Source organism: Diadema setosum, chromosome 20 (assembly GCF_964275005.1).
Source record: "Diadema setosum chromosome 20, eeDiaSeto1, whole genome shotgun sequence".
Classification (NCBI taxonomy): domain Eukaryota; kingdom Metazoa; phylum Echinodermata; class Echinoidea; order Diadematoida; family Diadematidae; genus Diadema; species Diadema setosum.
The window spans coordinates 7,430,416-7,502,504 of NC_092704.1; the positions used below are offsets into that span (position 1 = coordinate 7,430,416).

General features: G+C 39.6%; 1 protein-coding gene across 1 annotated transcript; it reads left to right on the forward strand.

The window, feature by feature from the left end:
- The first annotated feature begins 21,761 nt into the window (after positions 1-21,761).
- Positions 21,762-53,725, forward strand: LOC140243334 (integrin beta-3-like). Its single transcript, XM_072323009.1, has 20 exons — positions 21,762-21,804; positions 22,854-22,941; positions 23,713-23,844; positions 32,024-32,120; positions 32,966-33,059; positions 34,150-34,320; positions 35,335-35,415; positions 36,210-36,305; positions 39,240-39,329; positions 41,536-41,723; positions 42,236-42,320; positions 43,433-43,572; positions 44,240-44,312; positions 44,814-44,895; positions 45,664-45,791; positions 47,616-47,708; positions 48,549-48,678; positions 49,698-49,814; positions 50,684-50,862; positions 52,139-53,725. The coding sequence occupies exons 3-20, from the start codon at positions 23,733-23,735 to the stop codon at positions 52,244-52,246; spliced, it is 2,064 nt and encodes a 687-aa protein (XP_072179110.1). The 5' UTR covers positions 21,762-21,804; positions 22,854-22,941; positions 23,713-23,732; the 3' UTR covers positions 52,247-53,725.
- The last annotated feature ends 18,364 nt before the right edge of the window (positions 53,726-72,089 follow it).

A 72,089-nucleotide genomic window follows, 5' to 3' on the forward strand; every position in this document is an offset into this window, starting at 1 on the left:
CAGTTTTAGTTTTAATCCAGTTGTCTTCTATTATTGAGACATGTTTGACATATATACCATTATGTTCGACTTCAACCTTGTATTTAACAACTCCTATATTACCGAGTGAACCAAAAGTGAGTATACTTATTCTCTTCTCTATCATAATCATACTCTCCTCCATCATCTACTCTCTCCATGCACAAAGCATATTTGCACACAATAATACGTTTGCAGTTTGTAGCTCGTGTGCCAAAAAAAAACAACAACAACAAAATGCGGACTAGACGACTTCCCGCCAATTTACAGCTCTTACTGTAAACGATACAAGCCGTCCATTCTGTTCCTGTGTGTTCTCTTATAATATCACTTATACTCATTTCAACAATTGCCGTCAGGCGCATGGGTACCACAGTGGATAATGTATATTTTTTTTCTGGTATGTTGGAGATGGGAGAGGTTTGATGTATAGGTGTACACTCATGCTTTCTACCGCAACACCAGATCTTATGTATACCGTCATATGATGACGTAATGCCGCCACAGAGTGTTGCCCGATCACTGAGAGGGGAGATCAGTGTGCCCGATGAGGCGACTATGTGGTTGGGCAATGACAACAAATTTCGATGACGTCACTCGAACCTTCCTTGGAAATCAGAGTCTTGGTGGATTTCTTATATAAAACGACAACGTAACAGAAGAGCGAGCTGATTTTGCACATTCAGCACTTCTATCTAAATCAACCCTTTGGATTTTCTCCGTCCTTTACACAATGACACCATACCAATTGATTCCATTCTGTAAATCATTAATATGAAGTATAGAGGATATTAAGAAACCTTGCCAGACCTGTCCCGTCTCCTTAAAAAGTTTAATTTCGTGGGGTGTTTTTTTTTTTCTTTTTGCATCTGTGAATGTGTAAAATAAACATTGCCTCTCCTTTCAAAGGACGGAATTCACCTCCTTCGCTTTTCTCAGCTGTGTCTCTCTAACAGGCGCCATAGCTATATCAAACGATATTCGAGCAAAATATGCATAATCAGGTCAAGGTGTGTCATTCGGCATTAACAATCTTGAAAGTGCATCAACTCTTTTCGAAGTTTCAGTGGCGGAGAAATAATATTCGGAATAATATTTCCTTCAAAGCATCAATCACCTTGCGGACATGTAGGCCTACGTGCAGTTCTTCCATTGTATTGCCACTAAGAATAGACTGTGGTATGTAGAGCTTGAAAAAAAAAAAAGAAACGCACGCACGCACACACACACACACACACACACACACACTCGGCAAACAGCGAAATGAAGACAACCGAGAACTTGTTGCTGCTGAATTGAATATCAATCACTGACGATGGATGACTGGTCCCAAGACCTTTTCCATCTCGGAACAATCTTGGCATCAAGCAAACTTGACAGGTAATTTCGCAGGGAGAGCGTCGACTTTACTTACATCAGCCGTGGAAAAAAAGGGGGAAAACCGGCGGCTCACCTTTTTGGCCTATGCGTGTCTGGTAGCCAAGTTCTCGGCCAAACTTCTGCTTTGAGGAGGGGGGGGGGGGGGTGTTTTGCCCTATCTACCTAGTCTCAGCTCCAGGATGCTGTGTGTTTATGTTTTTTTTCTTTATTTTTATTTTGCCGCATTTATTCAAGAGGGTCTTAGACTCGAAACGCACACTATTCATGTGTTCCACTGCGCAGAAGTCTTTAATTGATATTGACCAGCAACATGTCCGCTATGTGCATGGGAAGAGTGTGATGTCAGGATTGGAACATTGGAAATTAAAAAAAAGAAAGAAAAAGAATTAAACAAACGACAAACAAACAAATATGACTTACGATTATAACATTATTCTTACAGAATGGAATTCCGTAACTCAAAAAGGCCACGAAACCAGACTACTTGCACGTGGCTTTTTTTTTTCGAATCACGTAACCTGAGGAAGTTATTTAGCCTTTTGACTTCTCTTTTTGCATACGAGGTCAGTGCGCTGAACAAAGAGGGCGCTTCGCAAATGGATAATATTACTTTCAAACTCCCGTTATTATTGTGTTGACCAGAGCTCACACCACTCGAGGTCAAAGCTTTTAACAAGATGTATTGCGAGGGGATTATCACTAAACAACAAAGGAGCTCACAGCCGCGACATGATTTGCGGGTCACTTTAAAGCGCTTTCGCGTTGCCCATGACTGTTGAAATTCTCCCTTCGGTACAAAATGATTGTTATCATGGTTTTTATTGACTTCTGCAGATGATTCGCATGGGTTGGTGCTTTCTGCTATGAAATACTATATGGACATGTTTGATGAATGTGATAGCTTAGTCGTATATATATACATAATGTCTCCCCCATATATTTCTCTATACTATATACTTCTCTTTTTAGTCGGAAAATTATATCTCCGTTTTATCGGTATCGGTGCAAACTGCTTCCCGGATATGCATGGTTGATGTGCGTTTTTCTAATTTCCGCTCGCATTCTTTGTAGTGTAAAAGCGTCACCTAGTATGTTATGATAATGTCATTGCATTGCATCGCTCGCCTAGTCATCTAATAATTATGATAAATTTCTTTCGTTTTGAATACACACACACACACACACACACACACACCTTTTTTTTTGATACACACACACACACACACACACACACACACACGATTGTACTGTGTATTCGGATCTGTATAAGTGTTATTAGTGTATTACTTGACTTTTATGCACAGTTTTCATGGTAGTCGTGACTAGAGCTAGGTATGTGTTGATTCCGCACAAGAGGTGAGTGATGTAGGCAGACATATTGAGAACAGATGCGCAAGATCAACCCTCTGGCACGTCGGATTTAGGGAGAAATTCCACTTTTAATACGATCATGCTGACATTCAGACAAACAAAAAGGGACTAGTACAAAATGTAAGAAACAAGCGACATGTTGAGTGTGCCATTGCATAACATGACTCCACAAGTGAATGAAAATAGGCCTATGAGAATGTCCCTCGACCTATGTGTGTGTGGTGTCTTTGTCGGGGGGGGGGGGGCACTCACGAAAAAAGTGTGAAAAGTGTAGGTCATTATTCTCATCAAAGTCAACTGCAATTGTATCATTGTTAGACACCTCTCTTGATTTATGGTGCAGTTTTTAAGCCCTCTTCCTTCTTGTACTATGGACTTCGAACCACCCCACTGAACAGTTCACAGGATGCCGGTTTGAGGGGGTTCTGTCTCGAGTAAAATGAAATGATGTACCCCTTTTTACATTTTGGTAGATGCTTTCTTTTTCTTCGCGATTTTTATATCTAGTGGAAAATACATGTGTAAAATAGATGCGTATATCAATTCAAAAAATATCAATATCAACTCTATTCATTTCAAACATTACCTTTTAGGGATTTCCCTATGAAGCAGTTACTATAGACAGAACAAAATCGTGCGTGTATTATAACCTTTTCCACGGCGCCACGATTGGCACAAGGGCAGCACTTTGCGGAGCGTGCGTAATGTACGCATGCGCGTTTCATTCATCAGGTTGAAAGGTGCTCAGCGAAGTGTGTGTTTGCTATTTACCATTAGGAAAGGACCTGTGGTTATTGAGGTTTATAGTATGGCATTCCAGTCCTGTGTCAGTGCTATTGTATCATACGATACCACCACCGGGTATTATACGACAGTCGCGCATGAGCCCAACCCTTACTGTACACCGTGCACGTTAACGCACAGCTCGACTGTATACATTGCGCGGTATGATCGTATTGATAACTTAATCAATTTGGCAAGACTGGAACACTGTTTCTTATCGCATAGGTATTTAAAGGATATATCACGAATTCATCAGTGACGCTGTGACCTGTTCGATGTGTACTGCCACTGCCGATAACACACCTTCAGACATCATAATCAGCGACGCCACATATATCATTCGGTGCATTACGTAAGTAAATGGCTTCGAGAATCTCGTTCAGTCAAACCGCACAGCCAGTTACAACTCATCGGATTTGCTGAACCCGTTTGACACTTTTAAATGTACGACCTTATATAGAACCAATCAGCCTCTGCTTCTAATACTGCGGTGGTTAGACTTGTAACTTCGTTTATAACAATGATTTTGATGAATCAATGAAAAGAAAAAGCGGGTACTCAAATCCTTAAATATTACGATAACCTTTATTTGGCCCCTGCTTGCTCTTACCTCTCTGCGGGGCTCTACGCTGACAATGTGTTTTGTAAGTAAAGCGTACAGTGACAATATTCTGATGTGCTCTTTCCTTAAACTCCATATTAATCGATTTAACATCAATCTACCCAACTCTGTCCCCTGATGTATCAACTATCTAATAATAGGAAGGTGCTCAATCCTGAATTCATATCTGTGATCCCCGCTCGTCAATCTCCGACATACAGTGTAAACGGAGGGAGGAAAAGAAGAAGAAGAGTGTGTATAACAATGTAGGTCTATGCAATATACTGTACTGTATGTGATCCAAATGCGAACAATACGAATTGGATATAAACTGGTTTCCGGAACAAACCCAGTGCTCTGATGTCTATCCATAGCCTTGGTGTGACAATACAACGTAATTATATGCTTTATTATTTTTTTTTTATAGATCTAGTGATAATGAGGGGCTGGCTAATGAAACTTGAACAAGACCTATTATTATGCATCGTCCCGATACAGCATGAAAACAAAATAATGGGTAGACCTACTTGTCTATAACTTCTTGCTTTAACTACTTGGTATAACTCAACAAGAAGACATGGTATAATACGGATGCACATTGCTCCTTACAATGATATCAAAAGGGAATTAACCCCAACCCAACATATCAGTGAATTTATGAGTTAAAGAATGGTAGAACACATCATTAGAATATGAGAGAGAGAAAAAAAAATGACGAGTTGTTCCAACAGGTTTGACTTAATCCTATGTGTTGTACAATGTACCAGAGAGGTGGAAGATTTATCATCGGATATCGTGATAATTTTATAGCACACTAGACAAGTAGGTCCTATGTTATACACGTAAGGAATCTGTGAGAGGGATTTCCACGCTCATTGACTTGATTTGGATTGGCATACCATTATTCTATATGTGTAAAATGCTCCTGACATTTTGGGTTTAGATTTGATTTTAATTGTCATAACTCTGGCATAATGCCACCGCTAGTGAAGATGGTAACTGTGATGTCAAATACGCTAATATACAGATACAACGTGCATGTAAGTGTATAATAACGTGGGACAATGTAGGCCTACAGTATGTTCACGGTATCCTGCTTTCGCGATAAGGCTGCGTTCAAATAGAAGTATACTATTCGGGTATTCGGGCTCGTTTTTCGAGGGCACGCGAATAGCTTGAATCGAACGATAGGATTTCCTCACACCGGTTCACATAAGAGGGCACTATTCGAAAGTACGAATAGCTGCGAAAAGTATAGCAAAGTGGGAATCGAGCTTGTTCGATTTTCTTGCAGCGTATACCGTCTCTCGTTTATGAAATAACGACAATTTTGGTCTGGATTTGCCCTTTAGCAAAAAATAAGCATGTTGACTGACATTCTGATGCAGTTTAGAAATTGTTAATAAGATTTGCTGCGATGTAGGAGGAAGAAATCCTCACTACATGGGATGGTGAGTTGACGGTGCGGGTGATGGTGTATTCGGTGCTCGAATAGCGAATAGCGAATAGCAAATACCGAATACCGAATACCGAATACTTCTACAAGCATGTATGTGAAAGCAGCCTACGGTAGCCATCGGTGTTACATCTCTATGGTTGATTATTATTTGGTTTTTTTTTTCTCTCAAATTATGTCTATTAGTCTAGCAATGTACCGACCGTCCCCTGTCTTGAAATTATGCGTTGGTTCTAAGAGCATTACATAAGAAAAGGGTTTCATGGTTTGATTTCCGATTTAGAAAAAAAAAAAAAAAAATCTTGTTGCACCGGCATTTGGATTGCTCGTTGTTCTCGATCAGTTTTTTCAGTTACCTCCCAGCAAAAAGCGTCACCATTCAGAACACTCTCGAAAAAGTCACAGAGTATACTTTATAGGCACGCTGCCAGTAATCGTGTTAGTCATTTCGATGCACATTGCTCTATATACTTACGTTTGTATGAACACTTAGAAATTTCAGGCTGGGGATGGATTGGAGAAGAGAAAGAAAAAAAAAGTATAGAATAACATTGAGCTGATTGACAATCAGTTGCAATGAAAACATCTCGACGGAAGTATTTAATGAATTTGAATAACATTGAGCTGCTTTTAAGGAACCACATTTTACATTGTTTCATATGCTTGTTTTATACATAGAAATATTATGTAACACCACGAATATGGCAATCTAAAATATAGGACCTATAATCTATATTATGTACTGCGACATTGCGATATTGCACAGATTGAAAGGCTTTTTGGCGCCAGGTAACTCCTCAGAGCATGTTCCCGTCGCGTCGCTTGCTGTAATTTTGAACTTTATCCCCAGTCTGCAAACATACCATTTGTAAGCCTCCCAACACTGAACAAACGAAAGAGGGGATTGTAGACTATAGTCATGATAGTACAATACACGAACACGCATTTATTAATAATGCGTGCGTGAGATCTTCAGCGATCGAGGGGAGACAGCGAAGTGTTCAAGCACTGTTAACCCATTGTAGACTAGTCCCAAGTATACTCCTTGGCAGATAATTATCTATATGGGAAAAGCATGTTGCAGCAAAATCAGCCCGTCCTCAACGGGTTAAGATAATGTCGAATCTTGTACGTGTTGTGATGCCACCTAGACACCGTATAGTCTATCTATACAACGCTCACTTCTCATCATTCAGACCCGGCCTGGCTTTCATTCTTGAAGAGCAGCTTGGCTTTATCAAAGAGTAGGCCTTATTTGCTAGTATATAATCGAATAAAAACAACGGTATAAGTTCCTTGATCTATTTATTGCATTGGGCCTACATTATGCATTAAAGGAGACCTCCGGATGATTTTCAGATTTTTACATTTGAACAACTATGAATTAGTTATACCGAGGACAGAGTTTCAGAATTTGTGATAATTGGGATGAAGAATAAGAATATTTTCAAAATTTAAAACAAATTGCAATGAACAAGGAAGATGACATGGCAGAGTCACCATATAAGAATGCATGAGTTGGGGCTCAAGGAAGCAGAACAAAAGAAGAAGGAATGCATAATATACAGGTGAACTCGCAAGCAAGCGGTATATTGTTAATGGAATTACACTGCTACATTTCTGAAATATGTGAACCTCCTATATATGTCATCATCCTTGTTCAGTGTAATGTTTTTCAAAGTATTGTTTCTCTGCTCAAGAACCACAATAAATTCCACAAATCTATACATGGAGTTGTCGATTTATGTACTACATGTTGTATATGATGTGAAATTATGAAAATCGTCTGGAATGTCCCTTTATTAAATCCTATAGGCCACATATAGGTCACTATGATATAGTTTACCCCTTTTAGGACATATTTATACGGTCATTAATAAACTCCAAACTTATTGTTTTATCTGTATAGAAGTTACGTCAGTTTTATAATAATTTATACTGTGCAAGACATACAGAGAATTACAAGCTGCACACCTTTAAGGGTATTCGTGTAGTTCGTAAGTGGTGATGATTGTCAAAGCAGGGAGTGGAAATGGTTTCCTTCCCATTAAACCTCCGTGGCAAAACAACTACTACAGTACCATCAATCGAGTTATAGGTTGAAGTAGTGCTAGCCACTTGATTTCTCGGGGTCTCTGTAGTGTGTACGCCTCATAAATACAGCTCTATGGTACGCCTACACCTTTTATGGTATCTCGTATTTTGTGGTTTACGATTGAATAGTGCATATACCGCGCACCATTTTTTTTTTCCCATGGCGTCTATAATAAATAACACTCAGTCAGGCATGAAATTGTTCTTTCTTGAGCAGGCTTGCCAAGAAATCAAGGTACTTGTTTTTTGTGCGATTGTTTGCTTGGGTATATTAAAATTTTGGGAAACTGTGGATTCCCCTCCCATGCACCCTTGATAACACAAGGGCAACATGATAGCACGGAGCTGCTACTGAGAAGGTATATCATATACACAGTCTCGCCTATATTGATTATGACATACGAACTTTAAATATGTAAAAACCGCGTGTCACATGTCATGTCACAGACTATTTTGTTCTACCAGTCCAGACCTACGTACATCGGTATCCTCATCATGCTCTCATCAGAGCCAGGACATAGAGCTAGTGTAGCTCCATAGTCACAATGTTCTTGAGCTCCCCTTTAACAGGCTCGTTCGACTCACAGCAAACAAAACGAAGTCCAGTCATACAGTGTAGGAATAACATTTCCCCAAGAAGCAGGTGTAGATAGATAACATGCTATCTGCACGTCGACATTCTGGCCGGCGGGCCGTACACAATTTTTTATTAACAATTAAGCAAACGAGTATGTAATGAGAACCGATACAATTTGCACTAGCTGTGTCCTCTTTAAAGCAGGATGTAACATTATTGCTTTTCCATTCGTACCTAGAATGATCATGTTTGTTTGTTTTCTTTTTAGATGAAAGAAAAAAAATACGTGCAGAATACAACAATGTAGATCCGTTGTACGTACGAAATGATTGTTGCCGAAGACCAAAATACAACAATTTTCAACTCCCCAGTTCTTTATACACTTCGACACCTGCGTCCAGTGTGGATGCGTCAGTTGCGTTATTGCTACGTCGGGCTACCGGGAACAACCTTTATCATATGCAAAAGTATAGGCCTATAATATGTCCATGAGATGTTGATATGTCAGTGAACTGGTCTGTATGATCTGTGTAGGAAAAAAAAAAACAAACCAGGAAAGAAGAAAGCAAACCAAAATATGGCTCTTTCATAACAAGGTTGAACTGGTTTAGTCTGAGTGACCAAGTGAACCTTTCTAATTTCCTGTCACTTTTTATGATTTTGATAGCCAGTGATAAAATGTCATTTATAGAATTTGCCAATTGTGATGTTTGGAGACGAAAAATGTCCTTTTTTGTACTTGTTTGTTTTCCCCTTACAGTTGATAGGCATGATATTATGTTCATGAAACCATGAATCTCATGATCAGAAACAAACACAATGTACCTAAATGGTACCAGCCGATACGGATGTTGTTTCGTCGCCTCAGGACATGCTAAGTGCTTTTGCTTCATCGATATAGACACATAATATTTAGCTTCTATTATTGAGCTCCGAATGATCTTCACAGCGATGAAGGAACAACTCTCAGGCGTACAAACGTTTTGAAACTACAAATGTATGCTGTTGTTGTCAAACGATCTAGAAACAAATTATGCATCGCCATAACAGTAAACCTTCTCCATTAAGGAGATCTCCCTTTAGTGGCCTGTCAAAAGATTTCACTGTATTTACTGTAATATAGCAATGTTGTCACAATGATGTTGTACATGTACTGGATGAGACAGCCCCTGTATAAATGCATAATACAACGACCTTGTAGGGGAAACGAAACCATGACAGAATAAGTAGGAGGTCTGCACTTGAGCAAAGTACAACGTGTACATGTATAGCCAAACATATAGCAACGGGCTCCAAGACATATACTGTACCTATCATGTAGGCCTATACACAAGCAAATTATAAGCATACACGTGTAGGCGTAATTCATTGCACATTTAATTATCATGATTGTGGGTGCAAATTATTGTTTTAGCTCTATATACCATCATGACCATGTCGGTCAAGTGCCAGTTGCGGACCCGGGGGCGCACCGGGCGCACGCCCCCTCCTTCTGTGTGTTTTCTGTTTTCCCCTATACAGCTGTAAAAGGGTATTAATAGGCCTACATTGTTATGCGCAATACATTGTACCTCCTTGCCGTGCCACACCTCATTTCCATCATGCATGATGTTGGGAGCCGGAAGGTGGAAAGAATCGTCTCTTTCCACCTCCCTGATGGGAGTGAGGTCCATATCAGTGTTCCATCTACTTCCTCCTGTCCAAGCCATGCGTGCGACAATGCACCGTTGGCTCCAAATCGTGAAAGGCAGAAATTGCAGACATTGTTAAATTTTACTCTAAAATGGAAACATGGGCATAATTACAAGAAATTAGGGAAACAACAATGTGATAACACAATTTCAGTTAGGGTAACAACGAAAATCGCATGCAGCAGTTTGTTGATGCATGCGTTTCAGTACTGGGACCTACTTATACTGCTACACTTATAGTAGGCCACGATTCGACCATTTTAATTTCTTAGTACGAGTAATGTTCTACCAACCCACTACAGAACAGGAAAGGCGTGGAACAAGGAATAAAAGTACGATCATGTTAGGGCCTACGATCGAAATTATTTTTACACTTTTGATCTTAAATGTTAAATACTCATTCTCCTTGCCTGCAAGACAAGTTTCTTGGTAGACTCTTTCTATATACATGTAGGTATTACATACATGTACATATTGCAAGCAAATTCAAAATGGTGGAAGATGAATGTGGAGCCCTCCTGAGAACTAAGTTTTTACACGTACGTTGAAGCTTTAGATTCCCCAACAATTTCGCACTGTGGGAATCTAATATAGACTTTGTTCACATATCAATAGCAATATGGATCAAAGGGTAAATGCGCGACAGAAATCGCAGTCATGCACTGGAGACATGCAGCACTGCACACAAAATGACATTTCATACATAGTATAAAAGCGTTCTGGTGTATTTAGTTCGCAGTCCTACAACGACTGAAAAGTTGGAAATTTGGCTCATTGTTGTTCGGACAGAAAGCGGAAAAAGAATTATGGATTATTATGTTCTGTGTTCACGAGGGTTTGAGTCTTTTGACACCCCCGCCCAGAGGGTGCCGGAGGCGCTAAGTTTGACAATGTTTGAGAATTTTTGGTTTTAATATTTAACTCTTTTCTTGATTCTGGGTCCAGATAGGGCGACTTTATCTGTGGATGTGTTATTTAGATTTTTTTCCCTTTTTTGTGATGTTCAATGCCTTAAGGTTAAAGCTCAAAGGTCACTGAACTTTTTTTCTAGAAAAGAAGAAGAAAGAAAGAAAGAAAGAAAGAAAAGCAAGAAAGAAAAGCTATCACTTTCCAGCCATAAATTTGGCCAAACATTTAGACGGAAGACTGTAGAAATAAATACAAACATTTGCATAATAATGGGGGATGAATATCACATGGGGTGTACTGGTTTGTTTGTTTGTTTGTTTGTTTGTTTTTTGTTAGTAAATGCCTTGAAGACTTGGTAACGTTTAACCCCCTCTGACCTCATTCTCCAGAGTAAACGCGATAATTTGTTTCCCACGGGTATGATATCTGCATATCTGATGAACAGAGCAATGCTTCTCTTAGCCATGAATACATTTATAGATTTTCTTTTGAAATCTCTGTGTTATTATGATTGATGTTCCGTTTTACTGGAAGTGTCGCAGTGGTGAGCTTGTATCATAATAAAAAAAAAAGACAAATCAGCGCGAAATGCAACGGAAAAACGATTGCAAAAATGTTGCGTGAAATAATATACGCCAATCTTACTGATATTAAATAGCCGTGAAATCGGATCATTTCCGTTCAAAGAGAAAAGGGAAGTAAATTATAGTTTCATGTTTCACAGTTTTCTCATTAACCAGCGATGTCGGCCTTAACTCCTTCTGTGCTTGTGAGTCAGAATATAATGTGCCCAAATTTCACTCAAATACATTTGTACATACAGTGTACCTAAACAGGAAGTGAGCATGGCGCACAAAGGGTTAATAATGTCTACAGTAACCGTAATGCCGTCGCCTCACTGACCGCTGTCAAATGTGGTTGGGAGTGCTTTCATAACTGAATGATGTGAATTGCTTATTGTTGCCCATACAGGTGTACTATATGCCTACAATGTATATTATGAAGGCCCTATATGACTTGTATTAGTCATTGAGCCATTGCTGAATCACAACAACTCTGATACATTTTGATTGGGCAGATAAAGATTAATATCTTCGTGTTTTCATTAATTGATTCAGTATATTTCTGAATGCGGGAAGATTTTCACGAGGAGACATTGGGAAAGCATTGAAATAACCTGGTCACCAGTAGCCTGCCAGTAACTTATCCGCTAATTGGATTATTGTCACTTTTTGATGAAGACGTGTTGTGAACTTCGAAAAATGTGTGGCCCTATTTGCTGAAATCCCCACTGTCATGCACTGTTCCAGTGACATGAGTGCGTCGGTATTGTTTAATTTAGACACATATCTTTACATACTAAGAGCTATAGCACTTGTTTGTTGGCTTGTTTGTTTGTTCATTTTTAGCTACGCTTTTCTAGAATTCACTTTTCTGAGCCGCAGCGACTCACTTGATTAGCCTGCTTGGACCTCAGGGAAACCGGCTGAATAAGCCAGTTCGGAGTTAGCTCATGGGCACATTGGTCCGAATGACCTTTCCTTTTTCTCAGTCGGTTAGGGGCACTTCAATCGTTTTAGAGCGACATAATGCGTAAGCTTTACATAACAATTTATGGAATTCATTGATTCTGTTCAAACAAAGAATGAACTTGCGTCGACCAGATGACCAGAATGATCCGTGAATTAACACTTAGGAAAGCGTCCATTTCGTTATTTTGCATTGAATGTATTGACGATCTCTTTCTATTGATATTGCCAAATACCACTTTTGCTGCCAGGTGGATGTGCTGGCAAGCAGCATTTATAAGTATTTCATGAATAATCATTACATTACAGATGCTTATCCCAGTGAAATTAAAAACCAACATGCCTGTTGGTCCGAATGACCTTGTTTCTGCTCATGCGCAAAGTGAAACTCCGAACTGGCTTATTTAGCTATTGTTTGCTTTTGCACAATATTACACGAAAAGGAAGCCAAGTCTTTAAACGTTTTTCTTTAAGAATAGGGAATTCCGTTTGTATGTAGCATTATTGTAGCCTTGTTCAGAAACCCACATGCTGTTATCAGCGCCAGCAATCGCGAGCGAAGAGTGCCGAGACTGAGTGCCTCAGCAGGAGCAAGGGGGCTTGCTTCCCGCTAGTGACTTATTCCCTCGCCTGATGATCCTCTGCTCGCTTTTCTCGCAGTACATATTATTTCAGCGAGAAGGCCTTTTTACAAAGGCTACAGCTCTTGGCGTTTCTCCATGCAGTTGCATAGAAACGTATGGCCCAAGAAGGGCACGAGTTCCTCAGGCCCAGGAGAGAAGTTCACCCGAGGTCTACGCGGCGTGCCTGGACGGACAGCACAGCTGTTTCCTGGATGAGCTGCCAAGATGGCGGAAGACACTGGCGAGGGTTCCTTGTTTGCCTGGATGTCTCACGTCGACAGTGGTTGATGACAGATGCCTAGCCCTAAAACACGCATTTTTTGTGTGTCATCTTCTCTACACCGTTTCTGAATGCTGCAGTCATAACACTGCTTCAAGAAACCAAGAATGCCTGTGCAGTCGTATCAAAATAATAGGATCCATGACATTTGCTCCAGCGACAGTTATTGCTTCCATGAAATGTCTGCACGCTAAGTCATACATAAATTCTACCCACAAACATAACCCTGACCCTTCATCCTAATCCTCGCATCAAACTTAGCCTAAAACCCCATATCACAGCCCTATAACGTACCCTAACCCTAAGTCCTTGGAGAAATAAGACCATTGCAGGAGCAACTGTCGTTGTTATCCAACTGGTTATGTACTAGCGCCAACAACGGCAAGGTGTAGACAGTCAGGTTCCGATCCCTCGGAAGTCGGTCTCCCAAGTAAGTACGAAAGATGCATGATAAGTCGATTGATTTGATTGGTTTCAAATTGACTATATTGACCGCCCAAGATATATCCGATATGGGTCATTTTCTTATAAGGTAAAGTAGCATCGTAATTCAAGTACCTGGGTATGCGAATGGTTATTTATTGCCATCGATAAAAATAATTACAGTTTCAGCTCAAGTGTCCATGCACACGATAATTCAGTTGCTTTATGGGACAAATCCGATCGCCTGTCACGATTTATTTCTGGAGCCTGCTCACTCAATTATCGATTATTGAAAACTGAAAGTAAACCTTTATAATTATTACAATGAGGACAATATCAAGCTATCGAGAGGATTCCGTGAAAAAGTGAAGTGTTATTAGATCGCTAACTAAACGAGTCAATAACCTCATACTCAATCCACAAATTAATATCTTTTATGCAGGCATCTCACACGCAACCAGTGAGAATCTATGATTGTCATGGTGGATTGTGTTTTACATGGAAGTTTCCTCGAATCGAAGCGGAGACATCAGATGCGTATTGATGGTATCACTTTGATAGAAGGGACAGACAAACAACTGGATAGAATTTTTCAAATGTGTAACTCGAGTGTCCTTTCAATGCTAAAATTATACCTATGCACTGCACTTAGTTCCTTGTTACATATTTCAAGTGACCTTCGAATACAGGCTTGGAAAATCATAACCCTTTTATACCATAACTGCCATATCAACGTCTCTCGTATTATGTAAAACGGAGCCCTAAAACATTGCGGTTGAAAGTGATAGTCAAAAACTTATAACTGAGGTGGACACCCGAAAGTGACTGGACTAACCATGCTTGATTTTCCTATATGAAGAGCTTGCTTCAAAAGGAGCTCTAACTCCATCATTTTTCAATGGATTTAGCGCCTTTTGGAAGCAAGCTCTTCATAAATACAGACAACCATAGTGCTAGCATAGAAAACTTCGGATACCCATATCAACTGACACGAAGAAATGAAATTTGTTCGCAGGTGCTAAAAAACCCTTTTACCGTGCAAGGACCTTTGAAGAAAAGGCTAAACACATCCCAGACTATCTCCACCTGACGGAGAAAATAAACTCCGTGGGGTTATGAATACATAGCACCCCCACCCCTTCTTACCCCCTTGACCTTTCTTTCTATGGTGGTATAACCAGGTACACTGTACCAGCAAAACGCTTCCTCAATGCCCTTGTAGTCTGCCTCTTCCCGCTGTTCCCTCTGAGACGTGTTATTACTTCCGGTATGTCCCACACATTCCGAACGGAGACCCCTTGAACCGGAACCAGGGCACTTTTTTGCAGCCAGTATCAAATAGTCACATGATCTTGAACTAACCAGATCCTCACAAAGCACGACAACTGTCATAGACAATCCATCATTGTGAAATACCGAATGGTCCGTTTCCAATGTACCGCGCATGTCCCCCCCCCCCCCAAAAAAAAAAAAAAAAAAAATACAACGGGACCCTCCGCAATGATAATATCTTCAAAAACAGTGAATCAGTCCAAATACAAATTCAGGGTATAAAACTTTAACTCATTGCCCACATCTTACAGAAAACCCCTTTCGATTTGCTTCAGTGGTCAAAGAAAAATGAGGAATTTTGTAGAGGATGTCAAGAATCTTATCCCTCCAAGTTTTGTCTATTGTATTCACACACAAAAGCATCGAAGTGCTAAACTTTGAAAAATCAAACTCATGACATGCTTTACCACATTTCACATTTCTCTGTGACCGTTTAACCAAATCGAATGTTTTGTTTTGTTTTGTTTTTTTTTGTTTTTTTTTTTGTTGTTGTTGCAAAATAGAGCTAAGATGTTACATTTTAAGACCCTTAAACAGCATTTAGACAGTTTAATCATATTGGGTGTTATCAATGCGAAAATTTGATTGTATTTTTTTTTTTTTTTTTTTTTGGGGGGGGGGGACATACCATATACACACGTAGGTCTAGTACAATATTGCACTCAGTACGCGGCAATGTGTTGTTCTTCTACTTCCTAGATGTTTTTTTTTTCGTTCCTAGACACAGGCCCCTACACAATAATGTAGGCCCTATCAACGTTGGCGCACAGAATTGGTTATCTTTACAGATAGCGAGGAGATTTAAGTCATGATCACTACATAATCGTACAATCAATTCAACCAAAATAAATAGACTCGATGTTTGACACACTGTAGAAATGCGTGAAACGTGATAATGATGATGATGATGATAATGAGAATAATAATAACCAAACAAAAAACAAAACAACAACAGCAACAACAACAACAATAATGATAATAGTAATAATAATAATAATAATGATAATAATAATAATAATAATAATAATAATGATAATAATAATAATAATAATAATAATAATAATAATAATAATAACAATAATTATATAATATTGGATGGCCTTGAGATTAATACAAGGAAATATTGGACGAGCTATGCACAAATATTGGACGAGTCGAAGACGAGTCCAATATTTTTCTTAGCGAGTCCAATATTTCCTTGTATTAATCGAAAATAGGACATTCAATATCATCATTATTATCCTACAGAGGATTTTAGCAAAGAATGTTTTCACTTTGGCCTACCCTTTCTGTCTCCGACTCCGAGTGCTGTTCCTACTGTGTAGTGATCCTGACATGGGGTATGGTACATGTACACTCTTCAGTGCAAGTTAATCCACTTCAGTCTCTGATAAAACAGTGATCTATGTATCCAAGGTAGCCGTCCTGTTACTGTTAGACCGAGATCTAGCTAATTTAAACCAGAATTAGATGTATTTGTATCCGAGATCTGAGAAACAATCCACGTCACATCTACCGTAGATCGTGAAAGATCGAATTAGGCTACTACTACCACAACTAGTCCTACTGTGCTGTATATAACGTACTTGTACACACGTACGTACGTACATGTACAGTAACTGTAATATGCATATCGCGCATGCAAATGCAAGCGCAGCGGCGGCGGCCGGCTACTTTATATCGCGCGCGGGCTATCTAGCAGTAGCGCTGAGCATGCAGAGCTGCAGATCAATCGTCGCCTTGCGCCTGCATGCACAAAAAAATGCAACTTGTTTTCATCAAACCTATATTTAACTTCCTGTTATGAAATTGATATTTTGAAAAATTGTGTGAAAAACAATTTCAACTAATTGATATATGAAATTTGTTTGCATAAACACAGAATTTTAGAAGAAACGATATTCTAGTTAATTCGTGATTGACCAATCACAGATGTTTTTACTTCTTATTTCAGGTCATCTCGTATATATGTATCTCAACCAATCACCGTGCAGTTTATAAAAACTTTGGGGAATCCCCCTCTTGCCGTCCAATATTTTAAATATTGGTCGCCTCTTTTTAAGTGGGTTGGAGGTTATGAGGTGCGTCGACAAAATAACACTTGTATTTGGGCTCTAAAAATACTCTGTATGGATAATAATATGATATAATATGTTATATCTGCACCGGAACGCCAGAAATATGGTTTCTCTCTGGGTTAAACGAGGCTGCACGGAGGCGGTAAATAAAATGAAAACAACGTAAACAGGATGTACTGAATTCCGAGTATATTCGCAAGCAACCAATGTCGCTAAGCAGCGACAATGACATCCGGATATTGTTTACTCGTCATTTCCGAATATTTTTAACAACACGTAACTTACCCAATTTCTCCATTTTGGGAGAGAATCCAGTTAAAGGTCCAAGTTTACTCCATGTTTAAGTTGGCTTCAATATAATACAGAGGAAAATCAGATCGTTTAGAATTGGTAGATATTTCACGTTTCCTTCGAACAGAGTGTTGAAATTTAAGTTGAATTTAAGTTCATAAAATTTAATAAAAAACGGTATTAAATCGTATTTTTGTAGGTAATTTTGTTTCTAATCATACCGATTTCCACCTGAAGGTCATATTAACTGCTAGTGTTTTTTACCAGACTGCAGTAATACATATGATTCGTATTGATTGTACGTTCAAAATGAAAATAATATGAAAACTTGTATGCCATTGTATTGTACATTAGAAATATTCAATTGACCAAAATGGCAGACACATGATCATTGGTCTAGTGTGTTATTACTGTTTAATGAACACGTGGGAAATGTTGATATTTTATCTTCTTTTTTTTTCGAGTAGGAATATACATAGGCCTATATTTTTGATGAATCTTTAACCATTCACTTGCTCAGATTTTGTTCTATTTATTCAAGCCAACGTGAGTAGGCCCTGTACGGTGTAGAATTGCGCTTTCAATCACCACCGAAAACAAAGTGGGCGGTATGCGAAAGAGAAATATAATTATGATTGATACTACATTTCTTTTCATACTCTGCACGCAACTTCCATCTTTAGCCTTGTTTAAACACCCACTCAGAAAAATCATGATTTATTACCAGTATACTATATCTCTATTGTACCTACTCTACCATATTGAGCTACAAATAAGGTAGAAGCTCCAATTCCCCCTTTTTTTCTATGTGGTCCTTTCGGTAGGACAAGAAGCAGGGGCCCCGTATATGTAAAGTTGAGAAACATCGTACACACGGAAGATACGTATCCCTATACGTGTATATCACACTATTGACCTCCCCTACTTTTATAAGTCGAATTCGGGCTAAGTCGAGGGAAATTTCATGGCACAATTGTGGCAGATGTGCGCTAAGTCAGCCATACGAGTCGAATTCTGCCGAAGTCAAAGCATTCCATTGTTTGGTCCTGTCAAAAAATCAACTTTAACAAATTTGACTGTACACTGCATATTAATGATGAAAAATGGGCGATATTTCCATGCGGAGCAAGTATAGGGCCAAAGTGCATGCCACAACGAGTAAAATGCTGTCCCCCTCATTCGTGTGCTTGACCGTGACTAAAGTGTATGGACCTTCACGGGAAATTTGCCCTGGATAAGAGAAGAGCTGAGATCAAAGCAATGGGATTTTCAGAGTGAAGCTTTGAATTATGGCCCACTTCCGGCATAGAATGGTATATCGGCATATTCCCATAAACTAGTGTCATTATAGTCAGAATGTCTGAATGAGTAGATGAACTTGTAATTTGTTCTTGTTGTCTGGCTCATTTTCTATCAGTCTGTCTCTTTCTCTGTCTGTCTGTCTGTCTGTCTGTCTGTCTGTCTCTCCCTTGTCACCGGCCCCTGTCTTTGCAGACAATCAAGATGAAAGTATGAATAACGTAATTCACTATGATCTCCGCAGTTAAAGGGGATGGCTAGTAACTGATCAGTGAGAATCATGGGGGATGATTGTTCCAATCCTTGTGGGATTCATGTAAGAGTACATTCTATATCAGGTTATTGTTGTGTGAAAATTATTTGCTTCAGAATGGTCTCATATTCAAGTAATGTGCAGTTTAATTTTTCCAGGTTAACATGCCTGTACAGTGACGGGACGATCGTTAACGATCGCCCCGACATTCCTTTTACATGGCCATTTACTAGCCATCCCCTATTACCATTATTATACTTTCGTTGATAATTATGCGAGTAAGGGACCTCTCTTGCCCAGCTGATACCATGAGACGGTTTTTTCCAGGGCAATTACCTCTTTTTCTAAAACTTCCATGAGTGGAAGACTCATTGACTGCTGACCCCTGTACGGCAACTCGCGGTCAAGTCGTCTACCACATGTAGGCCTACATGTAGCCTGTGGTTGATAGGATCCAGGTCTAGAAATGTGAAGAAATCGCAAAAATTGCTCCCACGCATTTACGTATTATACGTGCTGCAGTATATTCATAATATTATGTGACTGCAGAACGAGCGAGTAACATACAAGGAAAACATCAGCATTCGTAAGGAGTGTCAAGAAAAAAAAAACCAACAAGAAAAATCAAAAGAAAACAAATAAAGAATTAAATGAAGAATACGATTACAATAGATAACCTCAATACCAAATGGGCAGGGTGGTGGTGAATATCAATTGATGAAATACAATATATACATCGATCCGCAGCACATGAATATGCATGTATAAAAAGTGATTATAGTATAATACATATTGCATTACGTACAGTGCATGGTAAGGTCTGTGTCATATCAAAAGAACGGAATGATAAAAGTTTGATAATCTGGTGATGTCTTTTTGTGTTTTGTGTGTTCAATGAGTGACGATAGAGTTTAAAGAGTCGTTTGAAATCACAATGCTTTTAGATGAATGAGTGGATGGCGCACATTCCTATGAAGAAGTTGGTAAGTCTTGTATCCAGGGAGGCGGACGAGGTCCCTGCAGCTGTATCGAAACTTCACTAACTTGATGAATAGGAGAAACAGAGGGAACTTCTTAACCCCTCCCCGCCCCGCTCGTCGAATGGAATTATCCGTCATCACTGTGGCGTGAATTCACGAATTCACCATCTGTCACAGCTCACCGCTGTCCCAGTAACCCTTGACCGTAAACTTCCCTATATCGCTTACACACACACACACACAAAAAAAAAATACGTCTTTCATTTTTGGTTTTGCTGTTTTTATTTTTATTTTTAATGGTCTTTCTCAATCGTCATCAAGTTACAAGAGGGATATCCTTGATTCGACGAATACTCGTTGCCGGACGCTCATGCCGAAGTCGCCGCTATTCGTACGAGTTTCAGATTGTTCGAGTGAAGGACTTAGTGTTTTTGATCTGCATCTCTTCTGTGTCTTTTCATTCCCTCTGCAGAGTTTTCACTGGATTTTGAGAGTTGTTGTCGGCACACCAAGTTTTAGCTGAGTGGTAGTGAGTGAAGTGACTCGGACATGAGGAGGTTACACGGGACCCTTCTCTGCACGCTCCTGGCTGCTGTGCTGGAGTGTTGCTGCGCGCAGAGTGAGTATAATTTTATCACCTCTATAGGGCTGTAATAATTAATCGCCCCGCTATCAAAATATATAATATGCTATGTGGTTAGGGAGAAGTTTGTTTGTTACACTAAAAAAGTATTGGCAGCAACGGAAGAACTTAGAGGTGCCTTCGATCATCATGCCCAAGTTGGTTTTTATTCTTAATGGATAATGGCAGTGAAGTTGCGTCAAAGCCGGAGATCGAATATAGAACTTAAAAGTTTTACATATCTTAAAGGACCCCCCCCCCAAAAAAAAAAAGTGATATCATTCGCAACCACATGAAATAAAAAAAAAAAATAATGAACTGTTTGATTCACAGAAGATTTATAGGGAATATGTTCAAATCTGAACAAACTCGAGAAAAATCGGCATATGTTGTTTCACGTTATGCTCCACTGTTATACAGGATATGCTTGTGTGTCTATGTCACATCCGCATTAATAATTTCTCTGTTTCTTCGTTCGTGTTTTTGCATTACAGCTACGGTAGGGCTCGTGGGAGCAGATCTATGTCGAGAGGCTGCAAATTGCGCAGAATGCATCCAGATCGGTCCCGAGTGCGCATGGTGTGCGCAGAACGTAAGTGATAAATGATAACGATATTGAAATGAGGATGCAAAATCAAGAAGATGTTACAAGACGAAGGGGTTACGAAAAGAAAGTAGGAGAAGAAGAATCCACTCTTGCCAGTGTTAGAATAAACGAAGAAAAGCTAGTAGTTAGGCCTATAAATGTCAAGCTATTCGGTATACCGGATTTTTGGTTGTTGCTGTTGTTGTTGTTGTTGTTTGGTTATTTTTTTTTTTGGGGGGGTGTTTGTTTGTTTGTTTGTTTGTTTGTTTGTTTGTTTATTTGTTTGTTTGTTTGTTTTCAAGAGCAACATCTTCATTCGGAAACTAAATTTATCCGTATTACCTCACTTTTGCATCAGACATGATGGAGTGCACGGTTTTTTTGTTTTTGTTTTATTCATCATGCAAATGAGCAGTTGATAGCTAATATTGCAGGCAATCACCCTGTTATACATTTTAGCTGCAGTGAATGTTTCAAATAGAATGATACCATTATCTGTTGTCGTTTTTTTTTTCAATTGTTATCACAGGGTTTTACCGGAGAGCGTTGTGACACGACCGCCAATCTGCGTGCATCAAACTGCACCGACTTGCAGGACCCTGTGCCGCATGTTATAGACATCATAAAGGTAGGTGGTGCCCTTTTGATTTTAAAGAATAAAAAGAGGCATAGCCCACACTGATCTCAGTATGTAACTATCGATAGTTCGAGATTAGTGATAGCCCGTTACCCCGAGTTCACCCCTGCACATCAGCAGGCGAGATTTCTTTTCCTACATGTGTTTATCATTAAGCTGCTCAAAAACGGGTCTAGCGCAGTCTTATGCTGTGCCATACGAAACCACAAATCGTTTAAGCATTTTCCCACAGCAGTTATTATTCCTCCCTCTCCCCCCTTCCTCCCCCTCTCCCTCTCTCTCTCTCTCTCTCTCTTTCTTTCTCTCTCTCTCTCTCTCTCTCTGCCATTGTGACTGTAAAAATGACACCTACTATTTTAGTATAATTATCTCTTATTAGAGAAAGTTGCATGGACCTGGATAAGTTATGATTAGATCTGCACAAATTTAGAAAGTATATTATACAAGCAAGGGGGAGGGAGTTGTTGATGCGCGGAGACTTGTCTTAAAAAAAAGGATGTTTTATAATTTCTGTTGAGGGTGGTTTCAGATTTCCAACTTTTTGTGAGATTATGAGAAACTTATAAAATGTTAAAGAGCATTTAACTCTAGGAGGAATTCAAACTCCATTTGATAAAACTGGTTTTGAAATCGCTTTCATATCCAGCAACAAAGGGGTCCTCCTCATGAAAGGTGGGCGCCACTCTTTAGTAGGACCATTTTGTTTTACTGTGTATTTGGATATCTTAGCTGTTTCAGAACCGATCTTCATCAAATAAGCTCTAAATACCCCTCAGAGTAGTATGCGCTCCAATATTTCACGGGCGGTTTCTAATTATGTCGCCAAAAAAGTTAAAAATCTGAATCCCCCATCTCAATCAAGATCATACCATTCATCCCTTTGAAACGGCGAGATTGGGGAACAGTCGGTGAGAAACAACATGTTGGCGCGCTCCAAAAGGGCGCTGTTTAAAATGTGATGCTATTGCTTGTAACTGAGCATGCTGCGAATCCTCTTGAATCATGTTTCATTTCTATATATTATTATGACCTGTGTACAGAATGAAAACTTGAGTAATGCTGGGGATGCTGCCCTAGGCCAGGCTGTGCAAGTTCAGCCCCAAGAGGTGTCCCTTAAGCTGAGAAAAGGTACGTGTCTCCCCCCCCCCCCCTCACTCCTCCCCAACCTTTCCGTACCCTCCTTCCCCTCCAACTCTTAATCCCTTCGTATCAACCATACTCTCCATGAAGGAAAACATATCACTCTGGTTTACTTATATAGGAAGAACGTTATGTACAATAACGTTTACAGTTCATTTTCCCGAAGGTTCGTTATATTGAAGGTTTGGAATTCCGAAGGTTCGTTAGTATGCTCTTTTTTTTTCAATTCCGGGTTAACCGACCTTAATTCATTGTTGGATAAACGGACCTTCTGAATTACGAACTTTTTTGTCATTTTCTGACCAACTATACTAGTAACCTTTGGAAAAGCAAACCGTAGTTTCATTTTCGGATTGAAGAACCGTCGAAATAACGAACCTTATTTCATTTTCAGACTATCGAACCTTCCTGAATAGCGAAACTCCGGAATAATGCCACATTTTTGTTCACATTAACGAGCCTTCAGAATATCGAATATCACCCATGATAACCATATCCACCAATCAGTCAGAATTCCCGTTCAATATTGGCCAATAGATATCTTATCTTGTTTACATAAACCAGTGACAATATTATGCAATTGAGACAAAGCAACCCTCTTTCATAATAATTTCATAAGAAGTTTCTCATTAAGTTAAAAAAAAAAAAAAGATCATCATAAAAAAGTTGGAAACCTAACAAAAGCCCCATCTCAACCGAAACTGTACCATCCCTTTAAGGGTTCACTTCATTTCACCTTCTCCTTCTGTTGCTTCACAGGAGAGACTGCTAGGCTAGATATGAAAGTACGCCAGGCCGAAGACTACCCAGTGGATCTCTACTACGTCATGGACCTCAGTCAGTCCATGAAGGAAGATCTGGATACCCTCTTGGGTCTAGCCGACGATCTAGGTGAGTGTATAGCACTCAGTGTTAAACCCCTTCTACCTGTCCGTCCTTGACTTACACCTGTAGGGTTTTTGGGAGGAGGTTTTGATTCGCGTTTAAAGCATGGGATTTCAGTCGCTGTTCAAACTTGGACCCGCTGTAGTGGCTCTTTAGAAAATCAAAATATAATTAAATTAAAGTAAAAAAAAGAAATTGGTCCCTCAATCTTGGCCCCATTTCATGAAAAGTTGGTATGATCGCAACTCTTGCTGGAATGGCAATTGTCACGGTAACGACAAGAATCCAGCTTCCTGATTGGCCGTTGCTGTGGGAAGTTGTCATTCCAACAAGAGTTGCTACAGTTACATCTTTCATGAAATGGGGCCCTGGAGGTCCCTGGTAGCAGCTCTCATGCTCGCAGACAAAGTTTAAGTAATCCTCATTACCTAGTTCTTCCTTCGAAGGGTACTTAAAGCTATCGGTCCGGTGGTAGCTGCTTGCTTCTATAAGCATATCCATGCTTCCCCCGTGGCCACGTGAAACAAAATCATAATTCAGACTTCGAAGTAGTCTAGCGGGCGACGTATTTTTAGCCTAAATCAGTGATTGGCAGTCAATAGAGGGCGCGACGATGTGGAAGTCAAGTTGACTAAAAATACGTCTAGTAAGAAACCTCCGAATAGAGGCGTGGAACCGGGTGTGGCAAGACAGTTGTCAGTCGTCAACTCTCGAAGTTTTATTGACTGAGCATCGGATGTCAATCAAAACACGTCGCAGAGCCCGAAGAAATGCTAGTCTACTCTCCTAGGTATACTACAGATAATCTTTCAATAAAAATACAGTTTGCCTGTCTCTTTCAGCTTACTACAGTATTTTTTCACTCTTCTCCATTCTTTTTGAGGTGTATTACATCTTACCTTACTTCAAATAGAAAAGAATGATGGCAATCAGTGCAACTGACTTCAGTTGTAAATCTATGAGGGTTTTGCACGTGGAAACTACGCCCAAATTACTGCCGAGTGTAAACCTTCAATTATTGGAGTAAAGTCTACTTGATATTTACTTCAATTGTACGTTTCGGAAATGTTTGATATCGACACTCCCCTTTGTATTTTTAACCTTGAGTTACCATATATTTTGTATCAAACTTTGTATGATACGTGTTTAGCATGAATAAAGCTACCGTCAAGACGTCAATCTCTATATCGGAGCACCGTAGTCTTTAAACAGGCATTTTCTGTGGTGTTCACTTGTGATCACACTGTCACGGAAGAACTCGTCCGCGGTAACATGGGCGTCCAAGGGGAAAACAAAGAGGAGCTGTGACACAAAAAGATTCCTGCAAAGCCAAAAGCCCAGGGGAAATATGGTGCATTCTTTGCAATCATGAAATTACGAGATGCCATCTATGTGGTCCTGGCAACAAGTAATGATAAACCGATTCAATCTGATTCACATTTCATTACAAATGCATATGAGGACATCTTTGTGACCATTCTGTTTGCATGTACAATATAGTCCATGGGCCAGGCCAGATAATGGTACCACCTGAGGTGGCAATACCTTTTTGGTGTCATTTTGTTTATCAAGCTATGATAGCATTTCCAAATGAGTAGCTTAGTCATAATAAATGAATTTTAAACCAATTTGGTCTCGTTGTTATATCCCTATACTTCTGAATCGAGACCAACCGCTATACAAAGAAGAGCACTGTCTTCTGTATGTTCACAGGTGTTCTGTTGTAAACGCGGTGCGCTTAGTCTTTATCCAAGGCAGCGAAGGGAATATCCAAGGGTTATGATGTCCACAGCGCTTAGTCTAATATTCAAGACGGCGAAGGGAATATCCAAAGCTTATAATACAACGCATATCCCTTTATCTAAAAACAACAACAACAGAGCAATTCCTCGTGAATTTTATCGTATTTTCCAATTATTTATCATTTTCCGGTGAAAACGCTACAGTGAAAACGCTAATACCACGCCAATGTCGCTTTATTTCCATCCAACAATGAAAGATAATGCAAAACAATGTACCGGTACACTACGATACATTATGATAAATAATGTTGTAAATGAACAGAGTGATTTTTGTTTAAAACTGATGTATTTGTTGAGAGGGTGGTATAAAAACAATATAGATAATCCCTTTTATTAGGAAGTTTACATATGATAACGGTACATTGGTCTAGATAAAGACTAAGCGCACCGCGTGACAGCTGTGGACATCATAACCATTTGGATATTCCCTTCGCTGCCTTGAATAAAGACTAAGCGCACCGCGTTTACAACAGAACACCTGTGGACATACAGAAGGCAGTGCTCTTCTTTGTATAGCGGTTGGTCTCGATTCAGAAGTATAGGGATATAACAACGAGACCAAATTGGTTTAAAATTCATTTATTATGACTAAGCTACTCATTTGGAAATGCTATCATAGCTTGATAAGCACATCTATGTCCGACAAACAAAATGACACCAAAAAGGTCTTGCCACCTCAGGTGGTGTACCAAAAACCCATTTTTCGGGTCTTGGCCCATGAACTAATATGGCTAAATTGAGTATCATCAACAAGCGAACAACTGTGGTAAAATACACGTACAAACACGCACGCACACACACACACCAACACACACAACACACACATACACACACACACACACACACACACACACACACACACACACACACACACACACAAGACGTATTACGCAACTGAGGCACAACACGCAAGAGTTGTGTCCATGTCCAAATCGCTAGAAGTTACACGACGTGGTCGTGTACATGGCTCTGCTAAATATAGTCCATGGGCCAGGCCAGATATTGGTACCATCTGAGGTGGCAAAACCTTTTTGGTGTCATTTTGTTTGTCGGGCATAGATATGCTTATCAAGCTATGATAGCATTTCCAAATGAGTAGCTTAGTCCTAATAAATGAATTTTTAACCCGTTTGGTTTCGCTGTTATATCCCTTTACTTCTGAATCGAAACTAACCGCTATAGAAAAAAGAGCACTGTCTTCTGTATGTCCACAGGTGTTCTGTTGTAAACGCGGTGCGCTTAGTCTTTATTCAAGGCAGCGAAGGGAATATCCAAGGGTTATGATGTCCACAGCGCTTAGTCTTTATTCAAGACGGCGAAGGGAATATCCAAAGCTAATGATACAGTGTATATCCCTTTATCTAAAAAGCAAACAAAAAAAAAAAAAAACAATTCCTAGTGGAAATTTTCAAAGGTCACACTCTACCTGTCTTTGGTCAAAGAGCGTTAAAAATATTTGGCATTGGTCGGGTTGATGGCTGAAATCTATGACTAAGCTGCTACTCTGGAAATGCTATTATACTTTTATAGCAAAATAATATCCCTTAGATATATGCCATTTCAAAATGCACAACTAGAACTTGCCACCTCAGGTGGTACCAGTAACCCATTTTTCGGGTCTTGGCCCATGGACTAATTGTGTGACAATTGTTTCCGTGTCTGTGTGTGTGTGTGTGTGTGTGTGTGTTTGTCTGATTAACAACAATATCAGTTCTGGTAAACACTGCAAAAAAAAAAACAACAACAACAACAAAACAAAACAATGTACCGTCATCATATCTAAAGTTACTAATAAAAGGAATTATCTATACTGTTTTTATACTACCCTCTCAACAAATACATCAGTTTTAAACAAAAATCACTCTGCTCATTTACAATAGTATTTATTATTACGTATTGTAGTGTACCGGTTCATTGTTTGATGGAAATAAAGCTACATTGACGTGGCATTAGTGTTTTCACCTCAGCGTTTTCACCGGAAAATGATGAATAATCAAAAATACGGCAAAATCCACGAGGAATTGCTTTTTTGTTTGTTTTTTAGATAAAGGGATATACACTGTATCATAGGCTTTGGATATTCCCTTCGCCGTCTTGAATAAAGACTAAACGCACCGCGTTTAGCTCTGGACAGCATCACCCTTTGGATATTCCCTTTGCCGCCTTGAATAAATACTAAGCGCACCGCGTTTACAACAGAACACCTGTGGACATACCATGAGCTCCATGGACATACAGAAGACCGTGCTCTTGTTTCTATAGCGGTTAGCCTCGATTCAGAAGTATAGGGATATAAAAACGAGACCAAATTGGTTAAAAATTCATTTATTAGGACTAAGCTACTCATTTGGAAATGCTATCATAGCTTGATAAGCATATCTATGCCCAACAAACAAAATGACACCAAAAAGGTATTGCCACCTGAGATGGTACCAATAACCAATTTTTCGCCTCTTGGCCCATGGACTAATAGTCTTGTGCCATTTTCGCCTGGAACATCTGATTTAGAGGTTAGGCGTGGTTGTTGAAATAGCATTCACTTGATTCGACCTTTCAGAAGAAATGATTATACTCGTATTTTCTGACAAGATTTCAGGAATGATTGATATGTTCCTCCATGTCCTTTCTGGGATTCATCATTCCAAGGATCGTTAATCTGATAATGAAATCAGGTTCGTTATTCCGAAAACGAAATATTCTTCTTTTAGTTACAAAATACGTTGATGTGACAGCAATAATAGAAAGGTTAAATATTATGCAGTAAAAATTGAATGAAAACACGCACACGTATTCATGCCTACACACGTGCACACACACGCATTGACACACACAAGGACAAGTATAATGACAAACATACACAAACTAAAAACGTCAAAAATAAAGCATTCGTGTATGTGCTGATAATCCCCTTTGAAATACGGCCCAAATCATAGATCAGCCCCTTCCAACTCTCATAACTCAAATGCATCAGACAGGCAGTTGTAAACCATGGATGACAGCATGTTTTACAGTAGGGCCTACTAGTAGTCGTTGAAATAATGGTTTAGTTTTCGGCCTATTTGCACACATATAGAACGCAAGGTTTCACTTCATATCCTATTATTCGATATTATTCGATAAGTTATTACTCTATTGAGCCACTTCCATCATGACTGGCGATGTATGTGTCGCTGGACAGAATCTATAGCTTTATAGAGGATCACATTTCCATGTTTCGCCATTCGAACAAAGTCACTTTCTTTGTCAGCTGAATTGGACATTGTGAAAAGTGTCTTTTTTTTCCAGGCAAACGTCTATCAAAGCAATGAAAATTCTGGCTTTCGTGCGCTAGCCACTAACGCAAGTTATTTATACAGATATTTGGTTGAATAGATGCAGAAAATCATGATGGATAAAGCTTGATAAGAAAAGTATTACAGTGTGCTGATAAAAGAGAACAGGGTCTTTCGCGAAGCGTAAAAGCGGTATCGTGTTTGACATCTATGGAGTGAGAATGGTGAATCTCCACATGCAAGCGAAGCTTCTATCTGAAATCGTTCGTCACTGCATTCAGAGCAACAATTTTGAAAATTTCAATTCAGATATCCTCATGCTCACTTGAGGTGCATCCATATTTAAAGAGTATGTTTTACCCATTTACACCTATACTTCCTAGTCATATTTCACACTTTCAACAAAAATATAAAAAAAAAATACTGCTGGCGCTCGCGCATTTCCAAACATTTACCTAATGTCTATACTTTGTGATGCCACGTTGACCTGCTGTACACCTGGGCCCCGTTTTATCAAAAGATAAAATCGATTTTAAATTTCCTTGCCACACAGGCTGCCATAGACTTGCAGTTGAAATCAACTTTAAAATCAATTTTAACTCTTCATAAAACAGGGCCCTGGAAATATAACTTTAACTTTTCAACCAATGTATAACGTCCCTCGAAGCACTTTCTGAGATATGAAAACCAGGAAAATAAGATATAGGAATTACCATGAGCTACCAGCTATATAAGCATGTACAAAAATTATTCGTGGATGTTTGATTTGACAACCGTGAAATTGGATAAAAAATGATCATCACTTGTCTTTTCCGGCGCTTTGGCCATGGTCACATATTGTGCGTGTTATGCTTCAGTTTCGTAAGTAGGTCGTGCTTTTTTTCTCTTCCTTTGCGTGTGTGTGTATGCATAAGCCTCATTGGTTAGCTTAATTTTCTGCATTGGCATGCATTCGGAATGGTGAGAAAGATGTCCTCATTTGCATTTGTAAAGAAATGTGAATCAGACTGAATCGGTTTATCATTACTTGTTGCCAGGATCACATAGATGGCATCTCGTAATTTCATGATTGCAAAGAATGCACCATATTTCACCGGTGCCTTTGGCTTTGCAGGAATCTTTTTGTGTCGCAGCTCCTCTTTGTTTTCCCCTTGGACGCCCATGTTACTGCGGACGGGTTCTTCCGTGACAGTGTGATCACGCGGAACATGACAGAAAATGCCTGTTTAAAGTCTACGGTGCTCCGATATAGAGATTGATGTCTTGACGGCAGCTTTATTGATGTTAAGCAAATATCATGCAAAGTTTAACACAAAATATATAGTAACTCATGGTTAAGAATAATAAAGGGGAGTAATGATATCAAATACATTTCCGAAACGTACAATTAAAGTAAATATCAAATAGTTTTTACTCCAATAATTGAACGTTTGCATTCGGGCGTAGTTTCCAGGTGCAAAACCCTCATAGATTTACAACTGAAGTCAGTTGCACTGATTGTCATCATTCTTTTCTATTTGAAGTAAGGTAAGATGTAATACACCTCAAAAAGAATGGAGAAGAGTGAAAAAATACTGTAGTAAGCTGAAAGAGACAGGCAAACTGTATTTTTATTGAAAGATTATCTGTAGTATACCTAGGAGAGTAGACTAGCATTTCTTCGGGCTCTGCGACGTGTTTTGATTGACATCCGATGCTCAGCCAATAAAACTTCGAGAGTTGGCGACTGACAACTGTCTTGCCACACCCGGTTCCACGCCTCTATTCGGAGGTTTCTTACTAGACGTATTTTTAGTCAACTTGACTTCCACATCGTCGCGCCCTCTATTGACTGCCAATCACTGATTTAGGCTAAAAATACGTCGCCCGCTAGACTAACTTCGAAGCAGTGTATGATCTGCCTCTCTTCCACCTCCCTGGTATGATACACATGAAAGCTGATATCAGACAGGAAAGGGAAGGGGAGAGTTTCCCAAAGGTAAAACGACAGCAGCAACAACAACAACACGGGGGAGGGATGAAAATGAGGTGAAACATTAGAACAATAGCAACGTTTAGCGAGCACTAGAGAACAAACATTGAGTCATCTCATAAGTCATCCTGTAGGTATGTCAAACCAGACGTCGTGCCGATACCCCAATGTCTCTAGAAAATCCCAAGTGGTGGGAACTTTTCCCGTTGAAGTTGCCGCGATGCCAAAGAAAATGTTTATAAAAGGAAGGCATGTCCACGATGACAAGCTAATGTCTTCCCACTTCTAAAGGTTCAGCCCGATTCCTTACGTCAAAACAACCGTTGGACGTAGTTGTACGATACAAATGCAAGTTTATTCCCAGATGGAGCAAAATCACAAAATGGAACCATCAAACATTTACTTGAAACCGCTTTTTAGAATAATTACTCAATTTATTCTCACGAAAGAGTGACATCACATCACAAGGATCTACGTAATATCCCATTAACGCATATATTTTCACTGCAATGCTTATGCGTTTAAGATTGAAGATGAATTTTGTCTATTCTACAAAATCAATGAGCTAGATGCGTCAAAGGTCATGTTCTTATGGCAGATATTCTGATTGTGTGAATTGTGAAGATAAAAATGATGTACCAGTCGACTACGTTAAAGCGATTGCACAATACTGGTTGAGGTTGGGGATTCAGATGATGACTTTTTGCGAGATAATTAGAAACCACTGAATTGAATATTCAAGCGTAGACGATTCTGAGAGCAATTCAAAGTATACGAAAATCGACGAAAATCGGTTTTGAAATGGCTGAGATATCCAAAAACAAAGTAAAGCGAAGTGGGCCTCGTAAAAGATGGATCCCACCCTCCTCTTTGTTTCTTGATATCTCGGCCATTTCAAAATCAATTTTCGTCAAATAAACTTCGATTGCCTCTGAGAATTATGATTATGCTCTTTCATATTTCACAAGAAGCTCCTCATTATATCACACACAATGTTAGAAACATCTCAAACAAAACTGTTTACCATTCCTTTAACAGTGAAATTGTAATGCTCAAGTTTCAAGTTGAACTACCCCTTTAAGCCCCCGTTGAGGCATTAACCTTCTGTCACACTCTTTTGTGTTGCCTTCCTATTACAGTCGATACTCTCCAGGGTTTAACAAGAAACTTGGAACTGGGCTTCGGATCTTTTGTAGACAAAGTTGCGATCCCATTTTCGTCGTTTCTACAGAATGGGTGAGTCCACTCAGTTTCTAAAGTTGCTTGCTCTAGGGCGACAACGTGAAGTCTGAAAGCCTATGTTCTGTCCTTGTATATATTTCACGTTTTCCTTTTCGTAACAGCTTCCCCACCCCCCACCAACCTTTTCTACAAGTATCTAGCTATCTCTGTATTTGTCCATCCGTCTATGTATATTTCTAATCAACTGTCCAATCAACAAATCAACTGTTTACCTGCTTATAGTTTCGTTACACTTTTCTCTTGGTTTTACATGCTGACGACTTAACGCGTGTCACTGCAAAGAAGGCTACGTGATAATGTACAAACGCACAGCATATCATAATTATTGATGGGATGTGATGAGTACCATCGCTTTGACATTCGCATTACAGACATTGGCTGCTCCGTAATATCACAGTTTTCATGCCTGTAAAGATCGCTGGTGACCCTAAGACTGTTCAAGGCATAACTAAATGTATCATTGTTTTTCTATGATATCAACAAAAACGCCATCAGCGCGTTGGGTGGGGGAGGGGGTCATCCTGGATGTACTTATATGTTCTTATAATATACAATTAGGTATTGATATTTTGATTGTTGTTGTTAGGGTGAGCATACATATTTAGATACAGTAAATCGTATGAACGCAGGTGTACACATGCACTCATTCACACACCATTTAGTAGTTTTCTCTATACGTACAAACTACAACAAAATACATATAAATCATATGTGTCACCCTGTTTGCGTGTGTTGTGTATGTATGCATGAAACTGTAAGAAGCATCGTTATACGCGCATGCACACACAATATAATCATTCTACATACATGACATAATTCGGGTTTTTCCCTCCACACAGGGAAGTCAAGATTGGCCCAGAGTGCATCGACTGTGAAGAGCCTTACATCTTTAAAAACGGCCTCCCGCTCACCAACAACACAGATCTCTTCAAGGTAATGTTATACGTCACATTATTTGATTCAAAAAGAGCTGCCAAATTGTAAGTTTTGATCAAAATTTGTGCCTAATCCACAAAAGAAAAATATCAATGTGAAATATTTTTCTTTTCTGATTTGTCTTATTATGTTAAATAGATAAGAAAATCTCTCTATTGTGTTCACCTATTACTATTAGTTTATAGATCGCCGTGGGCCTCTAATAGTAAACGGTGTCAGCACTGATCACCGCTAGATTAAAACAAGGGGAAAGTACTTCCTTACTCGTACCGTAACCTATCAGCCTGCGCATGTTATTACATTCATGGGATCGCTACCAAGGTGATTGTTGTTGAAAGCAAGAAAAGACGAATGCCAAGGTCATTTCCGAGAAGATATTAGTCTCTTTCTTGTTATGAAGCCAACCATGATGATATATATACCCACTGGCAACACCACTGTGTTTCTCTCCATAAGACAGAAAAAGCGTTTATGGGTGTTATTCAAAGCTTCATGTAGGGCCCTAAAACGTTTAACAAGTGACAGGCGCTATACGGGGTTAACATTTTTCATTTTGTAATGTAATAATAATGATAATGGTAATGATGATAATAATAACGATAATAATAATAATAATAATAATAATAATAATAATAATAATAATAATAATAATAATAATAATAATAATAATGATAATAATAATGATAATAATGATAATAATGATAATAATAATAATAATAATAATAACAATGATAATATTAATAATAATATCTTTTTATTATTATTATTATTATTATTGTTATTATTATATTAATAATAATAATGTTGATGATGATTATTGTTACCAGTAGTATTAGTAGCATTATTATCAATATTATTATCATCGTTACTATTATCATTGTTATCATCATCATCATCATCATCATTACTATTATCACTGAATTGAAAATGGTGAACTGAAAATAATGTTATTGTTGTAGCTTGCGATAGCGCTCTTTTCATTACTGAAGGATGGGTTGGAATGGGGACTATCTCAGGTATTTGGTAGAATCGAGCAGAGAACGATGCCATTAATTTTTTAAACTTCTCTTCTTTTTTTTCCCGCCAGACCACCCTGGCAGGTACCGCCTCCTCGACGAGTAAAGACGGCCCGGAAGGAGGCTTCGACGCCCTAATGCAGGCAGCCGTGTGCAAGGAGGCTGTCGGCTGGCGGGACAGCTCGCGCCACATCGTACTCTACGCCTCGGACGCCCTGTACCACACCGCTGGAGACGGGCGGGTATGGCCGAGCTGTAGCCAATTCCCCCAGATTCTTTAATATAGGGGGTATCTCACTGAGCGGCGAATGTTTGCGAACGTAGCAAACTATATTAGCGAATTTTGGGTTTCGTTAGGATTTGTAAACAGTTGCAATCATTATTTGTTAATTGTTGCGATCAAATTCGCATGTAGTTTTGATTGTCTCAAAGAAATTTTGAACATGTTCAAAATTTCTTTGCGACAAGAGAAACTGTTTACGACAATGAAAAGTGTTTGCGAATTACGAATTTGATTACAACTGTTAACGAACCCTCACGTAACCTATCAAATCCCTAGAATTCGCTATACGCTCGCAAAAATTCGCCGCTCAGTGAGATGTCCCCCTTTAGGATGCTCACTGCAAAATTAGATACAGACTGTATATCTTTATATCTTTGCCAACAAAACATAGACGTGAGGAATTATCTATAATGTATTTTTTTTTTCGCGCATTGAGATCCTTGTTACAGACATATACTTCTTCCTGATTGACTCGTTGGTATCTCCTAATTTCGATATTGTGTAAATATCGACATGCGTGGTGTGTCTCACTTTCGTAATTGTCATACTGAAAATGTGAGGTTCTTTTAAAGCACAAACTGCGATCGAATGATTTCCCTTTATAACATTAAAAGCCTGTGGCGTGCAAGTGTGTTATTATATGGGAGAAGTTTGTACTGTATCTCGTCATCACACATAGTTATCATTATTATGTTCATTAAAGATACACAAATTAAATCATTACATCTGGACTTACAGTTTTAAATTCCGAGGACGGTTTCATGTCTGATACCGGATGATTCATTAACTCGTCTCGATTGAAAACATAAAGTCCAAATGCAATGATGTATTATTATTTTTAAGTTGTACCTTTACTGAACGTTACCCGGATGAATGAGAATTTACTTCAAGTGAACATATGAATGCTGTATTTCAAACGTTTAAAAAAAAAAAAAAAACCCTCTTCCCATGTATTTGTTTGTATTTCATGTAGCTTGGTGGGATCGTAACACCCAATGATGGATTATGCCATCTCAACACGGAGACTGGTTACTACGAGTTTGATCAGCAAATGGTAAGACATCCCGTGATTGCAGCTAACAGTTAGAATATATAATTGTACGTACAAATGTATTGCATCATGTATATGCTTATAAGTATAGTGCATGAATATAGAAACATATTAGACCTCTCCCATTAATACTCTCTGTTTCACACACATATGAAGAGTTTGTTTGCAAAAACCGATAAGTCCATATTTGTCAAATGGAGATATTTGCGATTAAAGGTCAAGAAAAATAAAGGGAATAATAAGAAAATTTTTACTTCTTTTGACCATAACTTCAAAAATATACCTTTATATGTAGTGACCAATATATCATTTAAAAGGTATTATTTTGTACTTTATGACAGAGACCGTACTTCAAAATCTTCAAAAATGGACTTATCGGTTTTTGCAAACAAACTCTTCATATATACACACACAACACTAATGCTGTCATGGACTTTCCTCGTTTTCTCTCTCTCTCTCTTATGCTCACACACGCACATTCGTTCACTCCATCTCATTTTCTGCCTTCTACAAAAAAGTATTCTTCCTCACATACTAACAATCTAACAAACCATATATCTATCTATCTATCTATCTATCTATCTATCTATCTGTCTATCTCTGAATCTATCTATCTACCCATCTATCTATCTATCTATCCATCATGTTTATCTATCTATCTATCAATCTATCTATCCATCTACCCATCTATCTATCTATCTGTTTATCTATACTATCTATTAATCTATATATATATATATATATATATATATATATATATATATAAAGATATATTCTATCTCTCTCTCTCTTTCCAGGACTACCCATCCCTTGGACATCTGGCCCAAAAGATTCGAGACCAGAGCATCATTGTTATGTTTATTGTCACAGAAGACGTGGAGGGAGAGTACAGGGTAAGAGTGATATTCTCGATCTCTTTGATTGTCCTTGATGACCTGATAGGTAGTGCAGAGAGCTATTCAATTTCACCTAATGCCCTTGAGTATGGTACAAATGTACTTGAAATCTGGTTTGCATGCATTAATTCATTGTTATGTCCTCGTCTTCGCTCATTCAGGTGTAAACAGTGTGTATGGAATTAATTGATAACGTGAAAAGCGGGTATGTAAAAAACAAATCAAAACATTTAGCGGTTGGATGTTCTGGAATTTTGCTGTAGCAGTCTCCAAGTATAATTCACCCCCTTTTCATGAATGCGAATGGACAAAGCTTGTTAGTTTGCTCAACATCTGTGGCCGGGATATTTCTGATGACGACGTGATTGTAGAATATTATAGCAAAGGAAAAATTCACGGAGCGAGATATTAACCCTAACTAGGCCGGGCTATTTAGGTAGATCATAGAGCCGGGGGGGGGGGGGGGCCTCCCAGGCCACCCCCCCCCCTCCAGATCTCGGCCGTCGACTACGCGATCGCGACGAAAATTGGCACACACATTGCCTATGATGTAATCTAAAGTAGTATGAAGTTAGATTTTTGAAAAATTGTCAGTTATGCTAAATTATGCTAATTCATGCATAATGATGCATGAAATCAGACAATTTGGTATAAATCACTAAATAAAGCCCGAAATGGGCACATTTTTTTGTAATATTCTTTTTAGTGTCCTAAGCAAATATAAGAGAAAAAAATTGAGCCATCCAAAAAAAAAAATTTCTTAAGTATTTTATTGTTTTTTGAATTTCTTATTAATTTCTTTGTTTTTTCGACTTTATGTTTTTCATTGTTTTTTCGATGAAACTTGTCCGCGATATTGTTCTGAACGAGAAAATATGTTATTAGTTGATTTTAATCAATAAACCCCAAAATAATCATGGTTTTATGAAATTTGACTGTAAGCACAGTTTCCATTGAAATTGTACACGAATTCACGTTTTTGAGCAATTTTTGGTCTGACATGCATGTACATATTTATGCAGAACTTCGGAACCGCGCGCCCGGGCATCGCAAATTTGGTGTCAAAAGATGCGGGAGACTCGACAGAAAAAAGTCATGAAACGTCGCAGCAATAGCTTTTCACGTTAGCGATACATCGCGCGGGACGTCGAGGGGGGGGGGGCCTCGGAGGCCCCCCCCCCTGCCTAGTTAGGGTTAAATAATTTGATATATCTAAGGATCACTTGAATGATATACTACTTTGAACGAACTGAAGTGTCTTTCAGTTTCACATAGAGACCCGATAGGTCAGTTTCGGAATACATTCAAGTTTTGTGCCCAACTTCAAAACTAAGGTTTTCTTTAGCAATCTGAGAACTTGTCCAGCCTCGTATTACATGCATGCAGCTAATAGTATTGTTAAGTGGATGCCACTCGGTGGTCGTGAACCTAAGATTCATAAAACAAATGAAGGCATCTTTTGGCTACAGAGTATGTGACAAAACTCTCTCCTTTGTAAGTACATTTTGGTAGACATTTGATAATGGATGGTATATGGAGACAATATATACACAAACCCTGGTCATCCGTCACTTATCCGCCATAAAACCCGACAACCGCGGAGAACCGCCAGAAAAATTAAACATGTTTAATTTTTCGTGGCGGTCTTGGCGGTTTGAAATGGACCGTGTTCAAAACGCCGTCCACCGTGTAAAGAACGGCTCCTCCTTTTTTTTTGCACCACAAGATACGTGATAATACCGTGTCAACACCGCCATAACTTTTCATGCAAAAACAAATGTTGAACTTAAAAGAGAATTAATGCCTCCGGCGACACTTCTTGGCGGAGCAATAAAAAAAAAATGGGGTAAAAAGCAAAGATGAACCCATAATACTAGATCGGGTAAATATTGTATTGAATACTAAAGTTTCATTACTTGTTTATTTCAACACATAGAGTAAAACAGAAAATTTGATATTCAAAAATTTAGTAGGTATGTTGAATAGTACTGTACATCAGTTACTTTAAAAGGCGTGTGCATAGTTTTGTTAAAGCTTGATAGCTTAAAAGAATGATGGCCAGCTACGTGAACCTGTAAGTTATACACAGAAGACTTATGTTGGGTTCTGCTTTCGTGATTATGTATGCCTTTTTGTAAGAGTACATGTTGAAACAGACATGTTGAAAGTTAAGAGAGTAGAGGGAAAAGCGATGTTGAAACACCATTATTATGTTACGTGAACCTGTAAATAAACAGGAAACTATGTAGATATACTATATTCTTCTTTGACAGGTATGTCTTTTTATTGACTGTTGTTCGAGATATGTGAAAACTTAATCAAGAAAGGAGAAAAAAAAAGAGATGTTGAAACAAGCAAGTACTTCTACATCACTTGATATATGTAAACCTGCAAATGAACAGGAAATTTGTAAACTATGTTGGATTCTGCTTTGACATGTATGTCTTTTTAATAACAGATATTTTAAAAGTTAAAAGAGAGAGAAAAAAGCATGTTGAAACTTGAAGACATTGCTTTTTGCATCACTTTGGATATGTCAATCTGTAAATACACAGGGTGTTACAACGTTTCGGAATTTCTTTTGAAATTCTCTTTTTGTACCTAACAAAGAACAACCTTGTTGTAACCCATTGAAGACGAGTGAGAGGGCTCTGATTGCATCCAACTACAAGGGCATGGTATGGACTTCTCCACCTTTCGGGGAGATCCGTGTTACTACCGCGCCAATCCGCGTTAGCGCCGTGTTCAAAACGTGTTGAGAACGTAGTCACATCGCAAAGTGCTTTCCGCCATCGTTGGGACACGGTTCACGGCGGTTTGAGAACCGCCATGAACCGCCATCTAAACCGACGATGTGTGATCGCCCCTTAAGTGTCGATATGTTCCTCAAAATCTCCTTTTTTCGTTTCTTTGTTTGCTTCCTTTCTTCAGAGTCTTCTGCCGCATATTCAGGGGTCCCAGATCGGTCAACTAGCTGCAGACTCCAGCAACATCCTCTTTTGGATTGAGCGTCTGTACAATGTGAGTGGACAGAACTTCAACCTGGGGCCCGTTTCATAAAACTTGTCATCAGTGGCAAGTTGTCATAGATGTGACAAGCTACTGAAATCCTTGCATCTGATTGGCTGAGAGAAAATTTGTCATAGAAATGTGGCAGTTGTCACTGATGACAAGTTTTATGAAACGGGCCCCTGGTCACGCATCTCTGGCACTATTTACAAATATATTAGCAGTTTTGTAGAATATCTGAGGCAACAGTTTTCTCTTTTTTTTTCTGTGCGTTGTCCGTCATGCAGTAATTGTACGCTTGAAAAGAATGTTTTGTTTTTTTTTCATCTTTTACTTTAAAATCAAAGGCCGGGTCTTCACAAAGGGATGGTATAGTTTCGGTTGCAATGGAGTTTCAGGTTTCCGATGTTTTTGATGTGTTTGTTTGTTTGTTTGTTTGTTTGTTTTTCAGATAATGAGAAACCTCTTACGAAACATTACAAAACATATAATTCCAAGAGGAACAGTTCTGAATAAAAGTGGTTTTGTAATCGCTGTGAAATTGAAAACGAAGCGATCCTAATAAAGGATGGGACCCATCTTTAATTAGGATCGCTTTGTTTAACTTTGTTTTTGGACATCTTCGGCCATTTCAAGTCCGATTTCAATCAAGTAAAAAATTTTCCCCAAATGATAGAATTTATTGATTTCTCGAAGCAACATAATTATACAGAGGATGGATAAAATACATAAATATTACTTCAACACAATATAAAGCCATTTCTTTGGTACAAACAATTTAAACATTATCTGTGTGTTATCATATTTTTTTTTTCAAATATTCAAGTAACTGCTTACTAGCAAAGATACAATAAAGGGTCGTGCATGCAAGGGTACGCAATAATGGAGACAAATAGCTGTACCCATCCAAAAATGGTTTGGCAGAGACCCCACGAAAGCAGCTGATTATGACCAGCTCGCCTCCGTAGTGCAGATAAGAGTATTAGTAACAAGTAAACATTGAATTCCTGATAGTATTGTATTTTCTTTAACATTTGATAAAGTGCTTTCTAAGTATCTCGCAAAAAGTCAAAAGTTGAATCCTCATCTCAACCAATACTTTACCATCCCTGCAGCCAAGGGCGGTGGGAATCATCCTTTTGGGGGCAGAGGACACAAACTTATTCAAATTGTACAGATGGGCCTCATTGGTCTCTGAGGAAAGACATCAAGGCCTGCAGCAAGGTGCACTGCAAAAAGATCGGTGTTAGATTTTACACCTTGGGTGTTGAATCTAACACCGATCAAGTGTCAATAGAGGACCACACCGACAGGTGTAGAAAGCCTGTTGTGATGGTGTTGAAAAGTGTTTACATTGCATTTTGTGGTGTTGATTTGTCGCTGTAGCTGGAGATCACCCCGATAGTTTTAACACTGTATACGCTGGTATTAATTCAACAATGACAATACATGGTGTTGATTTGATATTGCTGGTGTTGATGTCAGTGGTATAATACTCACCTAGTGTCAGTAGGAGACCACACCAACAGGTGTTACTGTGGTGTAGATGTGTTCACAACCAACAAGTACTTTATCGGAAGGTTCTTGTTTGTCTTGTTGAAGTTCAAAATCAACAAGAAGAACAGTAACTAATTACCTATATTGAAAAAAAAAAAGTTTCATATTTTGAAGTGACACCCGGAGGTGTTAATTCAACACCACAAATGAGCACCGGAAATTTAGCACCAGCTCGGTGTTTCATATTCAACGCGCGACTTTTTGCAGTGTGTTATTTTCATACATGGTTTTCTTCAGATCCAGTATACTAGTTGCAGTGATGACTCGTTTTGGCACCCAAGGGGTAACTCAAATCAAAACTCAAAACATTGGACTTATCACTTTATCTTCCTCCTTTACACAATAGAATGACCCGCTTTAGCTCCTACAGGGGTAGTAATACAATGTTGGGTCTGCCACAATCCTTGGGCTTATTGTTTCCGTCTAAAAATGAGTAGAGAACACACAATCAAATCTTGTAGGTAGATTTTGCAGTAGTATAATATGTAAGGCATCAAAAGTTGTTTAAACGTAACAGGCAGTCTCTATTAAGGGAGCACCAGTATGTTAAAGTCTGAAAGGGAAGTAAAGTAAGTAAAATTTAAGTTTCGATAGAGGTAGCAGCCCACATCATGCCGTGTGTGAAATATGTTCTCGACTGTACCGATTTCTCTCTTCTCAGAGAATTACATCCGTCGTAGAGCTCAACGTCGACGTCGGCGACGAACTGCTGCTCGAGTTCACCTCACACTGCCTGAACGGGGTGTCGACACCGAACTCGATGTCATGCGATGGCTTGACCATCGGCGACACCGTGTCTTTCTCGATCGACGTGACAGCCGAGAGTTGCGTACCAGGCGGCACGACGAGGTAATTGTAATGCTAATCCAACTGGAAAGTGTTCGAGGACTACTCATTTTGATCACTTCCCCCAACTGTTGATCACCCACGGTTACAAAATGTTCACCAACCCTATAACCGTTCAAGGTCCAAAGTATTGCCAACATTCGTATTAACTTTTGCGGTGTTATAGAACTCAGAAGCTGCTTTGTTCTGTTTGACTATGCATTCTGGCCATTCTTTCGGGAATGAGATAAGCGAAAGCGTGAAAGGGGGTTCTTACCACCCCGTGGTAACAATCCACCCATCTATTCTATCAAAACACCCATCAATAAATTGTTCATTTCAGTTTGTAAGGTAGACTATTGTTACCAAAATTGACTGAGACTTAGAGGGAAAACGTTGCAATTCAACTTTAATCCTGTGCACGATTCTGTTCCGACTCGACGGGTTTGCTTATTGGTTTAGGCTTCGTGTATTTTTTTTTTTGGCACTTATTTATCTTTTTCACTTATTTATTTCTTTTTTCTTCCCTCTCGTAGCTTTACCGTGAGTCCGGTTGGTTTCAGCGAGGCGATGACGGTCAATGTCGAAATCGACTGCGACTGCGACTGCGAGCTTGGAGGGGTGAGTAATCGACACTCCGCCCGGGGGGTATCTCGGCATTATCCGTCTCAGTTAACCGCTCTTCTGACCAACATCTTAGAATGCCATTGGCTGTGCATAGAAATAGATTGTTAATTAATAACTTTTTTATACTTTCCAGAATACATTCAAGTATAATAATGCACATTTCGTACTACTTATCAGGACATTTATTTGGTACATGTCCATGGTTGTATTTCTTTGTTGCAACCTGCTGTTCATCACGGCATTGAAGGGTAATTATAGTCATCCAGAGCTCATATATGGCGTTCGTGACATGAATGCGACATTAGAATGACATGAGAAGAAATGACAATTGTTCGTAATTTATTTTCATTTTGCCACAATCTGGTGCTTCACTTTTCACCTTGATACAAACAGACAAACAAACAAACAAACAAACAAACAAACATATACACACACAGAAACAAAAATGTTCTAATCCAATCATATTATGTAGACGATCAAGTATTATTGCCTCTTTCAATTAATATTGCCAAATATTAATACCCCAAATATAGTACCCCCAAAGCGCCAGCAGCAGAATAAATGAACAGACAAACGTTTTCTTCTGCTTTCACTGAGATTAAACAATATGCGATCTAATTCTAACTCTTATCTGCTTCTCAATGTGTTTATTTCTGTGTTCGTCGGCTCATTCGTTTTTCAAACTGCTGTACACTCTGCGTTTTCATGTTTTGTTTTTTTTTCACAAAGAAAATTTATTCATGTAAACATTCAGGTACAAAATAAAATAATGTCACATGCACTACATAAAGACAAATGATCGAAATTTGACAGGTAACTGCGAAACAGTTAAACAGTGTAGATACGATTCCAATTAATATAAGATACAAAACCTTTGGTTTTCTCAGACATATATTCGTCTACTTTCTTTGTTTGCGTTTTCATAATGTTATTATGGTGTTGATTAAGTTGGTAAAGTTCTGAAATGTTAATTAGTTAGCCCATTGTTTTTCTTTACCGGTATTTGCCCGTTGTTGAGAGAGATACATTCCGAATGCTGTATTTTCTCACTTGTAGACAATGCTTTCAACACTCACTAAAATTTCCATGTATTCGTTTCTTTCAAGATCCTGAATAGTCCCGAGTGTAATAGAAACGGGACATTCGCCTGTGGCCAATGCGCCTGCAACCCGGGCCGCTACGGTGATCTCTGCCAGTGCAGCGGGGAGACAGCCACGGTTGGGGACGATAGAGCCGCCTGCATGGCGTAAGTATCATTTTGTATGCTCCTGTTTTCTTGGCCAATCTTCTTCGTTAACCACAAAAGAGCCGGCAATCTTGCTTAGTCAATTAAGTGTCTTCCCTAGAAACTAGAGGTTCCTTGCTTGCTCGAGTTCCTTCTGAACCAGGTTTCAGAGCCATGTCGAGAACTAGGAACAGGGAAATGTAACGAAATGGCTCATATCAGAATATTTGCGCCATAAGATAAGACACTGAAAGTTAGTATGTTATAATATCTGGCAATTTACTGCTTGTGGCGATATGACTTTACATTTAACGATAAGTTTTTGCAACTTAACACGAGTAATTTCTGTGTCTTGCTTTTATCATCATCATAATTTGTTATCATTTGCAGAGGTGGTGATAGATTCGGTAGTGGTAGTAGTAGTAGTAGTAGTAGTAGTAGTAGTAGTAGTAGTAGTGGTAGTAGTGGTAGTAATAGTAGTAGTAGTAGTAGTAGTAGTAGTAGTAGTAGTAGTAGTAGTAGTAGTAGTATAGTAGTAGTAGTAGTAGTAGTAGTAGTTGTTGTTGTTGTAGTACCAGTTAGTAGTACTAGTGGTAATAGTAGTAGCAGCAGCAGCATCAGTACTAGTGGTAATAGTAGTTTTGTTATAAAACTGTTGATGTATTCGTTTGACTTATTTGTGTTGCAGACCAGCGTCCAACCTGATCTGCTCCGGACGCGGGGAATGTGTCTGCGGCGAGTGTGTCTGCGATAAGCAATCGGTAAGTTGGTCAGCTGTTTATCGTGTTACTGTCCCCGTTCATTATACCCACGCAATAATCAGTGTTAACAAAGTGGTCAGTAAAGGATATTTCTGTTGTTGTGGTTGTTGTTGTGATTTTTTAAATTGTTGTTGCTAGTGTTGCTGTTGATGGTGCTATCGAAGTTGCAGTTACTTGTTGCCAGGGTTGCTTTTATTTGTTTTGTTGTTTTGATTCTTTATTTCTTAGTAGTATAAATGATATTGAATGATACATGTCAGAAAGTAATTGAAACTCGAGCTGAGTGACAGTGACAGTATAAGTAGGGATGAATATATTTTTCTTATACTCGCTCTTCTATATGAGATAAATGGGTAGATCAAAGGATCAAAAGCGAACATATAAATGCACGCAAGAGGAATAAATTCTTGGGCACCGAGCGTCTATTTCTTTTCAAGCTTCTATTTACTAATTTCTCTCGCTCTCTCTCTCTCTCTCTTCTCTCTCTCTACCTAATAACAGGACCCCACCCACGTGGTGTCAGGAAAGTACTGCCAGTGCGACAACTTCAACTGCCCCCTCTACGACGGACAGTTGTGTGGCGGTAAGAGATTCTGGTAGAGAGATAAAGACGTGATTATCATCTGTGAGATGCAAATTGAAATAAAGACTGAACAGTGAAAGGGTTATTAAGAGAAAGAGAAAAGGTGAAATTGTGGAAACGTTTTACGTTATACGTGCTTCCAGAAAAAAAAAAAATCGGATCGGATACAATTGCCTAGGTGTAAATATTCGTATGCAGGTGTATGAAATAAGGATAGTATTAAAGAGAATTCCATAAAACTTCTTTGTTTCTTTTCAAAGAAAAACACACATTCCTTGGACTTGTTACTGACATATTTTTAGAATATTTTTATTCCCCATGTCCCTGAAAGAATTGCTGTTGGCTTCACAATGCATCAGGAACGTAGCATAGAAGGTGACATCTGGCTCTATTTTTTCCGGAATTTTGCCCGGGCTATCTTTGCAGGGTGCTATATAACTTTTTTTTTAACACTTGCCTAGTTGGGCAAGCAAATCTTCAAATTGTTGGATAACACTTGCCCGAACACAAATTTGACTTGCCCCAAAAAGTAAGTACAAAAATATAAGAAAAATGATGTAGAAAATCACTTGTAAGTCGAACACTTCACTAAACACAATTACTTTTTAGTACAAACTTCTGTGGATTTTTTTTTTCTTTATGGGTAATGTGTCTCCATCAATTCTTAAGATTATTGCAGATATCAGCCGGTGTTTTGAGTGTTTGACCACTAATTCACCAGAATATACTTAAAAAGCAGAGTTTACTTAACTTTCCCTATGTAATCAGGCCCTTCGCGAGGACGATGTGAGTGCGACATGGCGACCCAACAGAGCAAGTGTGTGTGCACGTCCAGCTACACAGGCGACTCGTGCAACTGTCTCAGGTCACAAGAGCCATGCAGAGCACCAAACGGGGTAAGGTCATAATCATCACACATGGCATTGTGTTTCGGTGCTTGCCTTATACAGTGCACGCCCATTATAACGAACACGGTTATAACGAAATAAAAATGCAGGCCGTAACATTATCCTCCCTATGTTTTTTTTTTGTTTGTTTTGTTTGTTTGTTTGTTTGTTTGTTTTGTTTGTTTTTTTGTTTACTTTTGCGGTTATGACAAAATTTCGATATAACAAAAGAAAACTGCCGGGATCAAGGACTTCGTTTTAACGGGAGTCCACTGTAGGTTTATTTAAAAAGAAAAAAAAACGGATATTAGTACAATGTACTTCTTCGATCCGATTGGCTGATTTGCTGTGTAAGAGTATGATTTCATCGACTACTTTTACTATAAGTTTCCAACTCTGCAAACTGCATCTGCATTATTCCATGTCACAGCATTACGTGTGTCTCCGGTTAAAATTTAGCCAAGCTCAATAAAGTTGTGCAGAGGAACCATTCTTCAGGTGAATTTGTGCGTGATCATGAGTTGGCAATTCCTTAGATGGATGGATGGATAAATAGATCACGATGAATTGATGGATATATATATATATATATATATATATATATATATATATATATATATATATATATATCTATAGCGAAAACTTTGAGCAAAGAAATTTATTTATTATTTGTTAGCTATTTATTATTTGTTTCTGGTCAGTTTTCTGTTCCTTGTTTCAAAAAAAAAAATATAAATATGATAAATAACAAAACTGGAACAAAGTTCATGCTGTATCACCAACGGTTTATTTCTGCACACAAATTTTCGAGCGTCTCGCCGCCCTTTCTCAAGTGTTGATAAAGAAAGGGCGGCGAGACGCTCGAAAATTTGTGTGCAGAAATAAACCGTTGGTGATACAGTATAAACTTTGTTCCATTTTTGTTATTTATCTTTTTATCTTGCCAACACGTGGACAACCTAATCAATATAAATATGATGGATATATATACGATGAATTGATGGATATATATATATTAGATGGATATATGGAAAGAAACAAAGATAGACAGATAGATAGATAGATAGATAGATAGATAGGTGGTACGTAGAGAGATAGATAGATAGATCAAAGAATAATTCAGTTGATCAGTCCATTTTATAGTATACCTAAAACCTTTTGTTTATGATAGCATGATTGCTCGCACTATACGTTATGAAAATTTCCCCAATATTTCTCCAGTGAATCTTCAACTATTTTTTTAAATCAAAATAATAATGTAATTCATTCAGCATTTCCCTAGCATGGAGTAATGCAAGAATGTATGAATTGATGCGAAATTATTTCCAAAAGAATAATACCGTATCTCAAATCGCCTTGTTGACCTGACATTCTCTCCCTTAAAGGGATGATATAGTATTGGTTGAGATGAGGATTCAGCTTTTAACTTCTAGGCGAGACACTCAGAAACCACTTTCTGAAATGTTAAAGAGCATACAATTATTCTAAGTGGAATCGAAGGTTTATTTGATGAAATCGGTTTGGAAATTGCTGGGATATCCAAAAACAAAACATTAAAGACAATGCGATCCTAAAAAAAAATTGGGTCCCGCCTTAGAATCACTTTGTTTTGGAAAACCATTTCCAAACCAGTTTTTATCAAATAAACTTTTAATATTTTTCTTAAAATTACATGCTTTTTCATAGTAATTTTCATAAAAGGTTCTCGTTATCTACGAAAAAAGGAAAAAAAAATCATAAAAAAACGTTCAAAACCTGAAGTCCCATCTCACCGAAACTAAACTATCCCTTTAACAATATTGTTCTCCTCTCTCTCTCCTCGTCCCTCCCCAGCTCATCTGCAATGCCCACGGGACGTGTACCTGCGGATCCTGCAGATGCGAGGCGGACTCGCCTTTCAAGGGCGCCACCTGTTTTGACTGTGCGGTGAGTAGCTGAACCAGTCCTACTGATTACATTCAAGGCTGCAGAGACTCGAAACTCTCTCGCTTTGGTGGCGCTATTTTCGCAAAATCCCCCGCTCTCCCGTTTATACGTCTCCCGCTTGAAATTGTATTTTCTCCTGCTTAGAAATTAGCTTTATCCCGTCTAGAGTAGCTTTGTCTTAATTTCATATTATGATATGGTAGAATGTGCGAACATGTGCGAATGTTCGCACAATCAGTCTCCAGTTTGCTAAGTGGTCCAGGCGGGAGAATCCCTTGTTTAAAGAGCTACAACTTAGGGTTGGAGTCTCGGTCAAGGGGCAGTCAACCATGTACACATAATTTATACGTGGCTTGAGCAACTATACTGGTCGAACACACTTGTGCAAGGAAATTTGAGGAAAATGGGAAAAAACGATGAAAGTTGTTGATTTTTTTTTTAAAGTTAACAGATCGTCTGATTTTCCGCAAACTTCACTACAATCTACTACTCGTATTTTTGCATTCACTGAATCCACATTTATATTTGGGATAAATGTCCTTTTAGCTGCCAGAGGCAAAGACAAGCAAACGTACCATATGAACAAGTGATATTTTGAAACACTGGTTCTGAGAGGATAAAAATGGACTAGTTTATTTTTGTAATTGTGACAAGTATCATTTTTTTGTTGTCAAAAGATGTGAAGTTAGAAGTTCCTTACAGATCTGCCCGATTTTCCTATACTCTTGCATATTCATGTTAACTTCCAATGTATGTTACTTTGACAAACAAACTTGTGGCCAGTGGAATAGTTTTGTGTATCTTGTCATTATTTTTGTTGTGTATTCTTCCATTTTTCAGACATGTTCGGGACAGTGTGAGGTCTACCAGGAGTGCGTGCAGTGCAAAGCCTTTAGCACGGGGCCACTGACCGAGCAGCAATGCAGTATGTGCGTTGCAGAGATTGTCATTGTGAAGTCATTTCCGGATGGTGAGTTTGAGTGGCTGGAGACAGAACTAAGCTTAGCGTGTCCATCTTTTTGGTCCTCATTATACGTGTATGTGACCTGATTTTACATGATAAAATGTTGTGTGATATTACATCATATGATATTATGAGACGACATTAGCATGATTAAGTTTATGGTGTGGCATAATTTGGGTGTAAACAACAGAGGGCAGCACCAAGAATTTTCAGATAATGCTAAGTGTTAGAATAACTATTCTGCATTCATGGAAATGAAATAGAGATGTGACGAGAGGATATTTGAATTGCGACAAAAAATATATCATACCCTGGTAAAACAAAAAAAGAATTGTGAAATGAAAGTCTGTGTCAACAGGGCGCAAAGGGAGTAGTTTGATGCACCCCTACAGAAAAAAAAAATAAAGTCCTCCCTACGGTTCTTTTCTCATACGGGTCATGAATTACGTGTATGTTTTAAGATGCTCCCAACTGTTCGTGTTACCAAGATAGAAGGATGACCAATAGTTTTGTAGATTAAAAGGCCTTAGTTTTGTCAGGAAAAAAAATAACGAAAATGCATTCATCAGAGTGATAGATATTTCATGTTCGGACGTAATTCATGATCTCAGAAAGTTCCAATTTTTATTAATCTTGATCTTCCGAATAGTTAAATAAAGTATAAAGAAAAAATGCAAATGTAGCTAGGAGTGCTGGATTTTTCACAGAGGCTACCTTTGCAGGAAAAAGAAAGAGGAATGATATGTAATATTATTGCTGCGATTTTCTAGACAATAATATCATCATGGAAAAATATTATAGAGCCAAAAACAATTATGGTCTCAAAACTTCGAAGTGATATAAACCAAGTTATTGACTAACGTTTGATGAATTTGTAGGACAAATTTCTGATGTTTATGGTTATTGCTACGTTGTGTTCTTGTGTTCTTCATCTAAATAAGAAGCGAGTTTTGTCGTTTAAGATGCTGATGGTTTAATAAAAATGTCTCGTTGGATTCTATCCCCCCCCCCTTTACCCTCCACAGTGTCATACGAGTATAACTGCTCAGTGCCTCACGCGGATAACTGTTCCATTGTGTTTGTGCCATACTTTGCCAACGGCACGGCCGATGTGCCCACGTTATACGTGCTAGAAGAACCAGGTTTGTATTATTACAGGTATTATTGTTATTATTATTGTTATTATTATTATTTTATATTATTATTATTATTATTATTATTTTATATTATTATTATTATTATTATCATTAATATTATTATCATCATTATTATTGTAGTGGTGCTCTGACAGAATATTATCCCGACACAGGTTGTACATTCCTCGATCAGTTTAGATAATCCACATGTCTTTTTTTTTTTGAGTAGATGTGAACAACTCTTAATCAGACCTCTATCTGAGAATAAACTATATTTGGTTATTCTTTTTAATTTCTCTTGCCCAAACAAGATGATAATAAATAATTTCGCAATAGAATGCGACATAATGGACACGATTTAGAAGGTTATCAGGCCTTCAGACGTACAGTCAATGATGCAAAATTGTAACCCTGCTTTGAATCCTTTTCCAGTGGTTTTGCCATTAAGTGATGTTAGTCCTTTCACACCGGGTGGTTCAACATTAATCAGGGTCACTATTTTTTTTCTTTCGACCACTTTCCGTTGCTGATACACTTATTTAAATCGCATCAGTCAAACAGTGACTGTCATTTTTTCCGGCCTCTCACCGTGATACACAAGATGAGGGTTAGGGCTTTCAGATTGGGAATTTTGGCGCAAATCTTAACTGGCGCGTGCATGTTCAGATTTACCCCAATAATGCCCCTCTATGCCCCTATTTATAGGCGTGGATGGGTAGTGGCAATAGACCAATCGTAGAGTAAATAAATTATGACGGCAGGCTTGTAATGAAGTATTGTGCTGGTATCGAGGATTCTACTCTGGATATCAAGATATTGTAACATGTAATGTCATCCACTCATTGTTATTGCTCACTTGCCCTTCTTACACGCAGTGTGCCCCCTGGTGGTACCCTACCGAGTAGACGCGCGGTGGGTCGCCGTTGGGCTGGCCGTTGCGATTGTCCTCATAGGTATCCTCTTCATTATCATCTACAAGTGTTGGATCACGTACTTAGATCGCAAGGAGTATGAGGAGTGGGAACGCGACAGAAAGAACGCCCAGTTTAGCTCGGTGAGTTACCCCACCCATCCAGTGCAGGATCCAGGGAGGAGCACACCGGGCGCGCGCCCTTTACTTTTTGTTAAAACAAAAGAAATAAAAAGAAAATAATGGTGGAGGGGTGCGTGCGCCCCCCTTTAATTTTGTAAAGGCGCCCCTCACTAACGAAATCCTGGATCCGCCCCTGCCGATCCCCTCCCCCTTCCCCCTTGCTCCACCCATTCTAACTGTACCTTGCCTTCCTGTTCACTTCTCTACCTCTCCCCCGCCTCGTCATTATGTCCAAGTGCAGATTTCTATACCGTCTTTTGTCTGGGACCTCTAATTTACAAACTTAAATCACATCTCATAATCACAGTGTTGTCATGTTAAGTATTGGAAGTATGGAAGAGTTATGGATAGGCCCCGAATATATGCTCAGTGCGTTAGGAATAGTTATGGTGTTGATGATGATGATGATGATGGTGATAGTGATGATGGTAATTACAGTTGCGGATTCAGAGGGGGGGGGGGGGCACACCGGGTGCGCGCCCTCTCTTTATTTTTAGTTAAAACAATAAGAAATAAAAAGAAAAAGGGGGCTGCGTGTACCCCTTTTCATTTTGCAAAGGCGCCTCCCCTCCGGAATTCCTGGATCCGCCCCTGTCATTATGACTCATTATTTTCTCATCTTATATTTACACCATCATCATCACGATGATTATCATTGTTATTTTCAAAACTTGTCATAGCAATGGTATTTATCCATCAATCAAATCATCGAAGACTGCAAGGTTTACAACCCACTTTTTGTTTGTTTGTTTGTTTGTTTGTTTTTGCTGTTGAAGTCCTCCAGTCTCCCACATAAATCTCACCTGCTGAACTTCGATTCACTTTTAGCTTTGTTTGAATTGCACGTGTTTGCTTTATAATTCCTGTTTGCCACCGTGAAGAAAGGTTGAAATCATGCAAACAGTTGAGAAGAAAAACACAAGAATGGAAGAAGATGGGAAGAAGAGAGGAAGAAAGAAGACGAAGAGAAGGAGACGAGGGGAAGAAAAGTTAGTGATGATAAATAATGATGTATGATGTAGAGAAAGAGAAAAGAGGATAACAGGAGAACGCATGCCCTCGTCATGTCGAATTTTCGGAGCTCATTCCTGTAGTGACCAGAAAAAGTCGTTCACATCGAGAATGGCGTTTATGCTTCATGAAGAGGTAACTTCATCAATATTTTATGTGCCAAAATCTCGCAGACAGGCCCTCATTCATGAACTCACACCTCTCTATTTTCCAATTGTTTCAACAGACCATCAACCCCATCTACAAAGCGGCCAGTTCCAGGCATCAAAATCCCGCGTACGGTCAGGAAGAAAAAGAGGAGGAAAGCGAAAAGATAAAGGGAAATTCTTCATAGCACTTCGTCACCAAGCCTCGTTATTGGCACTTCGAACAGCTGTAATCCTTTCATTGGAATTAGGGGGAAAGAGTAATGGTACATAAGTGTACAGTGTTGGAGACATAGAGAGATGGGAAATATTGCAGCGTTTCTCAGACGTGTGTAGGTTGTTGATACATTAATGGTATACAGGGAGATGGGAATAGTCTCTTGCGTGCTCTCAGGGGCATTTTAAGCTTGCCCTGTGAAGATAGACAGTGATGATTGTATACCTCATGACAACACCATCTTCATGTACGTTGTAGTGATGACTACTGCATCTTTATGCGCATGCGTGCGTGATTCGCTGTTAATGGGAACAGTGGGAAATATTATACGTGACTAGTTGAGAAGGAAAGAATATTTTGTTGTTGTTGCTGCTTTGTGTTTTGTCGAAGGTGAGGATGATAAGGTCAGAAGGAGTCAACCTTTTCTGGTTGTTTGACGTATGAAGGAAATTTAGACAGCTCTGTAGGACTGGTATGCTTTGAAAATTGACCCTGAAATCAAATGTCTTTTGCTCCTCATTTTCCACCTTTCTTTTGTTCCTCATTTTCCACCTTTCTTTTGTTTTGTTCCAAGACTGTATAAGAAAGCGGCGCTGTGCACTTAAAAAGTGCATTAATACAGTGTATATTTACCTCTTGACCAGCAATGAACTCTTCCTTCTTGTAAATTTTTCTTGTCGTAAGGGCATAATGAATGTAAAGTAGGACTCCACATTTTTACACGACTTTTTGTGCATAATCACACATAGCCATTGAAATCATTCCTTCATGCGAAATAATACTCTTTACAAAAATGTCTACTGGGTAAAACTTGGTATAACATCCAGGAGAGTGTATGGGACTTTGCCTCCCAAAGCCACTAGCGGTATTCAGGCAGTTCAGTGGACCACGCCCCTTAATCTGCCTTCAGCTCTCCGATTGGTTGATCAACGGGCTGGCAGGTGTGCTTGGGCGCTCACTCGTTGTATCTGGTTTGATTGTTTGTTAGTGTTTTAAGATAGGAAACTCTGATTGGTAGTCATAAGCAACAATGCAGATAATATTTACTCAAAGAGCTTCCATTAAAAAAAAAGGAAAAAAGAAGGAGAAAAAGTCGGTCACAACGATTCTGAGAAAGCAGGGAAAACAGGGAAAAAGACAACAACTGTGTGTATTTTTGTGTGTGACTATGCGAGCTGTCAGTGATTGAAGATGCCAATGTTCCGGCTCCTCAGCATACCTGGGGCAGAACTGTTCATAAGAGTGGTTCACACAAGTGGAGTGACTGCGCGCATGGGAGACGCATCGCGCCGTACCTCGCGGACAGAGTGCGGGATGGTCCCACCAGATCCTCTGGGTTTGCAGTCCATTGTGTGACGTCACACCTCCGTGTCATCGGTCACGTCATCGACCTGCTTTTCTCCAAGACCAGTCGTGAAATGTTGACGAGGGATAAGCAGAGCACCCATGGGCGGGGGGGGGGGGGGGTAGAAGAGTGGTTGCCAATTTTAAGATAATTGCAATTCATCCTCTCTAACATTGATTGCATTTCTTTCATGTTGCACTAAAATATTTAATTTCAGAATTCTTTAGTCATGTGTTCCTTATTATATGAACTATCGATATGAAATTGATATATGAAATCATTATCCCAAAGCCCAACTTTTCTCTTATTTCAATGAATTTCACAATTTATGTCGGTTGCTCTTTTTTTGCAAAAGACTTTTGTTGCTTTGCAGCTAATGCGCTTGTATAATTCCAAAATGACCTTGTAAGCGCGTGCGTGTGCGTGTGTGTGTGTGTGTTTGCATTTGTCTTGAGTGTTCTGTTTTGTCGTGTCTTTAAGTGAATGGTGTGAAATCAAGAAAACAAACAAATTACTATGTGTCTGTTGGATGCATGTAAACCGTAAGAATTAAATCGGGACACTGTATAATTATGATTGTGTTTTCCTGTGATTGTGATTATGCAAATGTTTCCATGTGTGAGATTCTTCTAGAATCTATAGGTATTTCTGGAAAGGAAAATGGTTTTAGATCTTTTCTACTCGGCTAAGCTCCTTTCCAGTTTGATTTGCAGCTCATTGTAGACTAGGATATGCGTGTAAACGCTCATAGTGTTGTCATGTAGCTATATTTCAGTCTTTTTATTTCACTTTATAGAGTATAAAAGTCACTACTATTTGGGATTTGCTTTGCTATGTTCAACACAACGTTGTTAGTTTCAGCTCTTTTTTTTTTCTCTGTGTAACCTATCTATTTATTGCAATTACTACTGTTATATACTTAACTGAAAAAATAGATATGTCGCGTTAATGTCGATGTCAAACAGAGTTGTGTAGCTAGCAAAACGATATGCCACATGAGCGGGTTGTCGCTTCCTTCATAGAATACATATTATGTGGGATTTCAAGAGCAGTGATAACAGAATACAGTATCACACTGTGTCCAAAGGATTGCAGGTGCTACAACAGTGGTGCGTTCAAAAAGGTGTTAGTATGCATTCAGACTGGTCGAATGCCAGCTGTACAGTAGTAGTGGCTTATCAATTCTAGAATCTTGCCGACTATAGAATATAGGTTCTGTGTTCAAACTGACATAATATTAAAAGAAATATTTTGAAACGGAGAGATGGTGTGACGGCAAGTGACTGACTCACATTTTGGACAGAATTCAACCGAAACTTTGATCGAGTTCACCCCTGCAGTCAGTCTTCTTCAAAAAAAGAAAGATAGATAGATAGATAGGTGAAAGAAGCGAGCGAACAAATTTGTTTGATGGTAGATCATGACGATTCGATATCTGCAGTTTTGATTCATATTCACAGTCTGTAAGGGTATTAAATGAGTAGAATTATCACGCACAATTGGATTCACCATGAACTACACGCATTGTTAAATAAGCCACCTGTCGATCTTGTCGCTAGATAGGTAAGATCATGTGCATGTCCCTGTAAAGATGGTCACGTGTTGTGCAAGACATACAGAGAATAGGTTGCGAGTTATGCCAGCATGAGAACCGGACACGGCGCCCGAGTTGATTTCATTTTTCGCGGGGATATATCTCGCGACTGTATGACACTTGGACTGTGGTAGGTAAATACAATGTATGAGGTGTATCAGTTATTTGGGGTGCAACCTTACATACCGTATCTGGACGTGACTGTCTGTGAGGAACAAATTGGCTCGGGTGCACATCACAAGACCAACAGCTACAAATCATACAGCCCTCGAGTCATACAGCCCATGAGACCAACACATTGCAAACAAGGCCCTCGAGACCGACACATTATGCCCCTGTTGTATCTGTCAAACTAGTGGGTTGTTTATACCTACTGTATAACTCATGGGCTGTATGTCTCGTGGAGCTTTCTAAAATGTCGAATTCGTAGGCTGTATGACTCGTGGGTGTCGGTCTCGTGCGATGACCCAATTTAGCTCAGGTGACATAATTGAATTCAATCAGGGGGACGTGTAGGCCCATATCCAGCACACATATGTGTTTTAGTGCCTTAACTTTGATAGACTCGCATTGAACGCATAATGATGATAAAGTACTTCCTAACTGAATACGGGCCATTCCAAAGATGTATGGCATTTTCCTTCGCATGGTTTTTCAATCATTTTTTTTTTTTTAAGAATAGTCTGATTGACAGAAAAACGTGTTTTCTGTTCCTCTATGAGGGCTCTTTTAAAAATTGATTAAGAAATAAATGATGTAAAATCGTGTACTTGTCACTTTACATTGTATAATGTTAACAATAATATTATTGTATGTTTTAAACGTTTTGTATTTTCTACGTGGTTTACAAAATGACGTTTTTCTATTTCCATTGTGTAAGTAACAATTTAACATGTAAAATATTTTGGTAGGATGTATATATCGACGCAAACCTTATAATGTATGTTGATTTATTTTTGAAATACATGTAATATGAATTGATATGAGATGTATGAAGATGTTTTTTGTGTCTGCCGCGTTTTATGATTTCCTGTTGAAGATTCTTTCGTAAGGATTATGTGCAGATAGATATGTCTTGTTGTATCTGGGTTGTGTGTGTGTGTGTGTGTGTGTGTGTGAATCGTAAGTCCCCTAAGTAATCGCAACTTTGCGATTGATTAAAATTTCATCTTGCTGAAAAGAAAAAGCGATGGATATAAATCACAAACTTCAGACTGAATTCATGGCAAATATTTCAAAAGCTGGGAATGATTCTATATCAGTCGCGGGAAATCTATCGCAAACTTTAAATTATGATTGACATTTCAGTCGAATAGGACATTAGAAAGAGAAGATAATTGTGACTTGTTACCATGAAAGTAAGTAGGGAGGATTTTGAAGGTTACTGAAGATTTGTGATACGAATAAACCAAATATAGTTAAAGCTTTTTTTCTCATGCTATCTATGCAGTTAATACAATATAAATCGCTCAGATTTTGAGATTTATGTTTACACAATTATATGTACAATACAGTATGTCCCCCCCCCAAAAAAAAAAAAAAAAAAAAAATTACAACGGGGCCCTCCGCAATGATATCTTTAAAAATAGTGAATCAATCTAAATACAAATTCAGGGTATGAAACTATAACTCATTGCCCACATCTTACGGAAAACCCCACTCGATTTGCTTCAGTGGTCAAAGAGAAATACGGAATTTTGTAGAGGATGTCAGGAATCTCTTCTGTCCAAGTTCTGTCTATTATTCACACACAAGATCATCGAAATGCTAAACTCGGAAGGATCCGATTCATGACATGCTTTACAACAATCCACATTTCTCTGTGACCGCTTCACCAAATCGAATGGGGATTTCTGCAAAATAGAGCTAAAATGTTATATTTTAAGAGCCTGAAGTAGCATTTAAAAATGTAATCATATTGGGCGTTATCAATGCGAAAATCTGATTGTAATTTTTTTTTTTTTTTTTTGGGGGGGGGGGGGACATACTGCAGTAAGTCGCCCCAAAAATTACAATCAGATTTTCGAGTTGATAACACCCAATATGATCAACCTGTCTAGGTGCTACTTCAGGGTCTTAAAATATAACATCTTAGCTCTATTTTGTGGAAAACCCCATTCAATTTGGTTAAGCGGTCACAGAGAAATGCGGATTGTTGTAAAGCATGTCATGAGTCCGATTCTTCCAATTTTAGCAATTCAATGCTCATGTGTGTGAATAATAGACAGAATCTGGACAGAAGAGATTCCCGACATCCTCTACAAAATTCCTCGTTTCTCTTTGACCACTGAAGCAAATTGAATGGGGTTTTCTGTAAGATGTGGGCAATGAGTTATAGTTTCTTACCCTGAATTTGTATTTAGATTGATTCACTATCTTTAAAGATATCATTGCGGAGGGCCCCGTTGTAATTTTGTTGGGACATACTGTAGATAGCAAATTGAAAGCAGTGACAAGGTTTATAGTATTTGAAAGTGGGTTCAATCAGAAGTTTTACAAGGTGAGACCCAGATGTGATTTGTATTACGTAATATACAAAATTACAATATTCGTCGTTTTTATTCGGTAAAAGGCAGCAGCCTAGTGGATGTGACGCCTGCCTAGCATTCAGGAGGTCCTTGATTCGAATCCCACTCGAGTGGGTATGCCTGTATGGCCCATGATTTTTATCATAGCTACCACTCATACACCGGAAAAGTAGTGTTTATCAAGTCGATGAAGGGCAATTCGTCATTCAGGTTTGGTTTCTTCCAGTATTCCACAGTGAATATCTGGGCATTCATTGGACTATCGATCATGGAAAAACATGAGATGACATGCTGAGTATGATAATAAGTTTCCATGTCCAGCTAGTCTTGTGGAGGGCGTTCTTAAGACACATCTTGCATTTTCAAAATGAATCAACGTTTTTGTGAACCTTGGTAGTTCAGTGGCCTAATTTCATGTGAACATGAAGCTCCTAGATTTTCATCAACTTTCTTCTGTGCCTCTGAATAGGCCTACATCTCCGGATTCACCCGTGAATCGCGAGTAGTGTCCCAGTACCTTTTTAGACCTCTGTAGATCTGATACTCGTGATCCAGGGCCAGTGACTAGACCCTATTTGACGCACCTAGATACTCGGCCCGTGACCCCGGCCACACGCATTTAGCTTGTGCGAGGCACAACACGGCACAACATTGGTGTATTATACATACAGTGTGTGCCGAGGCGTGGGGGTGCAACAGATCGAATGAGAACGTGTACGTTTTAACTCACGATTAAAAGATGAAAGAGATGATAAATCACCATTCATATTCACTATTAAAACAAAGAGGTGACTGAAAAGCAGACAGAAGAAGCGTGAAATGCAAAGAATAGTGGAGAGAAAAAAAATCGTCCCACGACAGCACAAGAATGACATTTATATGATATTGACTGGCCTTGAGGGAGATACAAGAAAATATTGCCCAAACTAAAAGAATATTGCCCGAGTCGAAGAGGAGGGCAATATTTTTTCAGTGCGGGCAATATTTTCTGGTATCTTCCTTAAGGCCAGATAATATCATAATTATTACCCATACCCTAGGTAAATTAGGAAAATATGTGAATACAGTAACTGTTATACACTATGATATAGATCAAGCCACATTTGACTTACCTGTAGATGATCACCAACATAACGAATAGATGCAAAATTGTTCCATAATGTACATCATTCAGTTCCAACTTCCAAGATACATAATAGTTGTAACAGGCGAACTTCACACATCTGAACGTATTTACACTTTGTTTTTGCTTCTGTTTCAATTTGGAGAGTTGTAATAAGTGGTGGCCATACGCACTAATATCGCCTGCTGACCTCGAAGTTGGACCAAAATACCAACTACAATTGCCCAGCAAAACTACCTCATGTAGGTAATAATTTATGATATCAAGAGTATAGAGAAAGACTAGTTGCATGCTGTCATTATCATAATATGAGCAAAATACTCATCCACACATGATCCTCTAATGCATCTGCTGCTAAAACTTAGCTCCAAGCCTCCAACATTGCATTTATATATCTCTCTTCCATTACTGCATAATTATTCGAAACAGCTTTACCACGTTCACCGGAAACCCATCCTAGTTTTGTTGTTGTTGTTGTTGTTGTTGTTGTTGTTCTACACCAGTAGCTATCTCAGTGCTGCCATTCCTCTTTGGTGTGAAACTGTTAAATCAATTGCAACGCTGTTCATCTTACTTCTATTGGTGTATATAACACGTTTCCCAACAGGAACATTCTTTACCAGGTATATATAAAAATGATAGAGATGTGTGATTCTGTACAGCCGAGAGACGTTTGACGCTGATAGCCAGTTAAGGAGCCAGTTAAGGAGACAGGATTGGTACAGAAGTCCAGCCTATGTTTGTGCTAAGGATTTGAATGTCATTAGTGGGTTTGGACCAAAACTCGGGACAACTGCAACTTCAAAGTGCTCCATTTCATCAGATGACAAGACAGTAATATTGGCGGGGAAGATTAAAACTGGATGTTAGGTAAGTTGAAATTAAGTGGATGAAAAATGGACATTACTTAGAATGACAGAGATTTTTTCATACTGTTGTCGCTTTTTTTTCCATACTGCATCTTATGAAAAAGGTAAAATTTTAATTCAAATGCAGCATCAAGCACAGAAGAGCTGTTTTTTAAAATTTGATGGACTAAGTGTCCCAAAATGCTGCTGATTCATCGTTTCCTTGTTAATGACTCTGAGTGCCACGTTAACTTCCTGTTCGTAGGTATGTGTGTAAAAGTTGTGCGTATTTTCACTCACTTGAATTGAAAGGATTAAAGAATCTGCGCTCGTTGGGATATAAACCTACAATCGTCACTCAAAACCACCTTCTTCACACAGCACGGCTATAATAAACGGAACTCGGATATCACACTTATCATCCGGAGAATCAGACCGGTATTGGTACTGTCCGCTGAACGTGAATGATTGCATGGATTAGGTGTACAATGCTCGGTGGGATGTTCGCTGTGCTGTTGTTGTCGCTTTTTTCGCGACAAGTTTACATTGCTTCATGTGAGTAGAGAATCGATTCATATTTCGAGATTCTATAGTACCGTATAGTGAAAGGGTTTTCATATAGCTGAATATGGGCTATCCAGCCATCTTCTCAGATGGAAAATGAACAAACAAACAAATGAAGAATTTGTTTGCAAAAACCGATAAGTCCATATTTGCCAAATGGAGATATTTGCGATTAAAGGTCAAGAAAAATAAAGAGAATAATAAGAAAATTGTTGCTTCTTTTGACCATAACTTCAAGAATATACCTTTATAAGAGTAGTGCCCGATATATCATTTAAAAGGTATTATTTTGTACTTTATGACAGAGATCGTACTTCTAAATCTTCAAAAATAGACTTATCGGTTTTTGCAAACAAACTCTTCGAATTTAAATGAATTAACTTTCCTTCCTCACTCCTTCCTTCCCTCCTGCTTTCAGCGTCACCGGTTATTACAAAGGCCCCGCAGAATCAGGCCGGTGTTCATGGCAGTGTTGCTACGTTCACTTGCGAAGCGACGGACATAATGCCATCATCTCCAGTAAGAATACGATGGTTTCGAAATGGAGAGCAGCTTTACACGGGCATCCGCTTCATCATTACGAAACTGAGAAGTGGAGGCGGCTCCATGCTCAGGATGTCGCCCATCCGCCGCCGGCCTGACGACGGAACAGTGATCCAATGCCAGGCTACCGACGCGGAAGGTAACGCCACGACTTCAAACGCCACGCTGACCGTCTTTGAAGGTGAGATTCTCGAGAAGTGCGTAGATGAAGTGAAGCCTGATGTGTTGTTGTTGGTTTTTTTTTTTTTTTTTTCATAGGCTGCATGAATGAATATGAGATACCCGCATTGATCTCATGAAAGGATGTTTATCCAGGGAGGTGTTACAGAGATGGAGTGGCAACTCTTCGTAATTCATGCAAACACATGTTTGGGTTCAAGGCGTTACAATGGGATGTCTAGCATTCTACTACGCTTTGAAGTCATGCGTGGCACCGCTCTAGCTGCAAGACAAAGTTCGGAGACGAAGAGCGCATTTCATCTTTCGTTGAAATACAAGCTCTATTTCACCGTAAAATTTTAAATGAAATACTCGCATTGATTTAGAATAGTTAAAGAAAGATTTCAACATCATAAACATGTATTTCTAGTTTCTTCGTAATGCGCAAATCGAAATGAAATGAAAATTAGGCCCTCTTAAAAACCTCATAGTTTTCTATAATGCGCACATTTCCGCATGTTAGTTTTTTATCTTTTAATCTGGGATATTTTGATCTTTCAAATAAAGTACTCCGCTAAAGCGTGTTCCACCGTGCTTTTACACTATTTGCTGTTAAAATTGTCAGTTTTACACCGCATTTTGATTCGCTGCTCCAATTCAAGGTACACAAATTCATTGTTGCCATCACGTTGAAAGAGAAAGCGAATTGCAGTAGGGGCAAGTATTTCTAGATGCGAGAGCGCTAGTCCCGATTATTGATGCTCTCTTTTGTCAAAGCACATGGGTAACACCTGTAGTTGAATGCATAACTTCTCGGCGGTGCCGCGCATGACTTCAAGGGAGAGCAGTAGTTGTCTCTCCTTCTCTAGCACCTCCCTGGTTTATCTGAAACTGGCATCGTGTTCATTTGTCTTTAGATGTGAAGGGTGAAGAAGTAAAACTTAAGGCCGTACTTACTAAAAGGGGAAAATCAGTCCAAATATGAGTTAGTCTGATAAGACAGAATATTACGAGTTCAACGGTATTATATTTTGATCAAAATCGGATGAATACTTTTGAAGTTTCGCTTTCTTTCAAGAAACAGTTCTTGAATGGTAAATATGAATATGCAAATAGCAAAGTGAGCATGTCATTCCCTCACAACTTGCCATATAGTTTGTACATAAAATATTGACATTTCCAGTTTTTCATTCAAACGCAATTATGCCCGAGGCTCAAATCCTCGTATATCCAACTGATCATTATGCTGAAGATTTTCAACTAGGAATAACATCATGTTTCGGACTTCAATGACAGAAACATTGCATTTCGTCATTTTTTTTTTTTTGTACACAATCAATTGAAAATTATGAGGTTATGACATGGTTAGCTCACTCATTTGCATATATTCATATCCACTCTACAAGAACTGTTTTGCAGAAATTAGCAAAGCTTCAAAATGCCATTACTTCCTTACATTTCATCCGATTTCAGTCGAGTTTTCACCGTTTTGAACTCGTCAAACTTTACTCTTTTTTAAAAGACTAACTTACATTTGGAGTATTAGCATGGAGGTATCATCCTTTGGTGTCAGTGTATGAGAACAGAAACTTTCAAGAGTAAAGGACAATTCCGGACCAGTTAAAAGTTAGTCTAAAACTAAAGAGCAATAAAGTGTGTTACAAGCAGGCATGCACGACGGTGAAAATTTAATCAGAAATCAGATAAGAACCAGCTTAGGGAAGTTATGAAAGTGAGAAGTTTCGCTAATTTTCACAAAACAGTTCTTGAATAGTCAATTATCATGAACATCCAGATGGTGAGTTAATGTCATCGCCTCACAACATGTCATATAAAATCGTCCTATGTATCTAACTGATCATTATTTTGAAGTTATGCGCCAGGAGCAACACTAAGTTTTACACTTTTATAGCAGGAGAATTTGATTTTCGTCAATTTTTTTAATCAAAGGAAGATAGTCAGATGATGACATCATCAGCTTCGTCATTTGCATATTATTATCAACTGTTATTATTCTCATTATTGTTATTATTATTATCATCATCATCATTATTATCATTTCTTCGGCATTTCAGACATGTGTACGTGGGTAAACACAAAACACAAGTGAAGAAAAAAATAACAACCTAGATTGTGACATAGAAAATAGGGCTGCTAGGGGCAACTTAATTACCATGGCCCGCAGGACTTCTACCCCACACCCCATAAACTATGTCAAAATCTGTACATAAAATAGTATGTAGTAAGTAATGAATTAAACATGCAGTCGTACAGGAAAAAGAAAATTAGGATATGAGGAGCGCAACATGATATATTTAATTTACTGGGCTTACATGACCGTAATTTTCTGAAATGATATCAAAACTACAATTTAAACCCTCTTCACAATTGCACTTTTAAGAACATGCAGAGTATGTGAAATATATATGATCTCCAAATACAATATCGATTTTCTCATCTGAAGAGAGGCTTACCCAGAATACTGGAAACCTATAGGGATTGATGTTTGTTGTAACCGTTCGGTTCTGGCTTTGAGGAAACGAAATCTGATATCGTACTCTTTATACATATCGTTCAAGGAGTATACTTATCTATAGATTCACAGTGAATGAAAGTATTCTGCGTCTTCACATAAAATAACATCATCAAATAAAACCTTCTCGATTCAAGAGTGTACCATTGTAGCACTTGCAACCTGTCCTCATAGATTATGTCATCTCTGAACTTTCTCCAACGAGAAATATGTTTCGCAAAAACTAGCAAATCTTAAGAATTTTGGTATAACTGTCTCACTATTGTTAAATCCGATTTTGATAACATTTCACCGTTGTGCCTGCTGTAATCCCCCCCCCCCCCCCCCATTTAGACTACGATAATTGTAAACTGGTCCGAGAATGATACGGAAGTCTGAATATGTATGGAACGCAACAGGAAACAACACTCCATTCATACACTGCTTGCACAGTTAGGCCCGAATTCACGAAGGTGGTACAAATGAAACCATGGTTTAAACCATGGACAAAAACCATGGAATGCCAAGTGTTGCATGCGATATTTCGCTACGAAATCAGTCATTTCGTCGATGAAATGATTATTTTGTAAAGAAATGACAACATTTTGTAACTAAATGAACATTTCGTCCACGAAATGATAATTTCGTTAACGAAACCGTCATTTTGTCGACGAAATGACCAATTTCGTAACGAAATATTCTGCTTGACACTTGGCGCTCCATGGTTTTTGTCCATGGTTTAGACCATGGTTTTGTTTGTACCACCTTCGTGAATTCGGGCCTATGTGTCAGAGCAGGCTGGGGGGGGGGGGGGGTGTAGAGCCCACTAATGTCAAAATCGCCCACTAATGTCAAAACAACCATTAATGTCATAACACGTCGACGACAAATGTCAAAACAACCACTAATGTCATAACGCGTCGACGACAAATGTCAAAACAACCACTAATGTCATAACACGTCGACGACAAATGTCAAAACAACCACTAATGTCATAACACGTCGACGACAAATGTCAAAATCGGATCAACCACTAATGTCATAACACGTCGACGACAAATGTCAAAATTTCCATTTTTACTGCAAATGTCATAACACGTCGACGACAAATGTCAAAATCGGATTAACCACTAATGTCATAATACGTCGACGACAAATGTCAAAATTTCCCAATTTTCTGCAAAATGTCCTGACGCGTCACAAGGGCGGATCGAGGAATGCCATAAAGGGGAGGCGCCTTTACAAAATCAAAAGTTGTCACGACCCTGCCCCCCCCCCCCTTTTCTTATTCATATTTCTGCTGTGTTCACAAAATAAAGAGAGGGGGGCACTAAAGGGGGATGCGCCCCCTCTAAATCCGCGATTGCGTCAACCACAAATATCAATATTGGATTTACCACAAATGTCATAACACGTAGACCACAAATGTCATAACGCGACACAGGGGCGGATCCATGAATTCCGTAAAGGGGGGGGGGGGGGGGGCTTTACAAAGTCAAAGGCTGGCGCGACCCCCTTTTCTTATTTTTGTTTCTGTTAGTGACGGTGCACGAGAGGGGGAAGCGCCCCCTTTCGATCTATCATTGCGTCAACCACATGGAAAAACTCAGTGCTTGCATTACAGGGGCGGATACAGGAATTTTGTAAAGGGGAGGCGTCTTTACAAAGTCAAAGGCTGGCGCGACCTTCCCCCCTCCCCATTTTCTTGTGTTGACGAAATAAAGAGAGGGGCACTAAAGGGGGATGCGCCCCCTCTCAATCCACGATTGCATCAACACCAAGTCAAAATCGGGGATTAACCACAAATGCAATAACACGTCGACCACTAAAAATGTCATAACGCGTCACGGGGGGGGGGGGTGGGGATCCAGGAATTCCGTAAAGGGAGGGTTGGGCGCCTTTACAAAATCAAAGGCTGGCGCAACACTGGCGGGTGCACCAAGGGGATGAGCCCCCTCTCGACCCATCATTGCGTCAACCGCAAATATCAAAACTCATTGCTTGCATTACGGGGCGGATCCAGAAATTTCGTAAAGGGGAGGCGGCTTTACAAAATTAAAGGCTACCGCACCCCTCCCATATTTTTCTTTTTATCTATGTTGTTTTTAACCAAAAAAAGAAAAGAAAAGAAAAGAAAGGGGGCACCAGAGGGGGATGCGCCCCCTCCTGATCCATCATTGCGTCAAGCACAAATGACCAAACTCATTGCTTGCATTACAGGGGCTGATCCAGGAATTTCGTTAAGGGGAGGCGTCTTTGCAAAGTAAAAGTCTTGCGTGACCCTCCCCTCCCCTATTTTCTTCTTTTTATTTCTGTCGTGTTGACGAAATAAAGAGATTGGGCACTAATGGGGGATGCGCCCCCTCTCAATCCGCGATTGCGTCAACCGCAAATGTCAAAATCGGGGATTAACTACAAATGTCATAACGCGTCGACCACAGGTGTCAAAATTTTCCAACTAACTGCAAATGCCATAACGCGTCACAGGGGGTGGATCCAGGAATTCCGTAAAGCGGAGGGGCGCCCTAAAAAAATCAAAGGCTGGCGTGACACCCCCCCCCCCCAATTCTCATCTTTATTTCTGTTGTTTTAACATACTATAGTGAGAGGGAGCCAGAGGTGGAAGAGCCCCCTCTCGAATCATGATTGCGTCAACCACAAATATCAAAACTCATTGCTTGCATTACGGGGGCGGATCCAGGAATTCCGTAAAGGGGAGGGGCGCCTTTACAAAATGAAAGGCTGGCCCGACCCTCCCCCTTTTCTTCTTTTTATTTCTGTTGTGTTGACGAAATAAAGAGAGGGGGCACTTAGGAGGGGGGTGCGCCTCCTCTAAATCAGCGATTGCGTCACAGGGGCGGATTCAGGAATTCCATAAAAAAAGGGGGAAGGCTTTACAAAATCAAAGGCTGGCACGACCCCCCTTTTCTTATTTTTGTTTCCGTTGGTTTAACATACTATAGTGAGGGTGCACCAGAGAGAGAAGCCCCCCCCCCCCCCCCTCTCGAAACTCATTGCTTGAAATTATGGGGGGGGGGATCCAGGAATTTTGTAAAGGGGAGGCGTACGTCTTCACAAGAAAGTAAAGGGCTGGCGTGACCTTCCCCCCTCCCCCATTTTCTTCTTATTTCTGTTGTGTTGACAAAATAAAGAGAGGGGCACTGAAGGGGGATGCGCCCCCTCATAATCCGCGATTGCGTCAACCAAAAGTCAAAATCGGGAATTAACCACAAATGTCATAACATGTCGACCACAAATGTCATATCGCGTCACAGGGGCGGATGCAGGAATTCCGGAAAGGGGGGGGGGGCGCCTTTACAATTTCAAAGGCTGGCGCGATACTCTGTCCCCACCCCCCCCCCATTCCTTATTTTTTTTTCTGTTGTTTTAACCGAATAATTATAGTGAGGGTGCACCAGAGGGGGATGCGGCCCCTCTCGATCCATCATTGCGTCAACCACAAATGGAAAAATTCATTGCTTGCATTACAGGGGCGGATCCAGGAATTCCACAAAGGGGAGGGGCGCCTTTACAAAATGAAAGGCTGGCGCGACCCTCCTCACTTTTCTTCTTTTTATTTATGTTCTGTTGACAAAATAAAGACAGGGGCATTAAGGGGGGTGCGCCTCCTCTAAATCCGCGATTGCGTCAACCGCAAATGTCAATATTGGATTAACCACAAATGTCATAACACTTCGAACACAAAATAATGTCATAACGCGTCACATGGACGGATCAAGTAATTCCATAAAGGGGGAGGGGGCTGGCGCGACCCCCTTTTCTTATTTTTTTCTGTTGTTTTAACCTAATATAGTGAGGGTGCACCAGAGGGGGAAGCGCCCCCTCTCGATCCATCATTGCGTCAACCACAAATGGAAAAACTCATTGCTTGCATTACAGGGGCGTATCCAGGAATTCCGTGAAGGGGAGGTGCCTTTACAAAATCAAAGGCTCGCGAGACACCACCCCATTTTCTTCTTTTCGGACACCATGGGGGATGCGCCCCCTCTCGATCCAGGGTTGCGTCAACCACAAATGACTAAACCCATTGCTTATTACAGGGGAGTATCCAGGAATTCCGTGAAGGGGAGGCGCCTTTACAAAATCAAAGGCTCACGCGACACCACCCCATTTTCTTCTTTTCTTTTTCTCTTGTTTTAACAAAATATATAGAGGGGCACCATGGGGGATGCGCCCCCTCTCAATCCATGATTGCGTCAACCACAATGACCAAACTCATTGCTTCCATTACAGGGGCGGGTCCAGGAATTCCGTAAAGGGGAGGGGGTGCACCTTTGCATAATTAAAGCCTGACGCATCACCCCATCTTTTTATCACTTATGTTGTTTTGAAGAAAAAAAAAATAGAGGGGGCATCAGAGGGGGATGCGCCCGTCTCGATCCGCGATTGCGTCAACCACAAAATGTCAAAACTCATTGCTTGCAGGACAGGGGCGTATCCGGGAATTCCGTGAAGGGTAGGCGCCTTTACAAAATCAAAGGCTCACGCGACACCGCCCCATTTTCTTCTTTTCATTTTCTCTTGTTTTAACAAAATATATAGAGGGGGCACCATGGGGGATGCGCCCCCTCTCGATCCATGATTGCGTCAACCACAATGACCAAACTCATTGCTTCCATTACAGGGGCGGGTCCAGGAATTCCGTAAAGGGGAGGGGTGCACCTTTGCATAATTAAAGCCTGACGCATCACCCCATCTTTTTATCATTTATGTTGTTTTGAAGAAAAAAAAATAGAGGGGGCATCAGAGGGGGATGCGCCTGTCTCGATCCGCGATTGCGTCAACCACAAAATGTCAAAACTCATTGCTTGCATTACAGGGGCGGATCCAGGAATTCTGTAAAGGGGAGGAGCCTTGACAAATTTAAAACCTGCCGCACCCCTATTTTTCATTTCTGTTGTTTTAACAGCGACAGAAATGCTTGCTCATTGCTTGTATTACAGGAGCGGGTCCAGGAATTCCGTAAAGCGTAAAGGGGAGACGTCTTCTCAAAATGAAAGGTTGACGCAATCCCCCTCCCCCTTATCAATATCGTTTTATTTCTTTTGTTTAAACGACAGTTAAAGCGGCAGTCTTTAATTGTGTAAAGGAGCCTCCATCACTTTACGGAATTCCTGGTTCCGTCCCCTGTAATGCAAACAATGGGTTTTGCCATTAACTTGTGGTTGACGCAGTCGCGGATCTAGAGGGGGACACGGTACCCCCTCCCCGTCTCTATTTTTGTTAACACAAAAGAAATTAAATGAAAAAAAAAAAGGGCGAGGCAGTTTGCGCAACTTTTTGATTTTATAAACGCTTCTCTCCTTTACGGAATTTGGACCGCCCCTCTAATGCAAGCAATGAGTGTTGACATTTTGTGTTAACCCAATTGCGGATCGAGAGGGGGCTCATACCTCTATGGTGACTCCTTCATTTTTTTTTTTCAATAGAAAAATTAAAAGAAAAAATAGGGGGTGCGGTAGATTTAAATTTTGTAAAGGCGCTTCCCCTTTACGGAATTCCTGGATCCGTCCCTGTACGGTAAGAAATTAGTTTTGATATTATGGTTAACGCAATCGCGGATCGAGAAGGAGGCGCATCCCCTCTGATGCCACCTCTCTTTTTTTAAAACAATAATAAAATATGGGGGTGCGGCAGCCATTGTAACTTGTAAAGGCGCCTCCCGTTTACTGAATTCCTGGATCCGCCCTTAATGCAAGCAATGAGTTTTGACATTTGTGGTTGACGCAATCATGGATTGGGAGGGGACTGGTACATCTCTGGTGCCCCCCTTTTTTTTTTGTTAAAACAAAAAAAAAATAAATAAAATGGGGGGGGGGGGTGGAAGCCTTTAATTTGTAAAGGTGTCTACCTTTTACGGAATTCCTGGATCCGCCCCTATCATGCAAGCAAAAATGAGTTTTGACATTTTGTGGTTGACCGAATCGCGGATCGAGAAGGGAGAGCATCCCCCTCTGGCGCTCCCCTCTCTTTCTTTTTCTTTAGTTAAAACAATAGAAAAATGGAAAAAATGGAGGGTTGGGGTGCGGCAGTTCTAGTTTTGTAAAGACGCCCCCCCCCCCCTTTACGAAACTCCTTGATCCGCCCCTGTAACGCGTTATGCCGCATCCCCTTTTTTATTTCATTTCTGTTGTTTTACCAACAAAAACAAAACAAAAAACAAAAAATAGAGAGGGGGTACCAGAGGGGGATGCTCCCCTCCCCCCTCGATCCGCAATCGCGTACGTCAACCACAAATGTCAAAACTCATTGCTTGCATTACGGGGGCAGGTCCAAGAATTCCTTAAAGCGCAAAGGGGAGACGTCTTTTCAAAATGAAAGGCTTGCGAAATCCCCTCCCCCTTATTTTTCTTTTTATTTCTTTTGTTTAAACGTTAAAAAAAAGAAAAAAAAGAATGGGGGTGCGGCAATCTTTAATTTTGTGAAGGGGCCTCCCTTTTACGGAATTCCTGGTTCCGCCCCATGCAATGCAAACAACGAGATTTGCCAAAAACTTGTGGTTGACGCAGTCGCGGGTCGAGAGGGGGGCGGTATACCCCCTCCCCGTCTCTACTTTTGTAAACACGAAAGAAATTGAATTAAGAAAAAGGAGAGGTGGCTTGCGCAGGCATTTTATTTTTTTAATGGCGTCTCCCTTTACGGAATTCCTGGACCCGCCCTATAGGGCTCACACCCATAAATATTTCCCCATAGGGATGTGTGTTAAAAATCAAATTTCAAAAAATTCTGTAAAACAGCTGGGAGAAATGAGGTGTTTCAGCTTCACTAACCTGGATAAGTTAGATATACCCTTTCATCCATCAAATTCTCAGGGTGGATAATTCAGTTCAAATTCTGTCCAGGGTCCGCAAAGCCAGACTACGAGTTCTTATCACTCAAAAAATCACCCATTTTCCGTACACGTACCCAATGAAATATAGTCCCCTCAAATTCCACCAGAAAAGCTTTCATCTTCCAACCAAAGTGCAACTTGTAGAGGAATTCATACTCAATATCTACAGCTATTCAGTTTTTTGCCAAACTACATCATTGATTTTTAATCAATTTTTTTCTTCATTTTTCTTCTTTTTTTCTTCATTTATTTTGGTATCTTTGGTACGAATTTGTGAAGGGGCCTGGGGCATTCCCTTGTATTTACGGGTGTGAGCCCTATAGTGCAATCGCGGATCGAAAGGGGGCGCATTCGTCTCTGCTGCCTTCTTTCATTTTTTAAACAACAGAAATAAAAAGAAAAAAAAAGGGGTGCGGCTGTTCTAATTTTGTAAAGGTGGCTCCCCTTTACGAAATTCCTGGATCCGCCCCTGTAACGCGTTATGACATTTGCAGTACATCTGGAAATTTCGACATTTTTGTGGTCGACGTCTTATGACATTTTGTGGTTAATCCAATTTTGACATTTGCGGTTGGCGCAAACGCTGATCGAGAGGGGGCGCATCCCCCTCTGGTGCCCCCTCGCTATGTTTTGTTAACGCAACAGAAATAAATATAAGAAAATGGGGTGGGGTCTCGCCAGCCTTTGATTTTGTAAAGGTGACTCCCCTTTAGGGAATTCCTGGATCCGCCCCTGTAATGCAAGCAATGAGTTTTGATTTTTGTGGTTGACGCAATCAAGCATGGAACGAGAGGGGGCGCGTCCCCCTCTGGTGCCCCCTCACTATATTTTGTTAAAAGCCTTTGATTTTTTAAAGGCGGCCATTACGGAATTCCTGGATCCACCCCTCTGACGCATTATGACATTTGCAATTAGTTTGAAAATTTTGACATTTGTATGTGGTCGACGTGTTATGACATTTATGGTTAATCTCCGATTTTGACATTTTCGGTTGACGCAATCGCGGATTGAGAGGGGCGCATCTCCCTTCAGTGCCTCCTCTCTTTATTTCATCAAGACAGCAGAAATAAAAAGAACGAAATGGGGGAGGGAGGAGGGTCGCACCAGACTTTGACTTTGTAAAGACGCCTCCCCTTTACGAAATTCCTGGATCCGCCCCTGTAATGAGAGCAATGAGTTTAGTCATTTGTGGTTGACGCAATGATGGATCGAGAAGGGGGCGCATCCCCTATGGTGCACCCTCACTATAATTATTAGGTTAAAAACAACAGAAATAAAAATAAGAAATGGGGGGGGGGTGTCTCGCCAGCCATTGATCTTGTAAAGGCGCCCCCCCCCCCGTACGGAATTCCTGGATCCACCCCTGTGACGCGTTATGACATTTGTGGTCGACGTGTTTCCATTTGTGATTAATGCCCGATTTTGACTTGTTGTTGATGCAATCGTGGAATTAGAGGGGGCGCATCCCCATTTAGTGCCCATCTCTTTATTTGTTCAATACAACAGAACTAAAAAGAAGAAAATGGGGAGGGGGAAGGTCGCGCCAGTCTTTGACTTTGTAAAGACGCCTCCCCTTTACAAAATTTCCGGATCCGCCCCTATAATGCAAGCAATGAGCTTTTCCATTGTATTATGTGGTTGAAGCAATGATGGATCGCGAGGGGGCGCTTCCCCCTCTCGTGCACCCTCACTATATTAGGTTAAACCAACAGAAACAAAAATAAGAAAAGGGGAGTCGCGCCAGC

Coding starts and splice junctions, on each gene's coding strand:
- LOC140243334 (XM_072323009.1), top strand. CDS start 23,733: ATGAAAGTACGCCAGGCCGAAGACTACCCAGTGGATCTCTACTACGTC. Junction 34,321..35,334: donor ACACCGCTGGAGACGGGCGG/GTATGGCCGAGC, acceptor TATTTCATGTAG/CTTGGTGGGATCGTAACACC. Junction 49,815..50,683: donor ATACGTGCTAGAAGAACCAG/GTTTGTATTATT, acceptor TCTTACACGCAG/TGTGCCCCCTGGTGGTACCC.